At 36.9% G+C, this 72,089-nt stretch overlaps 2 long non-coding RNA genes across 2 annotated transcripts; both read left to right on the forward strand.

Moving 5' to 3' along the window:
* Window positions 1–14,298: 14,298 nt before the first annotated feature.
* LOC124077589 (uncharacterized) lies at window positions 14,299–17,321 on the forward strand. Its single transcript, XR_006846669.1, has 3 exons — window positions 14,299–14,410; window positions 14,865–15,124; window positions 16,983–17,321. It is a non-coding gene; the product is annotated as an uncharacterized LOC124077589 (long non-coding RNA).
* Window positions 17,322–27,787: 10,466 nt separating this feature from the next.
* On the forward strand, window positions 27,788–42,769 carry LOC124077590 (uncharacterized). Its single transcript, XR_006846671.2, has 3 exons — window positions 27,788–27,879; window positions 28,411–28,466; window positions 42,674–42,769. It is a non-coding gene; the product is annotated as an uncharacterized LOC124077590 (long non-coding RNA).
* The last annotated feature ends 29,320 nt before the right edge of the window (window positions 42,770–72,089 follow it).

Consider the following 72,089-nt stretch of genomic DNA (forward strand, 5'->3'; position numbering starts at 1 on the left):
CAGAAGATAATTAGGAATTATTTTGAAAACCTATATTCCAATAAAATAGAAGATAGTGAAGACATCGATAAATTTCTTAAGTCATATGATTTGCCCAGACTGAGTCAGGAGGATACACACAATTTGAACAGACCAATATCAATGGATGAAATAGAAGAAGCAATCAAAAGACTACCAACCAAGAAAAGCCCAGGACCAGATGGGTATACAGCGGAGTTTTACAAAACCTTTAAAGAGGAACTAATACCAATACTTTTCAAGTTGTTTCAGGAAATAGAAAAAGAGGGAGCTCTGCCAACTTCATTCTATGAGGCCAACATCACCCTGATTCCGAAACCAGACAAAGACACCTCAAAGAAAGAAAACTACAGACCAATATCTCTAATGAACCTAGATGCAAAAATCCTCAATAAAATTCTGGTGAATCGGATACAAAAACACATCAAAAAAATTGTGCATCATGATCAAGTAGGATTCATCCCTGGGATGCAAGGATGGTTCAATATACAGAAATCAATAAATGTTATTCACCACATCAATAGACTTAAAGATAAGAACCATATGATCATCTCAATAGACGCAGAAAAAGCATTCGACAAAGTACAGCATCTCTTTATGTTCAAAACATTAGAAAAACTAGGGATAACAGGAACTTACCTCGACATTGTAAAAGCTATCTATGCTAAGGCTCAGGCCAGCATCATTCTGAATGGAGAATAATTGAAGGCATTCCCTCTAAAATCTGGAACAAGACAGGGATGCCCTCTATCACCATTTCTATTCAATATAGTTCTCGAAACACTGGCCAGAGCAATTAGACAGACGAAAGAAATTAAAGGCATAAAAATAGGAAAAGAAGAACTTAAATTATCACTATTTGCAGACAACATGATTCTATACCTAGCAGACCCAAAAGGGTCTACAAAGAAACTACTAGAACTAATAAATGAATTCAGCAAAGTGGCAGGATATAAAATCAACACGCATAAATCAAAGGCATTTCTGTATATCAGCGACAAAACTTCTGAAACAGAAATGAGGAAAAACACCCCATTCACAATATCCGCAAAAAAAATAAAATACTTGGGAATCAACCTAACAAAAGAGGTGAAAGATTTATACAATGAAAGCTACAGAACCCTAAAGAGAGAAATAGAAGAAGATCTTAGAAGATGGAAAAATATACCCTGTTCATGGATAGGCAGAACTAACATCATCAAAATGGCAATATTACCAAAAGTTCTCTATAGGTTTAATGCAAAACCAATCAAAATCCCAACGGCATTTCTTGTAGAAATAGATAAAGCAATCATGAAATTCATATGGAAAAATAAAAGACCCAGAATAGCAAAAGCAACTCTAAGCAGGAATTGTGAATCAGGCGGTATAGGGATACCAGATTTCAAACTATATTACAGAGCAATAGTAACAAAAACAGCATGATACTGGTACCAAAACAGGCGGGTGGACCAATGGTATAGAATAGAGGATGCAGAGACTAATCCACAAAGTTACAAGTATCTTATATTTGATAAAGTGGCTAAAAGCATGCAATGGAGGAAGGATAGCATCTTCAACAAACGGTGCTGGGAAAACTGGAAATCCATATGCAGCAAAATGAAACTGAATCCCCTCCTCTCGCCATGCACAAAAGTTAACTCAAAATGGATCAAGGAGCTTGATATCAAATCAGAGACTCTGCGTCTGATAGAAGAAAAAGTTGGCTCCGATCTACATATTGTGGGGTGGGGCTCCAAATTCCTTAATAGGACTCCCATAGCCCAAGAGTTAATAACAAGAATCAACAAATGGGACTTACTTAAACTAAAAAGTTTTTTCTCAGCAAGAGAAACAATAAGAGAGGTAAATAGGGAGCCTACATCATGGGAACAAATTTTTACTCCTCACACTTCAGATAGAGCCCTAATATCCAGAGTATACAAAGAACTCAAAAAATTAAACAATAAGATAACAAATAACCCAATCAACAAATGGGCCAAGGACCTGAATAGACACTTCTCAGAGGAGGACATACAATCAATCAACAAGTACATGAAAAAATGCTCACCATCTCTAGCAGTCAGAGAAATGCAAATCAAAACCACCCTAAGATACCATCTCACTCTAGTAAGATTGGCAGCCATTATGAAGTCAAACAACAACAAGTGCTGGTGAGGATGTGGGGAAAAGGGTACTCTTGTACATTGCTGGTGGGACTGCAAATTGGTGCAGCCAATTTGGAAAGCAGTATGGAGATTCCTGGGAAAGCTGGGAATGGAACCACCATTTGACCCAGCTGTTGCCCTTCTCGGACTATTCCCTGAAGACCTTAAAAGAGCGTACTATAGTGATACTGCCACATCGATGTTCATAGCAGCACAATTCACAATAGCTAGACTGTGGAACCAACCCAGATGCCCTTCAATAGATGAATGGATAAAAAAAATGTGGCATTTATATACAATGGAGTATTACGCAGCACTGAAAAATGACAAAATCATGGAATTTGCAGGGAAATGGATGGTACTAGAGCAGATTATGCTAAGTGAAGCTAGCCAATCCCTTAAAAACAAATGCCAAATGTCTTCTTTGCTATAATGAGAGCAACTAAGAACAGAGCAGGGAGGAATAGCACGAGGAAAAGATTAACATTAAACAGAGACACAAGGTGGGAGGTAAAGGGAGAGAAAAGGGAAATTGCATGGAAATGGAAGGAGACCCTCATTGTTATACAAAATTACATATAAGAGGTTATGAGGGGAATGGGAGAAAAAAACAAGGAGAGAAATGAATTACAGTAGATGGGGTAGAGAGAGAAGATGGGAGGGGAGGGGAGGGGGGATATTAGAGGATAGGAAAGGTAGTAGAATACAACAGTTACTAATATGGCATTATGTAAAAATGTGGATGTGTAACCGATGTGATTCTGCAATCTGTATATGGGGTAAAAATGGGAGTTCATAACCCACTTGAATCTAATGTATGAAATATGATATGTCAAGAGCTTTGTAATGTTTTGAACAACCAATAAAAAAAAAGAAAAATCCATATAGCCTCATGCATTTCTCACAGACAAAAGTGTGTGTCTGTGTGTGTGTGTGTGTGTAAATAAGAGGTACAAATCTATAATACATATACATAAAGCAGCTTCAGTATTATTTTTGTTTTCTTGGAAAAGCTTTGGTTTTGCCTGAAGTCTTTGAAATTGGTTCTTTTCAGATAGTTAATCACATTTTATGATGGTGTGGTGGCTTGGCAAATTTTCGGGTAGCTGTTACAAATTATATGTTTCATTTCAATTTTAAACCTAAAATAATATATGATTTCTTGAATCATTATTATTTTGCAACACTGTTTTCTAAAGATTTGTTCTTTTATAACTGTGTAGATACTTAATGCAATGATAAAACATTTTCAGTGTGTGAGGTAAGAAGATAAGTAGCAATAACACAGCCTTTTGCTCTCTGAACTTTGGTTGATTTAATGAAGTCACATTGTGTGCATAAATAAAACACTTAAAGTTATTGAAGATTTTCTAGACTTTTCCTATATTCTCTTTGGCAAAAAAATGTAGCAGTATTCATTAATGGGGGAGTTATCTTTCTCATATTTAATGAAATATTGCCCAAATTTAAAGCTTTTAAACTGTAGATATATTACAATAGTTAATCTCACTGCTCAATAATTCATACAAATAATACATTTATAAAACTGATTTGAAAACTCTTTGTGTCAATCTGATGATGATGACATTAAAAACAGATATGTGATTTAAGAGAATTCTCTTTCCTTAACACAGTGAAATTTAAAAATCCACTCAAATCCAGATGAAATATTTAGAATGTTAGAAGATAAAAAAAAAAGATCATTTGTTTTCTTACACTTGTACTCTGTCCAGTTCAAGTTTGGAAGCAAAAATGATAAATTATCCAGAAATTACTATATTGGGTCACAGAGTCTAACCCCAAATCACATCTGGCCTTTGTCTCAGTCATCATCCTTTGTTCACTGAACTAAATGACTTCCAGAAGCCAAGTCATTCCTCAATAGTAAATTAGGTACTTAGGAAGATGCACACATTGTTTAAAGTTCGTAGTAGAATCTCAGGCCCCGTGTGTGTACGGGTGTCGTACCTGGAGAACATTCAGAGCAAACTCCTCTCAAGTCTCTGCTCAGCCTCTCTAGGTCCTTACCAGATATCCTGTGCCCAACTTGGATTGCTGTTACTGTGCCAGACCTCAGGGATGTATACCCAAATTTGTTTTTTTAGTCCTATAACGTCGGGCAAATCTTATTAATCATAGGGTGCAGTCTCCACATCATGGTTTTGTGTCAGACCTGGGTGTAGTAGCATTTCTATCTCGAAGAACTTTTCCAAGTCCTGATTGTACACAAGATTTTGCAAAGTGGGTGTCTAGAAATAAAGAGCAGGATAACATACCTTTCAAAATGAAATATGCTTTTTGTGCTTCAGAACATTTGCCAATATATGCTTTTGGATGGCCACGGGAGGCTGTGCATTTAGATTAATAGAAGACATATTCCTTTAATCACTCAATTCCAGATGTTTATATATTTGTTGTCTTAGAAATCTCCAAAAGTGCGGTTTTAACAGAAACAATAGTTTGTAGTGAGGACCCTCATTTTTCTACATTGTTGTTCTCTATATGTCAAAGTTTAGTGGGTTTATGGAGAGCTCTATAAAAATTTTGACTGTAGTCTAATATGATGACCTGTTGTTAACTTTTAAATACTATTGTATTACTAAGTTTGAAAAATCACAATCTAATATTCTTATGGACTCTGTTTTTCTTGTTTCTTTCCACTTACATTTTTCCAACCTGTGATCATCCCAAAGTAGCTTAAACTCTACCTGACATTAATGGTTTTGATTCCAAAAATTCCTTTTCTTGTTTCTTCTTCTTCTCTTCCCTCTCTGTTCCTCTGCTTCTCTTTTTCCTCCATCTTTTAAAAAATTTTTTACTTTAATATTGGCAAGAGCAGTAAGTGAGTCATCTAGGCATGTGCAGATTACAAAGCTCCTAATGTTGTGCTTAGACAATACACTGAACTTCTAAGGGTTAGGCGAAAGTTATTTAAGATGTATAAAAATCAAAAATCACTAATCAATTCTATTTGGATGTGTGTCGGTGAAAACATCATATTAATATCAAAAAATAACTCTACCTACTGGATTTTATTCTTTGCCTTTTTTCTTAGACAGTAGTATAATGGTTTGATTAGCTCTTTTGCTAATTTTAACAAGCCATAGTAGTAAAATGAACCTTTTTTTCTGCCTTTTCTGATGTTGTTCTATTTGTTCTCCCTCAGATCTTTGCAATACAAAGGAGGAACCAGCTGATGCTGAATGAAAATATAAAGAACATATAACAGAGAACTGTTCTGGAACCCAGGCTGATCCCCTGACTTCTGACTTTACTGAACCACTGCAGTATTTGTTGGTGATAAAAAGCTACTTCTGGTTAAGTTATCATCATTAGTGCCTATTAAGCCAAGAAGAGAGGGAGGGCTGTGTTTTGTCCACTTCCTGAATGCTGCGGTCTTGGCATAAGATGGAAGATCACTGAGAGCCTGAGTCCCCAAACCTGTTTTACCCTTTTCAAAAAATGCTTTCTTTATGTTGCTTAACTGCTTGGCCCCCAGGGCATCCAGCTGTTGGTGCGTTGCTTGAGTAAAGTCCTGAAGGAGTGAGTGGAGCATAAGAAATCTTTTAATACATATTTTATATACTTCAGATCACTAATAGGAATTACACAAACAGATCAATTTGAATATCTATCCCTGGGGCTATATATCTGTTATGAATTTTTCTGGTTACAGCAGAGATCAAAAAACTAATACTGTGCTTTTAAACACACCTGACTGATCAAAAAGAAAAAAAAAGAAAAAAGGAAGTATTTTGCACTGGTTTTGTGTATTTTACTTTATTATTACTTTTTCCTTTTTGAATTCTTTTTATCAGCTTTATTGATATATAATTGCCAAATAAAAATAGTGTCTATTTAATGGGTAGCTGTGATGTTTTTGATGTATGCATATATTGTAAATGATCACTGCGATCAAATCAGCTAACATTAGCTTGTTTTTATATATTTTTTGCTTTTGTATATTGAAGTTAGATGAGAAAAATTAACCTTGGTTCTATGATTGTCATCAAAAGGTATCTGAAATCATTTAGAAAACAGAGAGAATAAATCATCTAAAAGGGAAAGAAGTGGTATTTAGAAGAAAAACTTGCCACGAATTCATTTTTTAAATAAAGCATGCCTCTTCTTATGGTATCATTTTGAAAGTGTTCAGATGTCAAAGCTGCTATAGTTAAATCTGATAAAAAAATAATGTGGTTACTTAAAAAGTGGTTCTTATTTTAATGCTTTTTGGACCATTGGAGAGATCCTGGTGCATTATTTTCATCTTTTCCAGAAACTTTATGGGTTATTTCATGAAATTTTTATATAAAGTTGCTGGGAATTCTTGACACTCTTCATTTTACATAGGAGAAAACTGTGACTCAGAGAGGCTTTGGCATTTGATCTTTGTCAGTGTTAGTAAACAGACCCAGGACTGAGGGAGCTCTTTTCACATCTTTTTTAGTTTGAAATTTATTAATCATTTAGTGTCTTTTTCTCTTTGATGTAGCAGAGCCACAGTGAACATAAAAAAGACACAGATTGATTCACAACAGTTTAGCCTAAGACTTTCTCCTTGGGTTTGATTGTGGATTATCTGTAGGTCTCTAAACTTTCTCCACATCCTCACTAAGTGAGCCCAAGTAGCTCATGAGATTGATGGGATTATTGAGGGGGTGCTTGCCAGTAAAGAGGAGTCCATGCTTTTCAGACTCTGCCACGTCTGCAGCCTTTCACAGTTTGGGAGGTTTGTTGGATACACCAAGCTAGGCCCAACCCTGCCACTCAAATTGGGAGCAAATTGTGTCAGATGCAAACTGTGAGAAGTGTGACCCTCAACAGCTAGAGGATAAAGGTAAGGAGGAGAGAAGTATACTAGCAGCTCATGCTCTCAAAAGAAATGCAAATTTCAATTAAAAAAAAAAGATGCTTATATGTTTAAAAACTGGGAATGCACAGGTATATAACAATAAAACACAAAATAAAATAAAACAAGAAATCTTTATGGTTTTTAAGTTTGACCTTACATAAAGGTTCTAGTAAAATATATTAACATATTGAATTGCTCATGGAATAGGATTAAAACTAATGACTATAGTTTTGTGCATTTTGCATAGTTCATCAAACATCAGTGACTCTTTGGATTCAACCATCTTATCCCTTCTGCTACACATTCTTATATTACAAAAGTTCTAGCCCTTTAAAATTTTTCTCTTTTTAAATATTTGAAATAATAAGAGACAAAATGAAAGAAAATAAAAATGATTTACAAATCCAAATGTATTATTATTTTCAAGGGTTTTTCCAAGAGTAGAAGTAAAAAGGAGATTTTCTCTCTGTCATATTCATATTTGTGCACAATATTCAAATAAAAACATTACAGCTACCATTTTTAAGAATAATATAGAAACAAGGTAAGCGGTGAAGAAAATGAAAAGCTGTGTCCTCTATGAAAACAATACTCTTCTCTCAAAAGAGAAAATCTAAGCAGAAACTCTCTGCTAGTCGAAACCATGAGGCCCATTAGCTCTGCCTCTTTCTATCTCAGGGACTTTGGCAAGTCAACCTCTTTGAGCCTTAGGCAGGTAGTACATTGAGAGTTGAGAGTGGGAGATGAATACTTTTGCTTGGTTCTATTATTATTCTTTATCAATAGATATTTTGACTTCCAAATGCCAATGACCAGAAACGCTACAGAAAAAGGTCCACTGTCAACAAGATTTTTAACATCTTGACAACTAGCAATAGTATTCTTGTTTCTTAATAATGCAACTTCTTGCTCCTTTTATATAACTCAGTAAGAGAAGTTGGAGGTTTTTCTTGGCACTTTCGAACAAGCGAGTCCCAAAAGTCCCCAGGTGAGAAGAGTTCAAAGAAAACTGCCCACCCTTGAATGCTGTGCCAGGAAGGCAGCAAATGGCTACAGTTCTCTTGCACGTGCTCTCACGCCCACAACTGTGCCTGCATGGTCTGTGGTCCCCTAAGAGGGCTTTGCTTTTTGGACCACTGGAGAGATCCTGCTGCATTATTCACTCCACTATTTGGCATAATATGAAATTTTGATGCAAGTTCTTTTCCACAATCCAGACTCCAAATGTCAGAGATTTCCCATGGGCATCCCACTTAGTCGCTGTTTGTATTCCAAATAGCGAAATTATTTTAGTACAAACATGAGACACATTCTTTTGATGTGTGTGTGTAGCACATAAAAACATAAGTGAATGGTCATTTTTTTTAAAGAAAGCAACTACAATAAAAGAACATTAAAGTCAGATTAGTCTTATTAAACAAGACTACCGAGGAAATTCTTAAACAGCTGCTCATTCCTAGGTCCCTGGACATGCATGCATTCTCTAATGGTTCCGGACACGCCACTTTGATTGCACTTGACCTGGCACTGCTGACTCAGTCCTGTGCTGGTTGCACATGGTTAGAGGAATGTTAATTATTGGCTGCAATCTTCACAGCATCCTGGGAAAAATAACAAAGGTAACTACTCTCATTTGAGAAATGTAGACACATTTAGAGACATAAGTGCTGCGCTCACAAGTATGGGCATTTTGTGGGCACATATTTGGACAGGAATGTGGATCCTCCCATCTTATCCCTAAATGGGCAATTGAAACATAGATTCCCTGAACCCAGAGTGCGCTATGGTTGATTCATGCCTTTGTGCAGAAGTGAATTTAGCAAGCATCCATTCTTCTCCCAGGTAAGGAGTCTGGGCTTGAAAGGCCTAACTCATAAACCTAGTTTATCACAGATAGTAAAAGTTTATTTTTTGAGGTGGGGGAGGGGGCTGGGGACTGAACCCAGAGGCACTCAACAACTGAGCTACATCCCTAGCCCTTTTTTGGGGGGGAGTATATTATTTAGAGACAGGGTCTCATTGAGTTGCTCAAAGCCTCACTAAATTGCTGAGGCTGGCTTTGAACTCACAATCCCCCTGCCTCGGCCTCTTGAGCCACTGGTATTATAGGCACGCGCCACCACACCTGGTTAATAGTAAAGCTTTAATGGAAGGGCAAAAGAAACAAAGTTCTGAATTTTTGTGTTAAGAAGAGCTGTTCCTTAAAAAATGTTAATAACTTTTTCTGCTTTTGGTTGACAACAAAATCTATTGATCCTTTTTCTCCTGTTTTGTCAGAATCTGCCACGTGGATAAAATTCTACCTCTGTAGCTTACAGGTATTGAAATACAGTTCCCTGTGTGTGCACTCCACTTCGAGGGAATGGCTGATTCTATCCTTGTCATTCTAAAGTTTTTAGCTTTCTTTAAGACATGATAAATTGGGGAACAAAAAGAATTTCCTCTTCACGACAGTAGTACTTTTGAGAGGCTGAACATGTACCTCCGACTCAAGGCTGAGTTATAAGAACAATAGAAATGGAAGGAAAGAGGTTTTAATTTCCCAGTGCTGAAGACAGTTTGTCAGGATGAGAGACAGACACAAAGAACATGTACAGACTTGCACTTCCATTAGGGGATGAAGAGGGCAAGCCCTCCATCCATGTTGCCTTCAAAGCATTGCCCAGAATGCAAAATGACATGGTTTTTCTGGAATAGAATTCTGTTTGAAAGGCCAAGAAAAGGTGATAGGTTTTTAATGCACATTTGGGTGCCTTCAAGTTCTCCTTCTCTAACTGAAACTGAGATGTTCCTGAAAAGCTGCTATAGGTGGGGGGAAGAAAAGAAATATGGTTAAAATTCCCTATGTCTTTCTTTGGCCCATATTGTATAATCAAAAATGACTTCAGAACAGAAACAGATCATAGCGTTATGGGGTGTGGCATACAGAGACTGCAGAGAAATAGCAAAGATCATTGTCACTCCCTGAGTAAGAAATGAATCACTTCCTTCACAATAGTCCCTGCTGCCTGCTCCTTCGTAGAAGTCAATTCGTCTTTCTAGAACCACATACATCTTCCCCAAATTGCTCTAATATTAGTGCTATTCTCAAAATTCTTTGGATCGATTCTTGTTAACAGGTCATTCAAATTCAGTACTACTATTTTTCTCACTTTCCTTCCTCTTTGTTAAATTGATTTGCTCCAACAAATCTCACTTAGAATATTAAAAAAAAAAGATTCACGAGAGCTTGACATAAGTTTTATCATTTTCCTGGGAAGCTCTGTCCAGTCTTTCAAAGTTCTTTCAGTCCTCAAGGTCTAACTCAATTCCTACATCTTCTGAGTCCTACACTTCACTCATAATCTTGCATGAAATTATTATGCTTATGGCATCAGGACTGACCACATAGCTCTATGACCTGTGCAGTGACTTGGGGTCCATGATCAGAAAGGCCCCACTTGGTATAATGCTAATGCTACTGTCCTGAAATACTAATAAGGGCCAGCGTTTTCAATTTGTACTATATCTGTAAACTATATAGTTAGACCATTTCCCAGGACTAAAGTTATCAATTTTGTATCTATGCCCTAGTACTTATTATCTACACTATTGTTTTGATGTTTTTTTTTGTGTGTGTGTGTGTGGCATATCTACCCCTACTAGAGAGGAAGCTCTAGAAAGTCATAGATCTCATTTGCTGAGTTTCCACAATTGCATGGAAGAGCAGCTCATGAAGTAAAGACATTGATGAAAAGGCAAGAGTACCACTCAAGAATTTTTCAGGGAAGAACCCCACATCTACTGAGAATAACCATGCGAATATTTGTGTCCCCACAAAATTCACATGTTGTGATCTCATATCCAATATGTTGGTATTAAGAAGCATGACTTCTGGGAGGTGACTAAGCCATGAGCAGGGAGCCTTTGTGAATGAAATTAGTTTCTTTATAAAAGATGCCTGAGGGATCTTGTTTGCTCCCCACCTAGTGAGGACACATAGAAGGTATGATCTATGAGAAATGGGCCCTTACCAGAGACCAGATATTGGCAACTTGAACTTGGTCTTCCCAGCCTCCAGAACCTCCATAACACAATGACAACTCATAAAATTCTATTTGTAGTATTTTCGTTGTTTCTAAGTCTATGGGCTTTGTTACATCAGGCAGAATGGACTAACGTAAATACTAAATGATCTAAAAAGTTGTGCCCATTTAGTATGCACCAGTCGCTATGTTTTGTGCTAAACAAGCAAATCTAAGTTAGTCCTCACAACATGAGGAATAGGTACTATTATGACTTTATTTTCCAGATGAAGAAACTAAGGCTTAGAGATGAGGATGTCCAAAATCACACACTAAATGACAGAACCAGGAGTTGGTGTCGGGTCTATCTGCTATAAAATCAGTGAGTCTAAAGTTCTTAACTGAGAGAAATATGAAATTTTCATGCAATAATAAACGTAAAGAAGTTATTACTGGAATTGAGGCCAAGGCAGTCAAATTATTCTCTCTCACAGTCTCAACCTTGAGTTTATAAAATCTGCCTGTGTATACACAGACTTTGAGTTGTCAGACCAGTTTCCAATAAAACATATTTTTTAAACATTTTACTAAATCTTCCTTCAGCCCCTTAAGCCATTCCTTCAACAAAAATACTATATTTGTACTTTCAAGTTATTTCTAACTCATAAAATTCTATATGTAGAAAAAAATATTTTGGAGACTAAGGAAGACAGAAAGTGTGAGGAGAAGGGAATATTATGGAATCAAATGAGTAAGGGGATAGTGTTGGAAGTCAAATCTGTGTCAGTTTTCCATGCCAGGGCTCTGGTCCATCTCTTTTCCAGAGTACACCTACATGGAAAATTTAGAGAGACGGACGACCAAGGATTATTGTGAAAGGATGTCTTATTGAGTTTAGTTTATCATAAATTGTTACTCATTTATTGTTAAAACTAAGTTTCATTTCCATCGCAGGCTTTCTTTTTTTATTTCTGAATTCAAATATGTACTATTGATGAGATATATACAGTACTTCGAATACATTACTGTAAGAATTTGCATTACATGCCTCAAGACAGTTCCAAATACAGATCAAACATATGCCATAAGTCACCATAAGTCACCACTTAGCCATGAGGGGTCTGTTCCAAGACCACCAACAGATTCCTGAAAGCACAGATATTACTGAACCCTGCAGAAACCTATTGTTTCCTATGCATGCATGTGTGGGATAATGTTTGATTTATGATTTAGGTGCAGAAAGAGATCAGTGACAATAACTAATATTAAAACAGAACAATTCGAACACTATACTATAAAGAAAATTATGTGAATATGGTTTCTCTCTCACCCCAAATATCTTATTGTACTGTACTTCTCCTTCTTGTGAGATGTGAGATGGTAAAAATGTCTATATGATGAGATGAAGTGGGGTGAGTGACACAGGTATCATGACAGTTCTGGGCTGCTATGTGAGGGTTACTTGAGCTTAAGTCCTGCTACCCTGTGGTGTCTACCTGATAACCAAGATAGTTTCTAAGTGAAATGCCAAGGCTATCTACTACTACTCAGTATGGCTCATAATTTAAAACTTACAAATTATTTATTTCTGGAGTTTTCCATTTAATATTTTTTGGTCCACAGTTGATTGGGGGTAACTGAAACCATGGAAAGCAAAATGGTGGAGGGGGATCTGCTGTATTGTCTTGAACAAATAAGAAAAAATTCAATTCAAGCCACATTGGGTGTATCCTTCAGGATTTTAGGCTAATTAAGTGTTCAGAAGTTCAGATCTTCTCCTAGTGGTCACCCACCCCAGTGTTTTCAGGAGAAGATAATGCTTTTGTTCCCTTATTCTGGAGGAACCATTACTGCCACATCCAGAGCTTTCTGGAGTTGGAGTTACTGCCAACATTTTAAAAAATCCTCAGTTGAATTATTTACCTGCCCTTCCAAGGAACATAATATGAAGAAAAGAGAGGTGTGGTTATCTCGTTGAACACATATACTGATAGAGCACTTGTCCACTTTTGCAACATTGCTCCAAGCTTTCTGGATGTATACTTATTCTCCATCCATGAAATCCAGTTTCTTTGAGATAGTGATCTCTAGATAACTTTCAGGACAAGATGCTTTAATGACTATGCTCTCATTTGGTTTCTATTGAGTACATTTTTAATCCTGATTTTTGAGACTTATACATAAGTATATAATAACTAACAGTGTGTAATACAGGGATGGAATTCATACATCAAATAAGTTCTGTGTTTTTATGCAATGTGGAATTTATTAAAAGCATCAAATCTCTTTCTTTCCAAAATCTTGCATTAGATAGTTTATAGTTTTACTGGCTCACCAATTATTTTGAAAACAAAAACAAAAACAAAAACTGACTTGTTTTAGTATAATGCTGATATGTGCCTGGACTTCAACTTGAGGTGTAGTGAACAGGTCATAGGCACTTAGTAAAAACTTCCACGTTAGAAACAGTTATAATCATTGTTTTCATCAATGTCAAACCAACAGTAACCACATTTTAAGATGACAATAAGTTCAGAGACAAGTTTTCCAAACAGACCATTCACCTATCACCTTGCTGATACATCATTTGAAGAAAGTGTGTTGTAACAAATGAGAATAAAATCTGGCTTCTTTAGACAGAACTGAAAAAATTAAAAACAACAAAACTGAAGATTGTAAGAAGCGCACAGATAAAGAAATAAGAGAACTCTCATTTTATTTAAACATCCATCCACTACTCTAGATACTGCAGATATTACTTAATTCAGTCTTACGCTTAACTAAATGGAAAGAATTCCCACTTCTCTATGTAGATACAGGTACAGAGGCTGAAGTTAATTTTTTTTCTTTTTCTTTTGCATAGTATGGTAAATCTAATTCCAAAGCTTAAATTCTTTTTGCCACACCATAGCAAGAACCCTTCTGATTTTAAAATCATTTCAGATTTTTCAGCATATTGTTGCTTACCTTCCTAAGTAAACAAGAAGTGTGATATTCTGCATGTGTTAATCCCTGTGTGTAAATAATGAAAGGTATTTACTTACTTCCCTCTACATTATTTAATAGAAAGTGCTGTATTCATAGACAAGATATAATGAAGGATAGCTCCTAGCAAGGACTCAGACCAAAATTTCCTTCCACTTTCATATTCTTCATCGACAGCTCTATTTAAATTGAAGTTGTCACCCTATCATACAGGGAATTGGTTTGTGCCATGAAGAAAAATAAATCGACCATATTAAAAGAAAGGTTAATAGTTAACCTTCACTAAGCCCAACTTTTTCACCTGGTTTATTATCACCCTTGAAAGTGGACCATGCTATCAATTTCAAATATCAAGGCATAACACGCAGTCTGTATGGAACCGGAAAGAGAAAGCAGAGGAGGTAAGAGCTCTACGATTAGGACAAACCACCATTTTGGTCATGTGTGGAAAAGACCAAGGTCATGCTGGTGCTAGGTGTTGAGATAGCATATTGGTGTCTCCCAAGATTCAGGCTGAAGTTTCACCTTGTGCTCCCTCCCTGGTGTCAGACCTGTACTCCTGTGGCAGCCCTTGCTGGCACTGCAGAATTGAACAGGTGCTGGCTTCAGGGGAAACTTAATGATTATTCTCTTCAAATGAGAAAAATAGTCTCTTAAAATGCCTAAGATTTGAAAAAAAAATCAAGTTGAATGAAGTTTATAAAATATTTTCTCTCCTTGCTCATTAATTTCAGACTTGAAGAAAAATCTCTTTACAAAGGGTTTTAATTTTTCCCCTATGCCCCAGCTTACTCGTCAGTCTTCTTTTACAGACTTATTCTCATCCCCCTTTTTATTGCTTTTATTTCTGCACAGGTCTGTATTCGTCATGCCAAAAAGTAGTTTCTCCGTGTGCCACCTGCCTGTTCTGTAGCACATTGCTTTCACTATACCCAGGCCAAGGCTGTGATGGATTTCTCTCTGTGTGTAGGAAGATTGGAGGCATAGAAAGTAATGTTGAAAGGGTCAAAGTTGTTGGAGTGAATTGGAGAAGGTGGCCCTGGAAGTGGTCTGAAAAGCCAGCAGATAATGTCGTTGCACAGGTGTGAAGAAATAGGGCCTTCTGACACACAAAGGTAGGCTAGAAAATTTCCCCATCATTATTTTGCATGTGTTTAGTGCTAAGAATTTACATTCTAAGTGGATAAGGTTGTCATAGTTACACAGTATCTGAGGACTGCAGGCTTGTTGGGTGAATGAATGAATGAGAAAGCTGTATCAATTCCACACATAAATGCATGCTTCTACAGATAGCACTGAAGGAGAATCCTAATTATTGCAAAAGAAAGCTCAAGAAACCAGAGCAATAAAGAAGACCAGACATTTACTAAGTGCCTACTGTGTGCCTGGTACCATGCCAGGTACTTTGCATGTACTACTTACACTATGCACTGCATGGCCAAGTTTTGGTCAAGGGCAGACTTCATATATGACAGTGGTCCCATAATCTTAAAATGGAGCTGAAAAATTTCTATGACTTAGTGACATTGTAGCTATTGCAATGTCATAGCACAATGCTTCACTTACCTGTTGGTGGTGATACTGGTATAAACAAATCTATTGTGTTGCTGGTCATATAAAAGTATAACATGCAGTTATGCACAGTACATAATATTTGTAAATGATAATAAACAACTATGTACTAGCTTATATATTTACTCTACTACAATTTTTATTACTGAGTGTACTCTATTAAAAAGAAAAGTTTACTGTGAAAGAATATGCCATGTCACAATGGCAGTAGTCTAATATATCTCATCTTTACGTATCTCTTGATTGTATCAAAATGCCCCAATGAGTGGTCACATTATACCAACTAGGCTTGGGTGAGTCCACTCTACAATGTTTGCGCAAGGACAGAATCTACCAAGGATACCCTTCTTAGAATGTATTTCTGTTGTTAAGTGATGCATGTATTCTATATTTAAATACCATTGACCATCCTACCCTATTTTGTGGTAGCCTCAAAAATGGCTCCCAGTGATCTCCACCAGCTGGTATCTGTAACTTTTTGTAATTCCTTTCACAGTGAATAGGGCTGACTTGTGGAACAAGTAGGATATTGTGGAAATGATGAGGTATGGCCTCTGATCATAAAAGCAATTATGCCTTTCACTTTGCTTTTTTTTTTTTTTTTTTGGCTAACTCTATCAAAAAGAAGCTTGTTGCTCTGTCCTTAGGAAAGTCCAACAATTCAATGAAGAGAACCACATGTGAAGAACCAAGGCCTTCTATTAGAAAAACTGCACTAACTTTTTAAACATGTGAATAATACACCTGAAAGCAAGCCATCTGGTGCCAATTAACACTCAGATGATTTCATCTCTAGTCAGTGTCCTTACTACAAGGTCAAAGAGACCTGACTGGTAGACCTAGTTCTAGTTGATCCAGGACCATCCAACCAAACCACTGCCAGATTCCTGACTCCTAGAAACTAAGCAGAATAATAAATCAGTATTATTTTAAGCCACTATATTTTGGACCATTTGTTACATGTGAATAGATGGTTATTCTAAATCTTATATTACCCTCATTTTATAGAGGAAGCAATAAAATTTATGAGAGATACAGGTGCAAAATATGAATGGCTTCCCTTTATTGGGCACCTACCAGGGAGGGTTTAGACTACAGAGGATACATAAAGCAGGGCACAAGAATCAAGGAGGATTGCAGTCATTAGTGGATAAGAAGAGTTCATTCATTCATTTCTTAACAAATAATTCTTAAGCATGTACTATGTGCCAGTCATTGTGCAGGGCTATAAAGATACATCTGTAACCAACAAAAACAGAATTCACTGCCTCTTTGGAGCTTACAATCTAATGAAGGTTGATTGATAACACAGGAAAAGTCTGAAATATAATGGAAACTGAAGGAGAAGTACATACAGGGAAGAGCAAAACCATAAGACATTCAACTCTTTCTTCCTTCCAGCACAATGCATCCTTATATGAGGTGCCTGAATGCAGTGCTCTGTCCTGAGAGATGAAACTTTGTGACAAGGATCATTTTTCTCTTTTGTACCCTCATGTGTCCCACATGCCTGGAGTTCAACCTGGAACAAAATCTGCATGTAGTAAATATTTATTGCATTGGCTTAAATTCTCAGGAGAATGAGATTTTTTAGTGGATTTAGCTGCCTAAAATGTTCAGCATTGCTCAGTTGTTTTAAGATGGGCATGTTACTTAAGATAGAGAAAATTATGCCAGTGTAATTTGTTTTCTAATATCAATAGAACAACACTTGTAATAAACATGATTTTCTTCTCAACAGTCATTCTAGAAATTCATTTATGTATGTAAGATCTTACATCCCCAAACCAATGTACTAAAAAACAATAAAGACTCCTCCTAAAATCAAAATTTGAGGTATGGTTATGAGATCCCCAAACAGATGTCCATGAACCAAAGAACAATCAGTCTCATCATCTACATGTACATAAAAACAGTATGCTTCATCTGTTCAATTCTACCCATGATCTGTGGTGGCTACAAGGGAGCATATACAGTCCAATTATGAGAAGATTAGAAGTTTAACACTTCATGACCCTGTGGTCATGTTTGGGAGCATATGCAAGTCGTTTTTAAAGCTCATGGTTGCAGAATGTCAATTCTAAAATTATGGGAGGGAGAAATCAAACAGTCATTAATTGTTGATTGCAAGCATTCATTATATTATAAAATGTTAATACTAATGAGAACTTCAAATACAGGAATTCAATCCCTGGTCACCAAAGAGAAACTTAGACAGGTGAATTAATTGTCTCAGACACACTAGCCTGAGTGCTCATGCTCAACCTTAAAATGAACCCTTTCAGTGCTTTTTCTTTTATGCGTATGTTTCTTTTAATAATCTAGATACTGTCACCTATTATTTCAGTCAACTTTTGCTTCTGTGACCAAAAGACCGGAAGAGAACAATTTTAGAGAAGGAAAAGTTTATTTGGGGCTCACAGCTTAAGAAGTCTCAGTCCATAGAGGACTGACGCCATTGCTCTAGGACTGAGGACAAGCAGAACATCATGGCAAAAAAGAATGGAGGAGGAAAACAGCTTAGGACATAGAACCAGGAGAGAGAGAGAGAGAGAGAGAGAGAGAGAGAGAGAGAGAGAGAGAGAGAACAGGATCAGGGACAAATATACATCTCAAATTCATGGCTCCAATGACCTACCTTGTCCAGCTACACCCAACCTGCCTATAGTTAGGACCCAGTTAACCAGTTAATCCAGTTAAGTGGATTAGGTTAAGGCTTTCATAACCCAATCAATTCACCTCTGAAATTTCTTGTATTATCTTACACCTGAGCTTTTGGAAGACAACTCTTACCTAAACCATAACAACTATTATAGAGCACGGGAATTTGGCTGATCATTTCCAATGGGACTGTAATTTAGATGGCACTGAAGGCCATATTCCATAGCAATTTAGAACATAGGTTCTATAATCTTACAATCAGGTCTTAAATAATTAACTCATCATTTTCCAGTTGCAAAAATCTATTGGGCAATTTGGGCAAATTGTTTAATCTCCCTAAGTCTCAGTTTACTATCTATAAACACAGAGATAAAAATAATCTCCATAAACAATACATATTTCATTTTTTTGTGAAGATGAAGCAAGATATCATAGAATAACTTCTTAGCACCTGTAAAGTAGTTATTATATTAAAATATTGTTATTGTCATCATGATTCCCATTAGCAATAGAATGTCCTGAAAACTGAGAATTAAGATAAGGTGCTCATCATGAATTTTCAATTGAACAAAAAGACAAAACACAGTGTAGACCAATTACTAGCCCTGGGAGTTTAGCATCCTTTGGCTTCTTTCCCAAGCCACTGGAAATAATCTAAATGACAACAAAGTGCTTGTTAGTGCAACATTAAGTCAGTCCCTAAGCCCCCTTTGGTCCTCACTTTGTTTCCTCAAAAGTAAAAATCCCAAGTGATGTTCACAGCCAGGAGATCAGAAGAATTGATTGGGTGTCTAGTCAGTGATATTTTATTTTATTGCTCAAATAGAGAATTGTGTTCATGGGGGACAGGCCCTCCTCACTTTCTGAGTTTAGGAGCAAAGGGCATGAATCTAGTTCTCAGAAGAAGGCAACAGGACTTCAAGCCCACAATGGCCCATGCAATTCAATCCACAGAGGCTGATTGGAAGTAGGAGATCCCCAGAATGTGAGGCCATGATGGGATTTGAGCAGGAATATATGGTATATGCACTGTTGGAGGGAGATAGGGTTCTTAGACTTTGAAATGCAGGTAAGGCCATAACCTTTTATTAGAATGAGGCATCAATGAGATTAGAAAATCTTCAGCCCAGGAAACAACATGAGAGTGGATTTAACCATAGCAACCACAAACGAAATCCCTGGAAATCAGCATGGAAAAACTTTCCTTCCTTTAGATAGGATTGATTCAGAAACCTGATTAGATGCATGGGTGTGTGGCTGTAATGGGGTTTGTATATGCACTAATGTGGTGATATACTGAACTCTGTATTTTTTTTGGAAGAGAATTTGCTTGTCCAGCTCTATGAATAGAGCAAAAAAGAGGGCAGTGAAGAGGAAGAGTTTTTGTTTTGTTTTGTTTTATTCTTGGGTATATAATGCATGACGAAAAGCTCAATATTCCCATATATCCATTATAAAAAGCAAGACTCATTTGCTTACCATAGGTCATATGGGTTCTCAAATATGTGTCAGTTACAGATCTTTAAAGATGTGCTTGCATGTGTGAGTGAAGAGGTTTACCACTAAATAGTTTCATCTTTAAATTGTATCAGAGTGAGGAATATATGCTTGTGGTTGGCAGAACAACAAATTCCCCAAAATGTCCATGTCCTCTTCCTTGCAACTTGTGATTATGTTACGTTATATGTCAGATGGAAATGAAAGTTGTAGATGAAATTAAATGTATTAACCTGCTGATTTATATAAGGAGATTGTCTTAGACTATCTAGGTGAGTCCAGTGTATTAAAATTTCCTCAAATGAATAATACAGAGGATTCAGAGTCAAAACCATGTGATGTGTGTAACACATGATTAGCTATCACTGGCTTTAAAGATGGAAGGAGGCCAAGGGCCAAAGAATAAGCAGCAGCTTCTAGAAGCTGAAAAATGGGTTTTCTGTCCCTCAAAATCTTCAGAAAGGAATGAAGTCCTGCTGACACCTTGATTGAAGCCCAGTACCACCTGTTCCAGACTTCTAGAACTATAAGATAATATATTTGTATTACTTAAACCACTGTTTGTGGTAATTTTTTATGATGGCAATAGAAAATGAATAGGATAGTCTATGTATTTTCCAATTGTCTGAAAAGAAAAATAATTTCAAAAACCGAAAAATTCAGGAGATGCTTGAAATAAGAGTCTGAGGAGTTCCAGGTGAGAACTGGATCACAGAATACTCCAGTCAAGGGCATTATAAATAATACTTATGTTACCTCCTGGGTACCCTCTGAAGCCTTGTGGAGCAGCATACCATGCCATATATTTCCTAGGCAGCAACATTTAGAGCAATCATTTCCATTTAAATGCTACTTTCTACAACCATTTGTTTCTTTTTTCTTTCTTTAATGCGTTTTAATTAAAGGTAAGAAGAGAATAAAAAGGAGATGGGGGAACTAACGCAGCTATAATGTGTGGGTGTAAGATATTGAAGTCTGCAGCCTTATGCTCAGTTTGAAGGTAGAAAAACAGTGATTATAGTTATATATTCTAAATGAGATTCTATATAAGTCCTGGCTTTGAACATGAGATTTGATGTAAGTCAAAAAAGACCCTGATTATTCCTGAATGCACACTGGTTTTTCTTGATGTTTAAATAATTTTAGCGATGGAAGTCTAAGTTGTTAAGTGCTCACTTACAACTTCAAAATATAAATCATTGCACCAATAATTGTTGGGTAAATGCTTGCAATTGTTAATATTAGCACCAATTTTGAATGTAATATTTTAGTGCACAGAATTACTTGTCTTCACCAAACAGAGAGAAAAAAAAATATAGAAATCAAACAGTCATTGTGAAAATTTAAAACTGCACAAAGGAGAGTCAATTTTCCACCAGGAGATGATCACATCTGTGGCTTTTCTGACAGGGGGAAAAAAAAAGTTAATGTTGTCTTCCTTCAGGAGCTCTCCCTTGTATTTAGACCAGCTGGAATGTGCTCAAAGAAAAGCAAACACATTTTAACATTAGCATAAGCAAAACAAATCTTTCTCAAAAAATTCTATCCTAAAAGGTCTGAGTCACCCACTGTTTTAGTATTTGTTGGTGTCTTCAGTTACCACAGGTGATCAGCAAACCTGTTAGACGCATCAATCGTGAGGTGTGGAAGTCAATAGCAAAGGAAAATCAACAATATCTTGTTTTCTCCATCACTAGACTAAAGGAAAAAGACTATTTGCGGGAATCGAAGTAACTAATGTTGTGCATTATTGTCATGCATTATTAATAGTCATAATTTTCTTGCCATGTAACTAGTAGCTAGCCTGGTATTTTAAAATATAATGTCTCACTGCTCCCTATCCACCCCATTCATGATTCTCCTATTTCCTGATGTTCCATTCCTTTTTCTACTATAAACTCTATTTAAGCTTTTCAATGTCATTATGGAAATTAATGTCATACTGAAAAGAGTCAAAGGAGCTGTTTTTTATTTATACAATAAATATGTACATACATAAAGATGAGGCAAACATTCTTAATTCATTTAAATTATTTAGTGGTCAAAATGGGAACCACTACAAGAACTTAGTATAAGAAGGCAGTTACTGAAAGTTAGAGAAATCTGGATTGCAATCTTGCTCTCTTCCTAACTAGATTCAAGGTCTAGGGAAAGTTGCTTATTGTATATGAAACTGATTGCGTTTGAGTATTTTCTTTAACAAAAGATTAAAATCACAGTCTACCTCACAAATTTGTTGTGAGTACCATAGTGTTATGGTTTGAATGCGAGGTTTCCCCCAAAAGCTCATTTGTGAGACAATCCAAGAAGATTCAGAGGAGAAATTATTGTGTTGTGAGAATCTTAATCCAATCAGCGAATTAATCCCCTGATAGCCATTAACTGAGTGATAACTGAAGTGATAGGGTGTGGCTGGAGGAGGCAGGATTTCGGGTGTGGCTTTGGGGTATTTGTTTGTATCTAGCAAGTGAAGACCTCTCTCTGCTCTCTGATCATCATGTGAGCTGGTTCCCTCTGTCATACTCTTCCGCCATGATGTCCTGCATCACCTTGAGCCTCAAGGAATGGAGCCTGCTGCCTATGGATTGAGACCTGTGATACCGTGAGCCCTTAAATAAACATTTCCTCCTCCACAGTTGTTCTGGTTGGATCTTTAAGTCACAGCAGTAAAAAAGCAGAATAAAACACATAGGCTAGACTAACTATGACACAGTGTATTGCCTATCCTCAAGCATCTTACCTCTGGCCCTGTTCTTTCCCACTGTATTTCTGATTTGGTCCAAGTACTTTGAACTTCAGGTAAGTGGCCCAGTTCTTGTTCCAGAGTATGTTCTGGAGACAAGTGTGATCTTCATTGGGCAAGGAGATATAAGGGAAGCTCTTCTAGGGCATTTGAGAAGTTTTGCCTCCTTTTAAGTGAGGACAGGGTGAAAAAAATGCCCTTTTCAGGCTTCCTGCCTTTGAACACTGTTGCGTGACACCTTGATGCTTGGGATTGCTCCATGTCTCTAGTGATTGAGAGCCAACATTACACGTACCAACAATTGCCTTCTTCTAGAAGGACAGTTTGGGGCTGGGAAGACCCCTCTTGTTTCAGGTCTGTGGGTAGAGCATTCTGGTATTTTCAGCTGATTCCTGATTTCAGCTGATTTAGTAGGTATTATGATTTAGACATTAGTCCCCTGAAAGCTTATGTGTGAGAAATGCAAGAAAGTTTAGAGGTGAAATGATTGGGTTATGAAAGCCTTAACCTAATCAGGGAATTAATCCCCTGATAAGAATTAACTGGGTATTAACTATAGGCAAATAGGGTGTGGCTGGAGGGGGCGGGCCATTGTTCAAAAAGTGACAAAATGCTTTGGGGGAGTATATTTTGTCCTTGATGAGAGAAGTCCTTCTCTACTTCCTAATCCCTGTCCTTAGCTGCTTTCCTCTGCCACACCCTTCTGCCATGATGTTCTGCCTCACCTCTGGCCTAGAACAATGCAGGTAACTATCCAAAGACTGAGACCTCTGAAACTGTGAATGACAAATAAACTCTTCCTTCTCTAAAATTGTTCTTGTCAGGTCTTCTGGTTACAGTAATGAGAAAGCTGATTCAAACAGAAGAGATTCAGGCATGTATAAGTGTTGTTAATGTTGCTTAAATACAGTGTGAAGTATGTAACAGGCAGTATTGATGTTCTAATAAATTCCTGGATTGGAGGGAGAATTTCAATTCAGAAAATCATGGAAGACTTCATGGAGGCGAGATCAATCCTAAGGGACCTTGATCGCTTTCAGTCTTTAAACCTGGCATGACTGGAAAGGGCATCTGGCAGATTTCCATCTTGAGAGAGCAGATTCTTCCTTGCAGGTGCAAGCAACAGTTCCCTGCTCAATGTAATGAGGTCAACAAATGAGATCTATGAAAAATTGGAGCTTCTCATTCCAAACTGCAAGCCGGTCTTCTCTTATAAAGTTTTTCCTACTATATTATGGATTATCTGGGACTTGAAACAAGTTTAGTCTGGCTTCATTTTGAAGAATATTTGATAACTAACTAGTAGTTTTAGAACAGATATAGACTTGCTTGTGTTGTAATTACTTTCTGAGTATATTATTTTGTAAGAAAAAAGTACATTAATTTAGTTCCAAAAGTGATAAAATATATATAGTGAACAGGGTTTATTTATTTATTTAAAAAATTTTTAAAAACTTTAATTTGTTATATGTGACAACAGAATGCATTACAATTCATATTACACATGTACAGCACAATTTTTTCATATCTCTGGTTGTACACAAAATCGAGTCATATCCTCTGTGTCTTCATACATACATGTACTTAGGGTAATGATGACCATCACATTCCACAGTCTTTCCTACTCCTACACCCCCTTCCTTATCCTCCCTCCCCTTTTCCCCTTTGCCCTATCTAGGGTTCATTTAATCCTCCCATTCCCCCCCCACCCCCACCCCATAGCATATTATGGATCAGCATCCTTAAATCAGAGAAATCATTCGGCATTTGGTTTTTTGGGATTGGCTAATTTCACTTAGCATTATATTCTCTAACTCCATCCATTTACCTGCAAATGCTGAAAAATATTCCGTTGTGTATATACAGCACATTTTTTAATCCATTTATCTATTGAAGGGCATGTAGGTTGGTTCCACGGTTTAGCTGTTGTGAATTGTGCTGCTATAAACATTGATGTGGCTGTGTCTCTGAAATATTATGATTTATGATTTATTTCAATGTGCAAGGGCAATTTTTTTAATATTTATCTTTTAGTTGTAGTTGGACCCAAAGGTATTGTACCTTTATTTTTTATGTATTTTTTTGTGGTGCTGAGGATCAAACCCAGGGCCTCACACTTGCTAGGCAAGTGCTCTACCGCTGAGCCACAACCCCAATCCCAGCACAGACAGTTTTTAAAAACCAACTATTCTTAGAGCTTTTACTATTTGATTTTGACAGCACCACAGGGCATAAATAAACTTCAGGGCCGAGCAGTGGGCTGTAGGCATCAGTATCCTTCCTCATCATCCCACAGTAGCTGGCTAGCCAGGGCTGTTCCCCATGCACCCTGGCCTATCTTCAACACAATGTCCTCCAAGGGCCAGAGTTGAGAGTACAACCCAGAGCACCCCTGTGTGAGAACCATTCCTCTGCACACCATGTTAGAGCCTATCCTAAGATGGTTAAGGGTACACCAAATTTCTGTAAGTAATAAGAAACATCAAAGACATCATCAAAGAACCTTTAGACCCAGGAAGAGAGCTAGAAACTATGATATCACATGAAATGTTATTCTCTTATATTCATTCCCTGGTTGGGAAGGAACAAAGCAAGGAACAGAAAAGGTGAGCCTTGCTCACTCACAAGAGCTATCTCATTATTACGTCATTCCTCTGGGAACATTTTAACTTTTTTTCAACTTTTTCCAAAATGTGTATTGTTCTAGAGCTTTTGAATCAGTTTTTTTTTAGAATTATTTCCATCATTTTTTTTTGGCAGAAGTCTATTTTTGGAAAGAATATCTTTGATTACTTTTAATAATTAGAAAATAATTTTGGAAAAGAGATTGTGGCTTACCCAAGAATAGACAAGGACAGTAACATAAAATATTATGATGTTAGAAAAGTATTATGAGTTTGTTAGGCAGGTTTATGGGGTAACAGCCTTAAATCCTCTTATTTTGCAAATAAGTGATTTGCTCAAAATTACATATGAATTAGGGAGGTAATTAGAAATAACTTAATTCTTCCTTTTCCCAAGATCATTATTCCTTTTTTCCTAAATCATGGGATTGAATTATAGATTTCTGCTTACCATACTGAGTGAGGGGTAAGAATAAAAACAGAAAAAGTTTAAAAAAGGATTGAAAGTTCAAAGCCAGCATCAACAAAAGCAAGGTGCTAAGCAATTCAGTGAGACCCTGGCTCTACATAAAATGCAAAATAGGGCTGGGGATATGGCTCAGTGCCCAAGTGCCCCTCAGTTCAATCCCTGGTACCAATAAAAAAAACAAATCAAATATCCGATTTTGGTTTTAGTCAAAGGTAGTCAAAAAACATAAATACAAAGGTGGCATTTTATTGTTGTCAAAATAACTAATCATAGTTTTTTGCTTTTCTTAAAGCTTTTTTATTTTGAATACTTAAGAGAAATTTGATGATACATTGGCATGAAAGCAAAATATTCCCCTTTCAATTTGTCTTGAAATAAACAAAAGCAATATACACAACAATTATCGTTTGTATGTTTACTATGAACCAGGTATGTTGTTATACCTGAGGATAAAGATATGGCACTTGACTTTATTTAAATGTGTTATGTCCATATGTTGCAAAGTATAATTTTCACAGTGTTTTGAAACAGGTGAATTAGGTATTAAGAACAGAAAATATATATTTGAGATCAATTCTTACTTTGTAACACTGACAATTAAGGTATAAGTTAATTAATGACTGTAGAGAAATAATCAATGTTTAGTTTAAAAGGGTTTTCAAATAAAGACTATTTTAGGCTTTAAAATTATTATTGTTTACATTTTAAAAATTAAATAAGTATGCTATTTAAAATAATATGATTTTTCTTCTGGTTTTTAGATTGCATTGGTTTTGAAATATCCCAACCAACAAAAAGTATTAATTGATTTTTAAATATTTTCCATGATTTTAAGAATGTTCAGTAAATTATAAATCAGCTATTTTTAATAGCATAGCTTTGTGGAGGATGTAGCATATACCTCAATTGTATTCACTTGTGATTTATTACATACACATGATTAAATTAAATGCATAATAAGCTCTTTTATGTTAATATAAAGGGAACAAATTAGTGATCTAAATAGGAGAAATAGAGGAAGCAATACAAATATCCTGGATTTATCAGGGCCTATTTTTTTGGTACAGGGGATTGAACTCAGGGACACTAAACCACTGAACCACATCCCCAGCCCTATTTTGTATTTTATTTAGAGACAGAGTCTCATTGAGTTGCTTAGCACTTCTCTCTTTGCTGAGGCTGGCTTTGAACTCTTGATCCTCCTATCTCAGCCTCCCCAGCCACTGGGATTACAGGTGTGTGCCACTGTGCCTGGCACAACCAGGGCCATTTTTGAATACTTTGCTTCTTCTCCTTAATTATGTTAAATCTCCTTTGTGTAATTAAATTCAAATGGTTGTACCAGAATAGTTCAATTTCCCCCAATACTTATGTTTCTTTGGTAATATCTCCACGTCTTAGTGGGATGTATATGTGAAAGTGTGGCCCAAGATCTATTAAAGGAATTAAAATTTTATGCTTTTAATCATTTCCTCATCTCATAGGATTTAGTGATAAAAGGGCTTCAGCTTACTCTCAATTTCTTACACTCTGTTGTGATTATCTGTGTTTTGCACATTGTTTGACTGATTAATTGGTGCCTAGGATTGAGCCCGGGGTCTCATGAATGCTACAAGCTCTATCACTGAACTATACCTGCACTTTCTGCTCTGAGCAGTTAAAATATCAAAATATACATATCATTTATAATAAAAAAATGCTGTGTTGTTCTGAAAACTATTATCTTGTTATTGAAAGCTTATCAGAGTGAAAAAGAATCCTTATCTTGTTTAGAATTGTAGACATGTTATTCATTAAAGATGACTTGGACAAATTCATTCCATAGTCCTTGAAGGTTGACCACAGGATTGTACTGGAGGGTTAGGGGTCAAACTCATAGACTCTGGTGTGTACGAGTACTTGAGTTCAGTCCCAGCTCTGTAGCAGCTTGTGACCTTTTTTTACCTTGGGCAAATGACGCATTTTCTTCTCTGCTTGGTTTCCTCTTCTGCAAATGGTAATAAAAATACTATCTCCCGCATACGGTTGTCCTATAGTCATGAGTGGTACATTGTGAGCACCCTGTAAGGCTGCATTAGGTGTAAGTTACTACAAGCTATGTACTAGAAAACATTCTACAGAAATTAAATTCGAAAGATGGGATTATATATTGATATTAAAACTAGCTTGAAATACCCAGTGGTATTTTCCCCAGTTCCTCTTTCTTTGTGAGATTACACTGCTGCAGACAAGAGTGAAACTGAACTTTGCCCTGTGAATTGAGGTTGACAGGGCCAGCAGATCCATGAGCCCTGGACACAAAAGGTAATTTAGAGGAATGGAAATACATATGGCCAATTAACAATGAAAAGTTTTCAACCTTACTAGTATTCAAAGAATTGCAAATTAAAATAAGGACACGATATGGTTCACTTACAAATGAACAAAGATTGCAAAACAAAAGCTAAAAAAAGCGGGGGGTGGGGGGTGGTGGGGGGGTGGGGGGTGTCAGAAGTACATTGTTACACATTGCTGATAGTGTATAAGGAAATTAGTCAAATTTTCTGAAAGCAATTTAGCAATATTCAGAGAAAAGATATAAATGCTTAAGACCTTCGAGTTGCTAACACTTTTTAGGGAGCTTTGGTAAGGAAAGAAAGAGAAATATTCATGGAATGATATTGATAATGATACAATTTTTAAATTAAAATTTTTGACAATAGGAAATTACTTCAGTAAATTGGAATGCAATCACATGGTGGATCTCCTAACTATTAGAGGGGAATTGATAAGTAGTTTATAATGACTCATAAACTGGGAGCCTTGCTTAATCGTTACTGATTACCTTCCCTCCAGGTGCCAAGAAGTCCAAGGGTGTGGCATCCTGACCTCAGACTCATGCTGCCCCTCCTGTGAGTGGTAAATTTGGGATGGACAGTGGATGCGATTTGTTCTATCCTTTCTCCTATAGGAATCGATTGCTTACAGGGTGCTTCTGTTGTCTGCTTCTCGTTGGTGATAGAATCTTTCTCCAGAGCATGTTCTTTCTTCCCTGCTCCATCTAGCCCTGCCCAATACAGGGTTCTAAGTCCATCTCTGTTTAAGGTTTAGTCAGGACAATTATTTGGCTATTGCTGTATCTCATTCTCTGGCTTAACTTTTTATCAATAAAGGCAGTCTATTGGTTTCCCATCTCCCAGTCCTATTTTATATTTCTTTTAAAAATCAATTGGTGAGGGGCTGGGATCATGGCTCAGCAGTAGAGTGCTTGTCTAGCACGGGCGGGACCCGGGTTCGATCCTCAGCACCACATAAAAATAAAGGCATTGTGTTGTGTTCATCTACACTTAAAAAAATAAATATTAAAAAAATTGGTAAAAAAGAAAAGGGTTATCTTTGTAAAGACTCTCTACACACTCCAACATTTGAGACTGCCCATAAATAAAAACTGCATAACAACTTACCTCAAAATGTGAAAGTCATTTTACATGAACACACATCTATGATCTCACAGTTTTTGTGGGCCAGGAATCCAGGCATCACGTGTTATACTCTCAAGGTTGTTCACAGGTTGCAAGCACAGCTGGGCTTACCTGTGTTCTCAGCTGAAGGCTCCACAGGTGGAGAATTCATTTCCATGTTCTCCCATACTGTTGTTGGCAGAAGAGAGTTTTTGCTGCTTGTTAGCCCAAGGCCTCCCTCAGCTCCTGCCATGTAGGTGTTTTCATAGGGCAGCTCACATGCCAACTGACTTCCCCATGAGTGAGTAGTCAGGAGCGCAGGAGATGGTGTGCAGGACAGAAGCCATAGTTGCTTAGTCACCAAATCTCAGAAGTGACATTCCCATTTCTTTTGCTCTTTTCTGTCTGCTAGCAGTCAGTGACTAGGTCAAGCCCCCACTCAGGGAGGAGTTGAGGAGTAGAAGATACAAGCTCTCAGTATGTAGCAACATGGGTGTTATTAAAGCTAGGGACAGCCATTGCAGCTTGGAATGTGTTGAAAAATTAATAGGAAAAGAGGAAACAGAGACAATGTTTATAAAATAAATTAAGAGGTATTTGGCCATAAAGAAGGAAAAGCATAGGTTTGTAAATTGAAGAGAAAATGGAAATAAAGAAAGTTGTTTTTTTTGGGTAAATATTGGAGAAATTATAATTATTGAAATGATGAAGACTTTGATCTTGTGGAGAGGAAGGAGGTTGGCTGAGGGTGGGGGGGCATTAGTAAAATGGTGGCTGGTTGCTGAAAAGGAGGTGAGGGAAAGAATCTGGAGTAATCCAGAAGAGAATGGGTTTCCATTGAAAACCTTATTCCTATGGTCCCTTCTTTTTCTTTCAAGAAAGCAAAGGGAAACTTCAAACTGTTTTAAAATGTCGGTGCTAACATTTTGGAAGCCATAAAGTACAAATATTTTTCTCACAGATGTTGTTCTTCATCTCATTGTTAAAGTGCTTTTATGTGAATTTATCAATTTTATTCCCAAGACAACTTGGTGAGATTGTCAGGACAAATGCCAATCAATTCATGTGACTTATATGTAGCAATATGATGTCAATCTTGCTGTTTATAAAGTGTCAAAGAGACCCAGATTAAAAAAAAAACAAAAACAAAACTACGAATTCCTAATCTCTTAAAGTCCATATTTTGAAAGCACAACTTGAAGATAGAAAACATCAAAGATAAGGTTTGGCTCCTTTTCATCTTGAGGTCCAGTTGAACATTTTCTTTGCTCTCATCTAGAGGCAGTTATTTTAGTGTGCTTGTGAATTGAACATGCGCTGAAGGGCTCTGTAAATAACTGCCTTCTCAGTATGGTTCGCCTAACCAGTCCTTGAGGACAGAAGCTTCCAGATGGCTCAGGCTCTGGATTAAACCCTCAAGACACCTTGAGCCTCTTTTTCAATAATGTGAGCAACAGAATTCAAGATAGCCTGAGTGATTTGATGAGAGTGTTTTTTTCACAATATTTTTGAATAGGAACATTCTATAAAAAAACAGAGCTATGTGGAGATAAGTAATGACATGATACCAATTATGCTCAAAAGCCTACAAAAGACAGCTTCAGGGTGGGTTTAATAAAATAAGGTGACATATTAAAACTTACTGAGCACTTTCTATTTCCTATTTCAACAGTTTAAAATGACCTCACCTCAGTATTTTTATAATTATCCAATTTTAAATCCATAGTTGAGAGAATAATTTAGTTTTTTGTCAAACAAATACCATTGCCTCTCCAGTCTAGAAGTTTCTTGAGGACCAACACACTTGGGGAGTTGTCAAATGCCTATGATTGAGCATAGTGCCAGATATACTCGGCATTTGAATCCAGTTCTATCTTTGGGCCTGGGCCATTGTTTCGGATTTCTTAATTCTGTGTCCCTTTAAGATGAAGTAATAATATCCACTTTGCAAGGCAATGTAAAATTAGTTAATATTCATACAGCACCATTATGAAATGATTATTTCATTTGAAAATTATTTCACTTTAAACTAATTGTTCTCAACCAGGATAAGGGACATTCGGCAAATCCTGGAAACATTTTTAATTTTCACAAATGGCTACCTGGTGAGGGGGGTATCTGCTACAGCATTAAATAAATGCCTGGGAGCTGCTAAAATGCCTATAGTGCACAGGATAGCCCCTGCAACAAATTACCACTTCCAAAATGTTAACAGTGTGGAGATGAAGATACCCTGCTTTAAAACTATTCTCAGTTCCTTTTATACCCTTCCCTCCTCCCTCCCTCCCTCCTTCCCTCTTCACAGTGATGCTGTCTTATTTCACAAAGCATCCCCACCACCTGCTAGTGTAACAGGTTAAGCGTGATTGGCAATGGAATATAAGAACATAAAACTGCAGGTAATCCCTTCAAATTTTGAACTGAGGTAGTAAAATCAGCCATCTCTATGGGTGGAGTAATTGCCAAACCCCAATTTTCTAAAATGATGACATAGAAAATATTCTGAAAAGGTTTTGAAATAAGTGAATTATCTGTAGGAATTAAATTTATTTTCAGATATCTTGGACTGGGTAAGAAACAGAAGTAGCAGAAATAATGAGATTCAGTTTATTTCTTCTTTCTGTGCAGGTTGTAGGGCTGGGATTTACCTCTGAATGCAGCTACAGTGTTACACTTTCCAAACAAGCAAATGAAAATATGTGCTCAAACAACTTTAAAGTGCTTGAAAAATCTGTCTCATTTGACTCCAAGTCATATAAGGAGTTCAGCTATGGCTTGTGAGCTCGAGGACAGGTCACTGTAGCAGATATGTTTGAATCTTGCCTTTGAAAGAGTTGGCTTTTAATCATCTTGCAGTGAATTTGTAGTCATTCTTTAAATTTTTCTGATCTAGTCTAAGAATTGCATGATTTTTTTTTTCTTTTTCCTTCTTTCTTTTTAAAACAGAAGGCAACTGTTACTTCTGGGGGTTGGAATCTATTGCAATCAAGGCTCATTCAGTATTATTCCTACCCCCATCCCCACCCCGTGGATTCTTTCTTCTTCTCTAACTAAATACCCTACAAGGAAATGCCTGGTGCTTTAAACCACATCGAGGTTTTACCTGTTAACCAAATCTGATAGTGGTTTGATTAATTCCACCAAACACTCTCTAGAATGAATATATTTGTCACAATTACTCCTAGTGACTGGTCAAAGCAGTAGCTTAATTAGCCAGTGCATATAGAGGAATAAATGAAATGCAAGTCTTGAAATTTGTACTGTGTATCCTGTTTTCACACTTATAATTAATTGCTTGCAAATATAAGTAATAGAAAACAGGCTCAACAAAACATTGAGTTAAGCCTTGGTAACTGAAACAATTTTAAGAACAAGAGGATGGTTTTCTCCAGATTGACTTGGCCTATTGGTTTTTACCTGTTAAAATGGGGTGCGTCCATGTTCTATGATAATTGCCTACCTCAGGTAACTAACTACCTAATTAGAATATGAATTTACAGAAGTTGGAACTGTGACTTCATTCTATATTTTCAGATTGGAGTATATATCCCTTCATCATAGACACTCAAAATGTTTGCTCAATATAAATGATATAGCTGCTTTCCAATATAAGCTGCTTTTTGGTTTGCTCCCTTTCACCAATTCCTAAACTACTATTCTAACACCTGCTTTACACCAGATGTAGGACAGACCCCTGGGAATAAGTGAATGACAACCAGTCCTTGGTCTTAAGGGACTTGCAGCCTTATAAGAAGAATAAAGGAAAATATATAAACAATTCAATAATATGTGACAAACTACTGCAGAGTACTGCAGGGGCTCACAGTCGAGGGATTTACTGTGTGCTTTGGAGGTGAAGAAGCATCTCAGAAGAAGTTGACATCTCCATGGATCTGCTAGGTTTATGCGGATTTGCTAAGACAAGACAGTAGAGGAAAAGGGCAGGAGGAATTGTTTGCTTTAGAGAGTTGAGATGCCTATAATTTACTTTGCAAAACCTCACTGCATACAGTATAATATTGTATATATTGGATTGAAATAGTCAGTTGCTCTCACCAGGAACACACCCCTAAGAAGCATTCAGCAAGTGTACAAAAGGAAGTTAAGTCTGCAGAAGCAGCTCCTCCTAGTGTTTCAGCTTTTATATTTTGCATCAATATCAGAAAAGCCTATTATTAGCAGAATTAATCTTAGAAATGAGTGCTCCTTGAACTAATATCTTAGTTTATTTGGATGCTATAACAAAATACCATAGGCTGGGTAGCTTACAAACAAAAGAAATTTGTTCCTCACTGTCTGGAGGCTGGAAAGTCCAATATCAATGGGCTGACAGATTTGGTGTCTGGTGAGGGTCCACTAGAGGTGGTGCTTTCTCATTATGTCCTCCTGTGATGTTAGGGTCAAGGCAGTACTCTTGATTAGTTGCTCATTCTTGTATATGAAGAGGAGATTCTTTTATATTCTATCCAAGAGGCACTGCCCACAGGACCTACTCACCTCCCTAATACCATTATGTTAGGACTCAGAAATTTGGAGGGGAGTGGGAACACAAATATCCAGATGATAGCAACTAGTGAAAATAGAGGTTTTCAGGTTAACATAGTGTGTGTTAGAAATAGGTTTGTGTGGATGAAATCAGAGGTGTTCAGGATGTGGATTAGTGAAAATATTTTGGAGACATTCCCATCCTTATAAGAACATAGAAAAATATAATGTAATCCATACAACTTGATCCTTTGGGAGGTTGCCTGATGTCTGGACCATTAGTGATCCTGTATCCAATTATTATTTCAGAGAATACCAATGTACTATTGGATTCTGATTACAACATGCAGTGGTTTTGCCTACCGTGAGCTTTCAAGCAATATGGTAACACCAATCAGAACAGGAATCTGGGACTTTGCATTAGCTTGTACAACATAGAGTAAGGATTTGTTTTTTGAATCTGTTATTCAAACTCTCACTTACCTATCTCTTATCTTTTGGAAATAATTGCTATTAATAAAAAAAATCCTAATGTGTATGAGTGACCAGTTGACTTAGGATGTTTCAATGAGCCCAAAGCCAAGGAAGACCATGACACAATCAGATATGCCATCAGTCCAGAAGAGGGTATGCACCTAGCATACGAGGTTAAGAGAAAATGAGATTGAGGTAGAGTGGAAGCTACATAAATGGACTTTACAGGGACATAGGGCAGGAGGGAGAGAATGCCAAGTGCTACAAAAGTTTGGTGATGTAAAGACTGAAATATGCACATTGGTTTTAGCAATATGAGGATTGCTGAGGACCTAGCTGAATGGAGGGCAGTAGGGGAAGAAGTGATAGAAATAAGAGGTCATAGTTGATAACTAATAATGGCTGTTTGCCATGTACCAGGCTCTTATCTAAGTGCTTTAGATGCATTATCTTCTCTATTAAGCGTTAGTATATTCCCCAGATGCCAGATGAGGAAAGTGAGGCAAAGAGGGTTAGATGCATTCATGTAAAGTCACAGAGATAGCCAGTGATAGATACTAGGTCCCAAACGCAGCAGTCACACGGGAGCTATGCCAGGAGAGCAGAGGAGACAGTGGGGGAGAGAGATGTGATTCAGAAAGGCAGGGTAGTGGTTGAAGGGATACTGGGGGAAAAGGGACATTTTTTTCAAATTGGAGAGATTTGAGAGTTTTTCCAATTGAATCACAAGAAACATACATGCAGATAGAGAAGAGTTTAACAAAATTCTCTCAAAAGACATAAGTACATGAAATCCTGATGAGAGGGCACAACAATGCTACAAGAAAGAAGGAGGAAAGGATAAGAATTGATGAATGTGGGGAAATTGTTGAGTCAGAGGAAGGACCGAATGCTCAGAGAATTTATGTTCACTGTTGATTGGAGAGGCGAGCAAAGAAGGAAGTTTTGAAAAATAAGGACCATAGAGAACAGAAAGAAGTGAAAATAAGGATTTCCTGGTACAGCTGAGAACCCAGGTGGGCTTGGAGACAGAAATAAATCAGTGGTATGCTGATAAATTGATGGTTTGTGTGTGTGGGGGGAAGTCAAATGCCCTAATTTAGAGTGGTTTCCAATTTTGTTGGTGCAAACAGTCCCCACATGGCTAGGCCATCCCAAGTTACCAATGATTTAACAAATGACTTGAAAGATGACTGAATTTTTGTTGTAGAATAATCTAGCCCCATTGTGTGAGAACTGGCCTCAAGGTGCCATGAGACCAAAGAAAGAAGCAGACAGGTCTAGGGTTTCACAGAGTGCCATTTATTGGGAGATTTACTTATAAAAGCATAGTGACATGGCTCTCCTGTTGCCAAGCAGTGCAGTGGATGGCGACCCAGGTGGATTGGAGCACTGGCAGCAGGCAAAGCTCACAGCTATGGGGAGGAGCCTGCCATGTAGGCATGGGGAGCCAAGGTGAGCCAAGGCCGGCCAACCTGTCATTCTTCGGTGGCCAGGCCTGGGCCTGGTACTGATTGATGCCTGCTGCAGAGGCTTCCTTCACACACTGCTGCTTGCCCTAGCCAGCAACTTCAGCCTCCTGCTTCCTGACCTACCACAAGAAAATGAAAGTGGGGCAGACTTAAATGAAAGTTGGAACTCAAAAATTGACCAATAAGATGTTTCCAAATCCTAATTAGCATTAGTTTGGACCAATAGCAAATGTTATGTAAACCCCTACACTCTGACAGAAAAAAAACAAAAACAAAAACAAAAAAACCCTGCTATCAGGTCCCCTCTTGCAATGCAAGAGTCCTGTTCCTGTTTCTAGTCTTCAAAAAAAATCCTATTCTTATACTCACCCCTCCTGGTCCATGGAATTCATTCTTCAAATTTATCAGACAAGAATCCTAAAAGAAGAAGAAATTGATAGTGACTGCTGGGGTCTCCTGCATCACTGGAGGGCAAGGCCAGTCATTAAGAGTTGCAACATTTCTTGGCTACAGAGGCTTGTCACTTTTGCAGACTGACTCCACCTGCCAGCAGAAGCTAGGAATCAAGTTTCATCTCAAAACTCTGGTTTCAATAGTTTTGGGCAGCAGGAAGACCAGGTGAATCCCTGTAATCTGGGTCAGGAAGAGTAAATATGTTGGTTAGGACAAAATTGACTTCATCTAAGCCAGAATGTGCCCGGTTTATCTTAATTCAATATCAAAGAGTCAGGGCATGTTGTTGGAGCCAGGGTCCTCTTCTACAGTTCCACATACCACTTTAATGAATTTGTCTGTTTATAGTATGCTGGGAATGTGTGCAAGGAAAACTGACTAGGGTTCCCCTGGGGTAATCATGGCAGTTACAATTCAAGGTGGTGCAGTCATGTTAAGCTGAATCTATCCAATACTTAATCATTGATTCTTAGGGGAAAAAATGATCAGATTAGTTCATCACTATACTACATCTGCTTGTGTGATTTCTTCCACAGTATAGTGTAGGAGCAGAGGGAAATTCTTGGGTTGGTCTGAGGTTATGATTTGGCCTGGTCAATGGTATGGCAGAAATAAGGGACAAAATAAGAGTATTACCAAGATAGTATTTGATGTGATTACATCAATCCAGATAGGGTAGACATTGTAGAGGTATTGAGAGACTGAAGTCTGTTTTTTTTTTTTCCAAATACAGGAATGTCTGTTTTTAGAACCAAACTGCTCTCATTTTGACAACCATAAATGTGCAGATTAACTTGCAAAGAGTTTCAAATGCTATAATGTTATGTTTTCAACCCCAGAACAGAGTGTCTTTCCATATAGTCACAGTCTTTTTTTCCTCCCTCTTTGGCACTTTAAGATTTTTGTCACAAGGAACATGTTCTTTGTTTGTTTTTATATTTTGATTTAAAAAAAATCTTCTTTTAAAAAATTGCTGTCATTGACATTATATTTGTCATTATCATTTCCATTACATTTCCTGACTATTTTCAGTTTTCAAAGAGCAAGGTAAATGATATTTTTGCAAGTTGAATTTGTAACCAGGCACCCAATTGCTCTGCTCACTATTTCTGATATTTTTTTCAATGGATACTCTTTCGTTCTTTCATATAATGCATTCCATCCACAAAACAAGACAATTACTCTTCTTCTCCTTCATTTTTAAACTCAATATTTCTTCTGTGGATAAGTGCACTAAATAGCACTTCAGGTATCTCATATGATGTTGTGTTGGTTGGCATCTTGTTTTTTTTTAAATTCTAATTAGTTATACAGGACAGCAGAATGTATTTCAACTCATTGTACACAAATGGATCACAACTTCTTATTTCTCTGGCTGTACACAATGCAGAGTCACACCATTTGTGTAATTGCTCATGTATATAAGGTAATAATGTCCAGAGATGGAAGTCTTGATGAACGTAAAGAACACATATGCTGGCAATAATGCATATTAACCATCATTCTTATATGCTGTCATGGGTTGTGGGAAGAGATTATGGAAAGAATAGAAGTTCACCTTTAGGTGACCATGATCAAGCAGGAAAATATAAGAACCCTTACAAGTCTCCTAGAGATGTTGCCATCTATTAGAAGCAATGTAGAGAGGCTAGATCAATGGCTGCTCAAGATGATAGCTCCAAGTGCTGTACTAAAGACCTTATAGATGACAGTGTCCTGGTTGCCCCAGAAACCACACCCATATCTAGGTATTAAAGGGACTCTGATTCCCAAACCCCACACCCATTTGAGAGAGTCCCAATTGTCTACTGGAGAAAAAGCTTTTCACAAACTGTACCCAACTGGTTTTTCTGGCTCATTTTTCACACTTCCCTACACTTTTCATTCACCTTCACATCCAACTTCTCTGCTAGAGAAGAACAGCTCTTATTTATTAGTACCTCTGCACTTTCACTCATTTGGTCATGGTCTTGGTTATAGGTAGAATGTCTTCTTCTACCACCCATCATCTTGGCTACCTGGCATGTATTGACTTTTTCTTCAAGCCCCCTTTCTGAAGTTTACCATATCATAGAAATCCCCGCTTCCTTCACAAAGGTTAGTTGCTCTTTCATTGTGATAATATAGCATTTTGTGCAACATAAATGGAAATAATTCTCCTATTACCTTCTTAGTTTTTATTATTTATTTCTATTTCTAGATTGCCACCTCCTTGAGGACAAGGACTATGTTTTTTTCTTACAAGAGTCTTCATTGGTCACCCCAGTCCTGAATGCTTTTGTTTTGCTTAATGGATTAAAGTCCAAGTTGCCTATAAACTCATCTCCAAAGATCTAAATTATTCGGAAAAGATGACATAGAGACAATATATACATGTATGTTTCTAATGCTTTCCTATCATTTATAGCAATAAGATTGACATAAGAATATAAAAGGAATTCTGAGGACAGATTATATGAAGATGGTTTAGGGAAAGGTGCAACAGCTATTTCCCATTCTGTAATGCAAAGGAGAAATTGCTAACTGATAATGACACATTCCTACTGAGCCAAGACTAAACTTTAAAATTCTTTTTAGCAAAGCATTCCAAACTGTCACAGCTAATAGTCTGCAGTTGGCATGTGGGATGAAACTTGTACTCCGTCATCAACTGAGTGTCGTCCTTCTTTTCTTGGCTCTCATGGTGAAGAACATGCACTTCTTTTACCTTTGGTTCACTGTCATTGTTCTAAAAATACCCTTTTACCAACAGGTAAAAAGCAATGGATTGAATTTTTGCCTAAGCCTTAATTATAAATCTTTTTTCTTCCATTAAGAGTACATATTGAGTTTTTGAAAGCATTGAATCTGGTCCATGTTTTAATGAACAATACAGAAAATAATTCTGAATCCTGTGTAACTTGATTTTGCTTAAATATTTTGATGGTTCATTGTATAACAGTCTATTTATAGCTTCTCCAAACTCTCTTTTATAAAACAAATATTGTGCTTCATGTCCTATTTTCACGTGTTAGTGCTTTATGTCTATCTGGCCTGCAACTAGATAAAAATAAATTTTAAACAATTCAGCAGTGAGTCTTCTTTTTTAACTGTGCTGGGAAATTAGTTTGCATTCAAAAATAGTCACATACATATTATCGTTTAGGTTTTTAAGATCATTTCTTTGATGATTTCACATATCTACTTTTTGATCTTTTTATGTTTTCCAATCTCATTGTCTTAATGTTTTATTTTAGATTTTATCATTATTTATTTATTTAATTGAATCATTTACTTTAGATATTGTATTTAATTATTTGGGAGACCCTTTTCCATCACATGTTTGTGTTCCATGGATGCGCTGTATTTTTACTATTTGTGGAAGCACAGTGAATTCATTCAGCTTGTAAGTTATCTTTTTCCAATTATTGTCTCAATAGCTTATCTTTTCTCCAGTGTCAGGCGTTCTTTCATATTGATTTTTAAAAACATGTGTTACATTCATTTGTTAAGTTTCTTAATGTATCTGCTGAATAAGCCAAATTTTATTCAGGAAAAGAGAAATGACTCTGAGTATCTCTTTGCAAGAAATAACTGAACACAGACTTGGAGGCTTTACAAAACAATTGGTGATACTGGTGGTACTTTTAGTTCTGGGAGATGATTGTTCCTGGAGTTGGGAAAATCAGCAAGTGCAAAACCTGAGCAGTCAGCAACTCATAGGGTACATACACAGTGCTGGCAAAGCTGACCTGGGCTGTCTGCAGAGCCAGAGCTCCTCACTGTTGCAGGAGCAAGAATGACTTCTTGTTCTCTCTTGGCTTCCACAGCTTGTGCAAGCACCCCCATTGAGTCAGTCTAGGAAATGCATAAAGAAGCAGAAATGTCATTGAGATGTTAATAGGCAATTGATACAATTTCTGATTAATTCAATTTCAAAATAAAAGGGCAGGAATTGAGTGCAAATTTCATTTGCTGCCCTATTAAAATGGCCTTTTTTTTTTTCCTGAGTAAGTCTTCTACCCTACTAACAAAATATGGCATGAAGGTATTTTACGGGAGGCTGATTAGGAGATTTCCTTCACAGCAAGTAGACAAGGAGTCAGATGTCAGATGCAAATCCCTCTAATAGTAGAACAAAGGAAGATTTATTTTTTGTAATGTCAATATCCAGGTTAGGAGCATCTGCTTTCACCAAACATTGCCCTCAATTTCTTTAGAGAACTTTTAGGCTTTGACACGGGGTAATATTAGCTTTTATTTGCTTTCCCTTTTGGATAGGATTGAGGGATATAAGTGCTGGTTCTATTAATTTCTCTCTGCAGCTCCACATCTGTCTCAAACTCAGTCCTCACAAGTACCTGCTGATTGACTGGACCCACAGCCCCATCAGGACCTCACAGGTGAACTGACTTGCAACAGTATAGCAGGCTAGACAGGGACCTGCCCACTGCTGATGGTGAGACATTTTTTCAAAACCACCCTAAGATACCATCTCACTCCAGTAAGATTGGCAGCCATTATGAAGTCAAACAACAACAAGTGCTGGAGAGGATGTGGGGAAAAGGGTACTCTTGTACATTGCTGGTGGGACTGCAAACTGGTGCGGCCAATCTGGAAAGCAGTATGGAGATTCCTGGGAAAGCTGGGAATGGAACCACCATTTGACCCAGCTATTGCCCTTCTTGGACTTTTCCCTGAAGACCTTAAAAGAGCGTACTACAGGGACACTGCTACATCGATGTTCATAGCAGCACAATTCACAATTGCTAGACTGTGGAACCAACCCAGATGCCCTTCAATAGATGAATGGATAAAAAAAATGTGGCATTTATACACCATGGAGTATTACGCAGCACTAAAAAATGACAAAATCATAGAATTTGCAGGGAAATGGATGGCACTAGAGCAGATTATGCTTAGTGAAGCTAGCCAATCCCTAAAAAACAAATACCAAATGTCTTCTTTGATATAATGAGAGCAACTAAGAACAGAGCAGGGAGGAAGAGCAGGAAGAAAAGATTAACATTAAACAGATACATGAGGTGGGATGGAAAGGGAGAGAAAAGGGAAATTGCATGGTAATGGAGGGAGACCCTCATTGTTATACAAAATTACATATAAGAGGTTGTGAGGGGAATGGGAAAATAAACAAGGAGAGATATGAATTACAGTGGATGGGGTAGAGAGAGAAGATGGGAGGAGAGGGAGGGGGGATGGTAGAGGATAGGAAAGGTAGCAGAATACAACAGTTACTAATAGGGCATTATGTAAAAATGTGGATGTGTAACCGATGTGATTCTGCAATCTGTATTTGGGGTAAAATTGGGAGTTCATAACCAACTTGAATCTAATGTATGAAATATGATATGTCAAGAGCTTTATAATGTTTTGAACAACCAATAAAAAAAATTAAAAAAAAAAAATAAAAAAAAAATAAATCACTCGTTAGTTGGTGGTGACCCTTCATCTGCATTATTGTCGTTTGGAGTTTCGCTTTATTCTTTATTGTATTTGTAGGCCTTTATTTCATGGAAGCTTTAGGGTAAACAGGGGGCAAATGTGTCTGCTTCATCTGCCACTTACCTTTGAGAGCTTTGCCTGCTTTCTATGGCCTGTGTGAATCCCAAGTAGGAGACTCTACCTGACTTTTGTACCCTGATTCTCTATAACAGTGTAACACATGTGCAGGTTCTATTCTCCAATCTGCCTTCTGAACACAGATCCTTAGCTTTGAATCCGCTTCTTTGTAGCCCTGGAGGACATTCTCCTGTCCTTCTTCCCCCATGTATTTGGATAATCTATCAAGGCCAAATTAATACCTGTTTCCTTCATCAAGATGAATCTTGCTAATTATGGCTTTCTCATCTCTGAACCATAATGGAACAACTCTTGCATGGTAAAGGCACGTTTTTACTTGAAATCTAGCACTATGTATACTTTTTGTTATGTAATTATTCATGGCTTCTAATTAATTAAATCCACATGCAAAGACACCATATATATCCTTATTTCAATTAGATTTAATCTGCTAATTTCGGTCTTTTTTAGGGCATAGCATGTTACTGGAGACAGGGTAATATTAGTAGAAATGTACAATTTATTGATTGCATAGAATTTACATTGCAATTTTCTCTTCTCTCTCACCCCTCCCACATGCTTTCTTATTAATTATCTAGCCATCTTTTCTATTTCTTTTTTGAATCATCCATAAGAAATAATTGACCAAGGAAACAAAAGAGAGTAGGAAGAGAATTTTTAAAACTTCTTGATAACTAATACTCATAATCCCTTTTCTCTTCTTTAGTATTATAAATTGTGATTATCTTTACTTGTGCATTAAGAATTCTTCAGTGGTAGGTTGGTAATGATATTTGAATGAGCATTCTTATAATATCTAGGCAATTTCATAGCATGCCCTCTTAAGTTAACATAATTTTAGTGATCTTTACAATTTGAACATGTTCTGTGTACTGTTTCTAATGTTTATAAGAAAGAACTGTCTGCTGAAAAATGTGAAATAGGCTCTTTGTTTCAACGTTTGGAAAAAGAGATGCGAATAGCATCTCCACTGCTGGACAACGTGTCTCTCCTGCCATATGCTTTAGGATGTTGCTGTAGGTTTTGACAGACTCATTGCATTATAGAAGCCAAATTCTTCCCTAAGACCATACAACTTTTCAACCTATTCTCTGTAGGAAAAAAATTCGAAAAAACAAAACAAAACAAAAAAACATCCTTCTTGTTGGCTGGGGCTGCCTGCAGCTTGGAACTATTATTTTGTTTGTTCTACAGATCTCCTGGGCAGCTGTCAACCCTCCCTGCCATGTTTGAGAATCCATCCTGAACAAAACGTGTGCCACAGTATTTAAGAATTACTAAAGACCAAAGGTATGCTTTAGTCATTTTTCTTGCCTAACAGTCATGTTGCAACTAAGAGCCAGAAATAATGAATGACAGGAAGGGGAAATTTAAATTAGGACCCAAATTTACCTCTTTTTACTCTCAGTTGTGATAATTTAGTTTTCATTAGCAGAGGTGTTATTTTTCATGAATTATTTTAGTTGTATCCTTCCTCTGTTCAAGGTACATATTCAAATTTTTATGAGAATTAATATACACTTCAAATTAACATATAATAAAGGGAAAACATTAATTTTAAATTTTCATATATAATGTCTTTAAAAGGTAATGCTACCATATAAAATGATGTATATTTTATCCACATATGCATCCAACATTTACCTATAGCATGAATGAAAAGACTATATGTAATGTTCACAAGTTACTATTTTATGTACCATGCAATTTAGAATTAGATTTGGATGTTTGCAGAAAGCTAGCTAAATCCCTAATTGAAATGAACACTCTGAGCAATGTAACTAAGGATTATCACAATACAGCACAAAGGCTGGATATGTGAAAGAAACCATGAAAATTCTTGAAATAAGTACAACCAGTAATGGGCAACATAACTACTGGGTGTATACAAACTTGATTGAGAATTTAGCAAAGTAGAGCTAAAGAAACAAGGAATTTGGTATGAGACATCTGGATAGTTAGCATTTTATGAAACAATATTGAGATCCTTCATTTTTCCTTTTGTCATAGAGTTTTTTTTTTTTTTAATTTTCTTGGTATCGGGGATTAAGCCAGAGCCTGGCTTATGCTGAGAAAGTTTTCTATCACTAAGTTACACCCCCAACCTCAGGTATAGAGAGTCTTAACTTTTACTCTTTGAAATGATAAATGGGTCACATTCATATGCTTATTGAAGAATTTATTTGACTTCAAATTCAAACTTTTAATGTATATATCAGCATGATCCAATAGAACTTTCTGCAATGAGTGATCCTCTATAGTACTCAGTCTGATGGGGTAAACCACTAGCCACACGTGGTTATTGAACACTAGAAATGTGACAAGTCTGACTGAGGAAATGTATTTTTTAAAATTTAATTTTAATTCATCTAAGCTTAAATAGTTACAGGTAATTATTGGTAAGATAAGTCCATACTATTCATTCAGTACCAAAAAGCAAAAGTATTTCAATGAAAAATATATTTCAATGAATATTGGTCACTAAAAAGTAAGGCAATGTAAAATAAATTTGATTGAATTTCTTTTAAAGTAGCCACAATTCATGAGGGCTAATTCATCCAAAAGCAGCAGGAAGTACACATTAAAGAAGCAATTTTGAAAGCAATTCTATGTCATGCCCTGGCCTGAACAAAAGTATATATCTCACTGATAGTTATTATGTGATTATTAATAGGTAAATAAGAGTAATAGCTCCATAACTTTCATAATCTGTGGATTATGGTAGCTATAAATTTTAATTAAAATATTAATAAGATAATTCAAATTTATCACTAATCATCATTGTGAGCAATGAGATTTTGTTTATTAAAAAATAAATGATATGTAAGCTATGAAATTCTTCTCTTTGGTGTGATGCTGTGTGGTGATTGTCACCATGACTAAGTGTAACTTTTCCTACCCACTGTTCATGCTTTCCATTACAGATATTTGCACATTGAACACATTTTAATTTGGTGAAAAAGAGATCCCACCCACTGGTGAATATATAAATATATATATATATATATATTTTTTCCCCTACATCTACGAGACTGATCCAGGTCTAAACATTTATGTCTGTGTACATACATGTGTTGGGGACACATTTTGGAAGGGAAAAGTAGAAAATACCACATTTGCTAGTCATGAGTTATGATGCAGATCTGAATCTAGTTGCACATACTATTATAAAAACGAACAAAATCTAATACAGTATTATAGGTTGTGCTTAAAAAGCATTCATGGAACCAACCAGAAACCAAACAAGCTACATTCAGAACAGTAAGTTGCTAGGTTTTGTAGCTCTGAATAGGCTTCTAGATTGCAGCTAAATCTATGACTGTCAAAGGGACTATAGTTTGAATGATAAAGAATCAGGCATTTGCTTGTTCTCTAAAACATCATCCATTCTAAATTCTTTTGCAAGAATATTCCCTGAAAAAAAGCATAAGGAAAATAGGAGACTGTTTTTTTCTGAGACTTCCTTTTTATATATCTGTGATCTGTACCTGCATCCATAACATGAGAAAATCACTTACATGATCTCTATGATACATTCAATTAAAAATTATCCTCTGGACTGGAAGAGACAAGATCTCATTGTGTGAACAGCAACATTTCCAGAAAATGAATCTACCTACCTACCTACCTACCTACCTATGTGTTTGTGTGTATATATGTATAGATGTGTGTGTATGTGTGTGTGTGTGTGTGTATATATATATATATATATATATATACACATATATGTTACAAATATGTATTTTTGTGTGTATATATATGTTACAAATACGTGTTTGTGTATGTATACACACACACACACAAATACAAATTTTCTAATCCCAAAATAATAGTTGTGCTACTTTCAAGGTCATTATGGACATGTGCTGAGCAGTAAAATCTTTTAAGTTGATGGATGGATGTGCATGTTCTCAACTGAAGTCAAACAAAGCAGTGCTTTGCCTTTCTGTTTCTGCTTTCCAGTTGTAAACATGTGTTCCTTTCACATTCTATTTAGTGCCACATTTTTCACATTTTTGTGCTTTTTGGTGGTGGTTTTGCTGTTTAAATTGGCTCCCAAGCACATGCTGACTGCTGTTTAGTGTTTCTAAGTGCTAGAGGACTGTGATTTCCCTCTGGGAGAAAGTATGTGTATTAGACCAGCTTCATTTAGGTGTAAGTATATAGTGCTGTTGGATGTTAGCTCAGTATTAATGAATTGACAATATAGACTCAATAGAATACCTTTAAACAGAAACACCCCTGAACAAAGTAATGTATCAACCTGTTGATAAAAACGTTGTGACCAGAATTTCACAGGAAGCTAAGCCTTCAGTTTCTCAGAGCAGTGGTTCTATATTCGCTAATTCAGTGTTTGCGATGACTAAATAAAATAATAATCTCTATGAATAATGAAAATCATGTGATAATCACATCACACACACACACACACACACACACATCCACATGGAAAATAATGGAGTTGGACTCTCAAAGAACTCCTGTAACTCAACAATAAAAATCCAAACAATCTGATTAAAATATTGGCAAATACTTGAATAGACATATCTTCAGAGAAGACATACTGGTGATTAAGCACTTAAGAAGCAGCTCAGCATCACTCATAATTAGGGAAATGAAGATCCAAATCACAGTGAGGTACCACCATTAAGATGGCTACTATTAAACAACAACAATGGTAAAATAACAAGGTTTTGGCTAGGATGTGGAGAAACTTGAATACTTGCACATTGTTGATGCTGCAGGAACTGTGTGAAAATCATGTATTCCTTCCTCAAAAAACTTGAAAATAGAAATATCATAGATCCAGCAGTTCTGCTTCTTGGTGTATATCCCAAAGATTTGAAAGGAAGTTCTCAAGGAGATGTTTGTACACCAGCGTTCCTAGCAACATTATTCACCATACCAAAAAATGGAAGCAACTCACGTGTTCATGGGTGAAAGAATGGATGAAGACAATGCAGTGTGGACATTAATAGAACCATGTTGAGCCTAAGAAAGAAAGGAAATTTCAACACATGTCACACACACGAACCCTGAGGTCATTATGGTGACTGACATAAGCCAGTCACAAAAAAGATGTTCTATGCTTCCACTTCCAAGAGGTTTCTAGAGTAGTCGAATTCACCCAGATGAGAGAGAAAGTGAAATATAGGCTCTATGTAATGGACATGGAATTTCATCTTAGAAGATGAAAATGTTCCGGGGACGATGGTAGTGATGAAGGACAACATGAATGTGAATAAAATGTGAATAAAATGTGAACGTGAAACTTACACTTAAAAATAGTTAAGATGGCAAATCCTATGCTATGGGTACATTGCCACAATGAAAAAGAAAAGGCACATGGCTCAAAGTGGAATTTAACATAATAATTCATTCTTTCTCCTGTCATTTCAACCAATAAAATTGCAGTTAGTTTCAATGGCATCTAACTGGGAAGGCCTTGGAAAGGAAAATAGCAAAACCTATAAAATCTAATGATTCCAATAAATGTTTTTCGGAAGCCAATAAAATTGTTTTAAAGAGTTTAAAAAAAAAAGAAAAACTCTTTAAGAAGAAATGTCTCTGAGTTCCCTCACTGTCTAATTCCATTCTCACTGGGTGCTGAGGATAAGGTTCAAAATTTCAGCAAAGCTTATGCAGTTGAGAGAGAGAGAAAAAAATGTCTGCTGCAATCTGCCATTGATAGAGAATTTAAGAAAGGTAACACACTACCTTCTTCAAAACACACACATAAAATATTCATGCCCACATTAAGAGCATCTCTAAAGTTGTTGAAACTGAAGAGATGAAATGTGAATGTCCTGATGCTTTGTTTGAACAATTCATGCCTGTATGGCCTCAATTTGCATTTACATTTGCAAATGGCTTTTTTTTTCCTCCCTGAAAAACAATTTGTATGTTCAGCCATTTATCTTGCATATTTCAGTTCAAATAATGCATGCATAGCAGCCGTTTCATGGTACGTGACTGTTACTCAGGGCCAATATTTGCAAGTCTTATCTGTTAACTGGAGTGTCCCTTTGGTCCACTGATTACCTTTCAGCCTAGCCGTGAAACCCTGTTAAAGGTGAACAGGTGGCCTCTGTGGGTTAGGAGTGGTGTGGAGTATGGAATGCTTTCTTTAGTCAATTACAGGTGAAGTGCCTCTGGGAACACTTTTTCTCAGGTTTCAGAGTTAAGTTTTAGTATTTTGTGGAATAATCTGAGGTATAGAAGAAGAAAGCAAGTCCCTAAAACTGTACTATCCTTATGTACCACTTCAGATCTGGGATATCGGGCCCTGGAGGCAGTTTTTCATGGCATAGTGGAAAGATGCTCTGAGTTTGAATTGGGCATCTTTGCTTAAGAGGTTTGTGATCTAGTTTAGTTAATTAATCTCTCTGACCTGCAGCTTCTTGATCTTTAATTTGGAAATAATAAACCTTCACTCATGAGATTGTGATGTGAATTTAAAAAAGTTTTTTCTCAGCAAGAGAAACAATAAGAGAGGTAAATAGGGAGCCTACATCATGGGAACAAATTTTTACTCCTCACACTTCAGATAGAGCCCTAATATCCAGAGTATACAAAGAACTCAAAAAATTAAACAATAAGATAACAAATAACCCAATCAACAAATGGGCCAAGTACCTGAACAGACACTTCTCAGAGGAGGACATACAATCAATCAACAAGTACATGAAAAAATGCTCACCATCTCTCGCAGTCAGAGAAATGCAAATCAAAACCACCCTAAGATACCATCTCACTCCAGTAAGATTGGCAGCCATTCTGAAGTCAAACAACAACAAGTGCTGGCGAGGATGTGGGGAAAAGGGTACTCTTGTACATTGCTGGTGGGACTGCAAATTGGTGCAGCCAATTTGGAAAGCAGTATGGAGATTCCTGGGAAAGCTGGGAACGGAACCACCATTTGACCCAGCTATTGCCCTTCTCGGACTATTCCCTGAAGACCTTAAAAGAGCTTACTATAGTGATACTGCCACATCGATGTTCATAGCAGCACAATTCACAATAGCTAGACTGTGGAACCAACCCAGATGCCCTTCAATAGATGAATGGATAAAAAAAAATGTGGCATTTATACACAATGGAGTATTACTCTGCACTAAAAAATGACAAAATCATGGAATTTGCAGGGAAATGGATGGCATTAGAGCAGATTATGCTAAGTGAAGCTAGCCAATCCCTAAAAAACAAATGCCAAATGTCTTCTTTGATATAATGAGAGCAACTAAGAACAGAGCAGGGAGGAAGAGCAGGAAGAAAAGATTAACATTAAACAGAGACATGAGGTGGGAGGGAAAGGGAGAGAAAAGGGAAATTGCATGGAAATGGAAGGAGACCCTCATTGTTACACAAAATTACCTATAAGAGGTTGTGAGGGGAATGGGAAAAAAACAAGGAGAGAAATGAATTACAGTAGATAGGGTACAGAGAGAAGATGGGAGGGGAGGGGAGGGGGGATAGTAGAGGATAGGAAAGGTAGCAGAATACAACAGTTACTAATATGGCATTATGTAAAAATGTGGATGTGTAACCGATGTGATTCTGCAATCTGTATTTGGGGTAAAAATGGGAGTTCATAACCCAGTTGAATCTAATGTATGAAATATGATATGTCAAGAGCTTTGTAATGTTTTGACAACCAATAAAAAATAAAACCAAAAAAAAAAAATAAAGGAGATGATGTATGAAGCACTGGTGAGGTACCTGGCATGCAGTATGTGCTCAACAAACAGTAGTTGATATTGTTCTTTGAATTTTATTCTTGGAGAGACGGCTCAAAAGAAACCCGTGAATGTTGCAGGGTAATAGTATCACAAACGAAAATTTGATCTTTACTTGCTACAGCAGTCCACAGCCAAACAGACTTGGTTGATTTGGAGCTTTTAGTGACAGCTTTGATAGTTTTGGAGGCAAGTTGAAAACAAGATTGAAAATTCCAGAGACCACCCTCTGAAACTGGGTTCATCCCAGAGATTAAATACAAGCTCTTGGATGGAAAACTCAAGGTCATTGGTGTCATTATTATTATCACTGTTTTTAGCTTTCATACGTTGTGTGAAATGTACCCTGTTAATTAAACTGAATCAAGTTCCTGAGAAACCTCAGAATGAATAACTCCTAGTTTTGCTGCTAAAACTGCATGGAGATATAAGCTTACTGCTGTACATGAAATCTGCTAGAGAGATTTAAAATTTATCAATCCTCTTAGCTTTTCTGCTTTTAAGACCACAAAAAAAAAATGGCCTGTCTCACAGAAACCTTGCATATTACAATTCAGTTTTTAGACATGGCAGGAGCTCATTCACAGTGGAATTTATTTCACATTACATTTGGGGCATGCATGAGATTTAAAAGCAATGCTTTTTCTCTAAAGTACTCACTACAAAAGATATATCACACATACTCAGGCTATTTAAAACTCAGCGAGGGAAATACCAACAGATTTTTCTCCAAGTGTGCTCTCTGATCAACTGGGAAAATAAAATCTTTCTTATGAAAAGCAAAGAATTGAAACAATTCTGGTGCATTAAAGCCTAAGGATACCTGTCCTACCTCATTGGAATTTTTTGGCAGCTTCAAATATAGAAGTCATGTTTATATAGGTGTGTGTGTGTGTATGATGTTATTTTTGCCCTTATGAATGGCTTTCTGACTTACATGCTTTTAGTGACTTTAAGAATATTCATGAAGAAATAGAACACTATTAGGAATTATTTTTTGGCTTGAATTGCTTAAGTATTAATCAAAAACCTCTCAAGTGTACATAGTAGAAATAAACTAATGCTGTTTTTTTTCTTAAAAAAGAAATCTACGGGCTTTCTGACTGCAACTTTCCATTCAGAGGTGATAGCTTTAGACCTTGTGTGATCTGATTCAAAATTATCATGGAATATATGATGATATATAACAGAAATGTACCAATAAAAAAAGAGCTCCCTTTTCCCCCTCTATTCTTAATTCTGGCCTGAGAAATAGAACCAATAGAACTATCTTCTGTTTGTTGATCTGTCTGTCTGTCTATCTATGTATCTATCTATCTATCTATGTATCTGCCAAGAGAAACTGAAAGATTGGATTCCAGAGGGCAGGCTGGTAGACTGGAAGCCCAGGTACAGTCAGTGTTGTAGCTTGAATCTGAAAGCTTTGAGGAGACATAAGACCTTCTTCTTTAGGACATCTCAGTCTTTTTTTCTTAAGGTCTTTGTTTGGGTGAGGCCCACCCATCCACCTAATGGAGGGTAATCTACACAAAGGCTATTGAATTAAATGTCAGTCACATCTAAAAAATACTTATCAACAACAACTAGACAGGTGTTTGACCAAAAGCTGGATACCATGAGCCAGTCAAGTTGGTACATGAAATTAACCAGTGCTTGGTCCTTCTTTCGATGGTCATCCTTTATAATCACAAGGGTGGTGACTGGCAGCTCTAGGTTTGCATAGTTTAGTTGTCTCAGGGAAAGGAAGGGCTTTTCTTCTGACAGTCTGACCTGAGTTCCTGGTTCAACCAGGCTCTGATGTTTAAATCAAGATCAGGCCCTGGGAGCTGACTGGGCAGACTGTTCTCACTTTTCCATTGCTGTGGAAGAGAGGAGTGGTCATTCAGCTCTGTCATTACCCTGGGGAATGTTTTCCTCATTGAAAAGGGCCTCATTCCAGGAAAACTCACTGGGCAGATGGAAAATCACTTCCCAGCATTTCTTACAGCAAACTGTGGCACACGAGTAAAATCCAGCCCAATGATAGGGCTTTATATTTTTCAATCATTGCATATATATATATAAATTTTTTTTGGAGGGGGTACTGGGGATTGAACTCAAGGGCACTTAACCACTGAGCCACATCCCCAGCTCTATTTTGTAGTTTATTTAGATACAGGGTCTCACTGAGTTGCTTAGCTCCTTGCTGTTGCTGAGGCTGACTTTGAAGTCTTGATCCTCCTGCCTCAGCCTCCCAAGCTGCTGGGATTATAGGTGTGAGTCAGTGCACCAGGCTAAAAGAAATATTTCTTGATACGAGAAAATTACACAAAATTTAAGCTTCAGCATCTGTATATAAAATGTCATTGATACACAACCGGGGCCACTTCTGGAGAATTCTTTATCTCTGTTTTCACTCTTCAATAGAGCTGAGTGGTATTGACAGAGACAGTGTGACCTGAAGAGTCTAAACTATTTACTCTCTGGAACTTCATGGTAAAGTATTGCTGGTGCCTGTATCCCAGAATTGCACCTGTAGCTGGAATTTAAAATTAACTCATTTTAATTCATTTCGGAAGTATTTGTTTTTACACCTGTATGTTTGTTTACTTATTCTGAAATGACTTTCTTTCAGAGACCATCAAATATTTCTATAATGATGAAAGTTACACATTGCAATGTTAAATTCTCTTTTCCTTTCCTATCTGCAAGACTTTCTTTCTAGATGTAATTATTTTCATCATTTACAAAGCATTTAATTTTTGTGGTTATGGTCTTCATGCAATATTTATGCTTTTATTTGTTTCCTGGTTGATCAACATCCAACACTAGCTATATACTATAACAGTTGGAAAATTTAGTTAATTTTATTAGTCTCCTTTCCTCTTCGTAGTCTCTTGCAGGACAATTTTAAAATTTAGGGTTATTTGTTAGCTGTATTCATAGCATCATATGATCTGTAATACTGATTTTTGGACACGTCTTTTCTCTCCATATGTAAGGAGAGTCACTTTTGGAACCTATGGCTCCTATTCTTTATCTTTTAGTTTCTGCTCTTCTTCCTTTAAGTTATGAAGATTAATGACATTTACACTGTGTCCTGAAATTAATCTCACCTTCTTTATCTCTAGGTTGAATTAATTTTTCATCTTATTCAGTGACTGGTGAGCCCATTTTATCTACGATGCATATCTTTTTACAATTATTAGCTTGATGGTTTTTCCTCTTTGTTTTCTTTCTCTGTAATTCCTGTTAGATAAATGTTTGTCCTCTTGGACTGATATTTTAAATTCTAATTTTTTTCCTTGTGTTTTCTTCTTTCTTCTGGAACATTTCCTTTCCTTTTATTTCATATACCTTTATGACAATTTTTAACTTTAATTTCCATAATTAAAGGATTATTTACCTGCTTTTCCACAAAAGCCTATTATTGTCTCCTTGTCTCTGCGAGAAATTGATCTTTTTTCTTGAATCTCTTTGAGGCTACCAATTGCATTATTCTGATATTCTCCTTCTTTTCCTCACTAGCTCTGTTTCCCTCAGTGTGGGTTGTTCTGTCCACCCGCTCTGAATCTCTTCTTTTGTTATTACTAACTCCTAAATGTTGGCTAGCCTGTGGCTGTCTCTTCAAATCTGGAAAGCTCTAGTGGACTAACATGGCTGAGTTTCCCTGTTCTTTTCAAATCTTCTTTGAGGGAGATGGTCAACACACATCTGTGCCTATTTACAGAGCCTCTGACCTTCCAGATTTCTTTTAGTGAGTGGGGCAGGCTGTTTCCCAGTATCGACAGGTACCCCAGGTACTGATGCCCATTCTGGGAGTGTTCAACTTCCAGACAGATAGCTTGGCTAGTTGGCATATGTAACCATTAACCCTTGAATGGAGATGGAGCTAATCTGAACTCACCACTTTCCAATTCTCTGTAGTACTCACACCTGGGGGCTCACCTGTGGAAACAAATCCTCTCTGTACTGCAGCTTTCTCCAGAGTTTCGAAGCCCTGAGTGACAGACCAAGAGCCTCTCCCAGGCACTCAAGCTTGTGTACCCACACCTCATTTTGTGCTTCTATACTATGTTAAATTTTCTATGAAAACTTCCAGAAATTTGTTAAAATTTTGGGTCTGCTGCTGCAAGTTCTCTTTTTATTTTATTATTATTATTTTTTTTAATAATTGACTCCACCTGGTACTTTTAAACTGTTGCTTAAAAAAAATTAAGATGGGCCATAATTATTCTCTTGTTTATTCTCTTGGTGCAAGTCTCAGTTGACCTTATTAAGTTCATCTTATTTGCTAATGGGAAGAAACTGGAGAAGGAGAGAGAGATCCATCAGAAGCCATTTTGGAAGCATTTTTCTGGGCACCTAGACTTTACCTCCACCCACTATCCTCACTTCACCTGAGCTTGAATAAACTCTTAGGTCTCATGTTTGGTGTGCTTCCATTTGTCTCTTAGTTTGGCAAGGCAAACCAGAAAACTGGTTACTCAAAGCAGAGTTCACATTGATACTTCCATCCTCCTCATGTTCTCCATGTCTGAATTATATTTTCCTCCCCTTCCTGGGTATATTCTTGAAGTCTCAACTCAATTGCCGTTTTTATCTAAAGAGTTTTTTTCAAGTGCCTGGACAAATTCAACTCTCCTTTCTCAATCCTCCTAAACCAGTTTGTTTCCACCACCCATTTCAGACTGATTACATGGTACACTGGACTAACTTTCCCGTCGCAAGTTAATCCCCTGAAGTTGCCTTAACTCACCTTCTGCGTCTTTTCTAATATCCATGGAAAATTGTGCACATAGGAAAAACTCAACGATATTTAAGTGGAGGGAATGTTTAAATTCTTGAAGCCCTTGGGAAGAAATTATGTTCTTCATTTAAGTAGCTAAGCTCTTAAGGTGATAAATTTTACATATTGTTCCACAGTTCCAGGTATTAAACAATTACATAAGTTGATGCTATTTATAGGGAATCATGGAAGGAAGCAAAGCCGGAGGTAGCTTGTGTCTACTTTACTTCCTTCCAGAGACTGAAAGATAAAACTCCATGTCAACCTGAAAAATATGTTTCATATTACCTTTGGCTTTGCATCATATTTGAATACTTAAAAGGTTATCTCTTTAATTTTTGAGAAAATTCTTGATTATACAAAAAATATAAATTTTTAGTAGCAGGTTGATATGTTATAGGTTTCCAAGACAAACCCTGAAAATTAGTTTCTTGCCAGGTGTGGTGGCTCTGCTTATAATCACAGCAGCTTGAGAGACTGAGACAGGAGGATCACGAGTTCAAAGACAGCCTCAGCAAAAAGTGAGGAACTAAGCAACTCAGTGACACTCTGCTCTAAATAAAATACAAAATAGGGCTGGGGATGTGGCTCAGTGATCGGGTGTCCCTGAGTTCAATCTCTGCAACAACAACAACAAAATAACTATTTTCTTGTTATTATTGGTATATAAAATAATCAGATCCTTATAGTAATGATTGTGAGTACCTTAAATTTTTTATTCTAGTTTGTTATGTATGACAGCAGAATGCAATATAATTTATATTACATACATAGAGCACAATTTCTCATATCTCTGGTTGTACACAAAGTAGAGTTACACCATTTGTGTCTTCACACACGTACTTAGGGTAAGGATGTCCATCTCATTCCACCATCTTTCCTACCCCAGTGCCCCCTCCCTTCCCTTTGCTCTATCTAGAGTTCGTCTAATCCACCCATGCTCCCCCTACCAACCCCATTCTGAGTCAGCATCCTTATATCAGAGAAAATATTCGGCATTTAGTTTTTGGGGATTGGTTAACTTCACTTAGCATTATATTCTTCAACTCCATCCATTTACCTGCAAATGTCATGATTTTATTCTCTTTTAATGCTCAATAGTATTCCATTGTGTATATATACCACATTTTCGTTATCCATTCATCAACTGAAGAGCATCTAGGTTGGTTCCACAGATTAGCTATTGTGAATTGTGCTGCATTAAACATTAATGTGGCTGTGACCCTGTAGTATGCTGTTTTTAAGTCCTTTGAGTATAGACCATGGAGTGAGATAGCTGGGTCAAGTGGTGGTTCCATTTCCAGTTTTCCAAAGAATCTCCATATTGTTTTCCAGATTGGTTGCACCAGCAATGTATGAGTGTGCCTTTTTCCCCACATCCTCGCTGACACTTATTGTTGTTTGTATTCTTAATAGTTGCAATTCTTCCTTGAGTGAGATGAAATCTTAGAGTAGTTTTGATTTGCATTTCTCTAATTGCTAGAGATGATGAACATTTTTTTCATATATTTGTTGATTGTATATCTTCTTCTGAGAAGTATCTGTTCAGTTTCTTGACCCATTTATTGATTGGGTTATTTATTTTATTGGTGTTGAGGTTTTTGAGTTCTTTATATATCCTAGAGATTAGTGCTGTATCTGATGTGCATGTGGTAAAAATTTGCTCCCCTTCTGTAGGTCCTCTATTTACCTGACTGGTTGTTTCTTTTGTTGAGAAGCAGCTTTTTAGTTTGAATCCATCCCATTTATTGATTCTTGATTTTAATTCTTGCACTATAGGAGTCTTATTAAAGAAGTTAGAGCCTAATCTGACCTGATGGAGATTTGGGCCTACTTTTTCTTCTATTAGGCAAAGTGTCTCTGGTTTAATTCTAGGTCCTTGATTCACTTTGAGTTGAGTTTTGTGCATGATGAGAGATAGGGGTTTAATTTTACTTTGTTGCATATGGATTTCCAGTTTTCCTAGCACTATTTGTTGAAGAGGCTATCTTTTCTCTAATGTACATTTTTGGCACCTTTATCTAATATATGATAACTGTATTTATGTGGGTTTGTCTCTGTATCCTTTATTCTGTACTATTGGTCTACAGGTCTATTTTGGTGCAAATACGATGCTGTTTTTGTTACTATTGCTCTGTGGTATAGTTTAAGGTCTGGTATGGTGATGCCACCTGCTTCACTCTTCCTGCTAAGAATTGCTTTGGCTATTCTGGGTCTCTTATTTTCCTAGATGAATTTCATAACTGCTTTTTCTATTTCTATGAGAAATGTCATTGGGATTTTGATTGGAAATGCATTAAATCTGTACAGTGGTTTTGGTAGTATGGTCATTTTGACAATATTAATTCTACCTATCCAAGAACAAGGTAGATCTTTCCATCTTCCAAGGTCTTCTTTAATTTCTTTCTTTAGTGTTCTGTAGTTTTTGTTGTAGGGATCATTCATCTCTTGTTGATTCCCAAGTATTTTATTTTATTTTATTTTTATTGAGGCTATTGTAAATAGGGTAGTTTTTCTTGTTTCCTATTCAGAAGGTTAGTCACTGATAACAGAAATGCCTTTGATTTATGGGTGTTGATTTTGTATCTGGTTACTTTGCTGAATTTACTAGTGAATTTACTAGTTCCAGAAGTTTTCTAGTGGAATTTTTGGGGTCTTGTAGGTATAGAATCATATCATTGGTAATATTGCTGATTTCATTTCGTCTTTTCCTATCCATATCCCTTTAATTTCTTTTATCTGTCTAATTGCTCTGGCCAGTGTTTCAAGAACTATGTTAAATAGAAGTGGTGAAAGAGGCCATCCCTGTCTCATTCCAGTTTTTAGAGGGAATGCTTTCAATTTTTCTTCATTTAGAATGATGTTGGCCTGGGGTTTGGCATAGATAGCTTTTACAGTGTTGAGATATGTCCCTGTTATCCCTAGTTTTTCTAGTGTTTTGAACATACAGGGGTGCTGTATTTTAACAAATACTTTTTCTGCATCTATTGAGATGATCATATGATTCTGATCTTTAAGTCTATTGATGTGATGAATTACATTTATTGATTTTTATATGTTAAATCAACCTTGCATCCCTGGGACAAATCTCACTTGATCATGGTGCACTATCTTTTTGATATTGTTTTGTACTCAATTTGCCAGAATTTTATTGAGAATTTTTACATCTATATTCATTAGAGATATTTGGTCTGATGTTTTCTCCCTTTGATGTGTCTTTGCCTGGTTTTGGAATCAGGGTGTATACTGGCCTCATAGAATGAGTTTGGCAGTGCTCCCTCTTTTTCTATTTCACAAAATAATTGAGGAGTATTGGTATTAGTTCTTCTTTAAAGGTCTTGTAGAACTCGAATGCGTATCCATCCAGTCCTGGGCTTTTCTTGGTTGGTAGGCTTCTGATGGCATCTTCTATTTCATCACTTGAAATTGATCCGTTAAATTGTGTATGTCCTCCTGATACAATTTGGGTAAATCATATGACTCTAGAAACTTTTTGATGCCTTTGATGTTTTCTATTTTATTGGAGTACAAATTTTCAAAATAATTTCTAATTATGTTCTGTATTTCTGTAGTGTCTGTTGTGATATTTCCTTTTTCATCATGTATGTTAGTAATTTGAGTTTTCTCTCTCCTTCTCTTCATTAGTATGGCTATGGGTTTGTCAATTTTATTTATTTTTTTCAAAGAACCAAACTTTTTGTTCTGTCAACTTTTTCAATTTGTTTCAATTTCATTGATTTCAGGTCTGATTTTAATTATTTCCTGCCTTCAACTGCTTTGGTGTTGATTTGTTCTTTTTCTAGGTCTTTGAGATATAATGTTAGGTCATTTAGTATTTGATTTTTTTTCTTCTTATAAGGAATGAACTCTATGCAATGAACCTTCCTCTTTGTATAGCCTAGTCACAGATATTTCAATGTAGTATCTGTATTCTCATTTACCTCTAATAATTTTTTAATCTCCTCCTGATGTCTTCTGCAACCCATTGTTTATTCTGTAGCATATTATTTAGTCTCCAGGTGTTGGAATAGCTTTTATTTCTTATTTTATCATTGTTTTGTAGTTTCATTCCATTATAATCTGTTAGAATACAAGGTAGTATCTCTACTTTTTTTTATACTTGCTAAGAGTTGTTTTGTGGCAAAATATATGGTCTATTTTAGAGAAGGATCCATTTGCTGCTGAGAAGAAAGTATATTCTCTCGTTGAAGGATGAAATAGTCTATATATGTCAGTTAAGTCTAAGTTATTGATTGTATTATTGAGTTCTATAGTTTCTTTGTTCAGCTTTTGTTTGGAAGATCTATCTAGTGATGACAGAGGTATGTTAAAGTCATCCAGAATTATTGTGTTGTGGTCTATTTGACTCTTGAAATTGAGAAAAGTTTGTTTGATGAACATAGCTGCTCCATTGTTTGGGGAATATATATTAATAATTGTTGAGTCTTGTTGGTATATGGTTCCCTTGAGCAGTATGTAGTATCCTTCTTTATCCCTTTTGATTAACTTTAGCTTGAAGTCTACTTTATTTAATATGAGAATGGAAACCTCTACTTGCTTCTGCAGTCCACATGAGTAGTATGATTTTTCCCACCCTTTCACCTTCAGTCTGTGGATGTCTTTTTCTATGAGATGAGCAGCATATTTTTGGATTTTTTAAAAAATCCATTCTGCTAGTCTATGTCTTTTAATTGGTGAGTTTATTTTATTTTATTTTATTTTTAAAGAGAGAGTGAGAGAGGAGAGAGAGAGAGAGAGAAAGAGAATTTTAATATTTATTTTTTAGTTATCGGTGGATACAACATCTTTGTTTTGTATGTGGTGCTGAGGATCGAACCCGGGCCGCACGCATGCCAGGCAAACGCGCTACCGCTTGAGCCACATCACCAGCCCTAATTGGTGAGTTTAGATCATTAAAATTTAGGATTATTATTGAGACATGTTTTGTATTCCCAGGCATTTTTGTTTATTTTTGGTAATTAACATGACTTTGTTTCTCCTTTGATTAGTTTTTTCCTTAGTATAATACCTCACTCTGCTGATTTTCATTATTGTTTTACATTTCCTCTTCATGGAATATTTTGCTGAGGATGTTTGTAGTGCAGGCTTTCTAGTTGTAAATTGTTTTAACTTTTGTTTATCATGGAAAGTTTTTATTTCATCATCAAATCTAAAGCTTAATTTGCTGGATATAAGATTCTTGGTTGGCATCATTTTCTTTCAGAGCTTGATATATGTTGTTCCACGATCTCCTGGCTTTGAGGGTCTGGTTTGAATAATCTGCTGAGGTACAAATTCGTCTCTCCCTATATGTGATCTGATTTCTCTCTCTTGCAGCTTTTAAGATTCTATCCTTATTCTGTATGCTAGACGTTTTCATTATAATGTGCCTTGGTGTAGATCTGTTGTAATTTTGTACATTTGGTGTCCTGTAAGCCTGTTGTATTTGATTTTCATGCTTGGGAAATTTTCTGATATTATCTCATTGAAGAGACTGTGCATTCCTTTGGTTTGAAACTCTATGCCTTCCTCTATCCCAATAACTCTTAGATTTGGTCTTTTGATGCTGTCACATAATTCTTGGATATTCTGTTCATGGTTTCTTAGTATCTTCACTGTGTGGTCAACTTTATTTTCCAGATTGTATACTTTGTCTTCATTATCTGACATTCTGTCTTCCAAGTGATCTAGTCTGTTGGTTATGTTTTCTATTTCTACTTTTATTTGGTTTATTGTTTCTTTCATTTCAATGATTTCTGATTAATTTTTTAGAGTCTCTCTTTCTTGAAGTAGTCTTCTGCTACCTGTATTTGCTCTCTTATCTGTTTGTTCGAGTGATCAACTTTTGCCTGTATTTGCTCATTTAGTTCATTCTTTAATTCACAGATCATTTTAATTATGAAACTTCTGAACTCCTTCTCTGTCATTTCATCAACTTAGCTGTCCATGGGTTCTGTTATTGTAGTGTCCTAGTTTGTTTGTGCACTTTCCTCCCTTGTTTTTTCACATTGTCTATGGGTTTTCCTTTCATGCAGTGTGGATCTGAGATATTACAGTTTCTATCCTATAATCTTGTAGTATTCATGCAGATTATCTGTACCTCACCTTGATGTTGGGCTTCCAGACCCTGCAGGTGCCCCTTGATGTATGCTACGGTAACTAAAGGTGGTGGCAGCAATAGTGGAGGTATCTTGAGATAGCAGTGGAGGTGCCCCAAGATGAATGCAACGTCTTTCAGAGATGGGACTGAAAGGGTGGGTTTTACACTGTCTTTGGGATGCCTGCTTTTAGATGCAGCTGCTTATAGGCCCTGTCTGTTGTCAAAAGGTAGTGGCTACTGCATGGGGAAGGCAATGGTGATGTTGCAGTGTCCCAAGATGGAAGTGGGTTAGACCTAGGCTCCCAGGTAGTTAGTGGGGTGGCGGACTCAGATCTACCCTGCATCTGGACCCAGAGCAGGTTGGCGGAGATGGTCCTGGCAGGTGTCTGCTGGTGGCAGGATGGACCTGGGCCTACCCTCACATTTTCTTTTTCTTTTTTATTTCTTTCTTTTTAAAAATCTAAATATGTTTCCCAAAGAATAAGATATTTTTCCACTTCTCAAAAATATGACACATTAAATGAAGATTGTGCCTACTGTCACAAGGCATTTAAATGCATTAATTCATTGTTCCCTCACTGGACAGAGAAGGGGAAGGATCCTCAGAAATATAAAGACCCTTCATTTAGTTTAGGAAATAGTTAGATGGGATTCAAATTCAGGTCTTTCTAGCTTAAAAGAACCTGCTATTTTAGGCAAAATGGTGGTACTATGTTCTAATATTCCACACAGTAAAGACTTCATTATCTTTTAAGCCTATATTTCTTAACATTCACATTAAAAATTTCAGTACAGTGAATCAAAAAAATATATAGTATTTGGAATATGGAGTTACATAGCTCTGGGCAAGGTGCTTATAACCTTTCTGAATTTTAGTTTATTAAAAAGTTTAGAAATAACAAGGTTTACCTCATCATTTTATGGAAATCAAATGAGATAATTTGGTTGATTTATTTCATTGTGCCTCGTCTTCTCTGGAAGAAGTTGCATGAATCAAAGACTCTGGTATCATAAAACCTTCTGTTTAGAAGTATCACCGCTCTGCATATTAAGAATTAGAATGCCTCTTGAATTGAACACCAGATGTTCCTAAGGATACAAACATTCACTGATTGTCATATTCTCATGGGCAAATTATTGTAATCACATGAACACATAACTGACAGAGGATCTTTGAATGGAATTTTTTATAATAAAAAAAAAGAGAATAGGGAAACAAGGAGCCTGAGACCCTGTTGCTAGTAGAAGTTGATTTTCTTGGGATTGGCATCTGTCTGTTTTGTGTTGGCCAGGAGGGAAAGAGGGGAGATAGAGAGAGACTTCACTGAAGAAACTGGGCAGGGCCAGGAGAGCACTCTGTCTACATTGTGTTTATCTAAGTCTGGGCTCCAACTTATCCCTGGAGCACTGCCTTTGACTGCCCTCTCTGCAGAGCAACAGTGCTTGGTAGAATGGAAGGACTTTGAAGGTGGCTGCTCCCTTTCAACCTTGTCCTTGGTACAGTGTGGCTCAGGGACCTGCTGTCCACACTTCCTGCTGAAAGTCAGTATCTGTCCCACCCTCTTTTTTTGTGCTACATGGAGAAAGAGGCAGGATGAAGGGAGAAAACAGGAACAGAGAACAAAGTTCATATTAGATCCTTGTTCTTGAAGAAAAAGAAATACAACTTCCTGCTGTCCCAGGACCTCTTTTCCATATTGCTTTTCCATGCTCACTATCTGGGCCCCATCCATAATACCAAGTCCACAGGAGACACGATGGAATTCTCCTTTTGTAGTACAAAAGAAAAGTATAAACTTCCCACATCTCCTTGTGGGAATAACAGCAGATAACTCGCTGAATTTCCCGAGGAGTCTTCATGGCCCAGTGGTCTTTATTTTTGAGTAGAGTCCATCTTCCAGGAAGACTGTCTTCTAGAAATTTGATTCCAACTCATTTTTCTAAAGTTGTATTTTTATCACAGATAAAAACGTATTACGAATGGAGTTTAATCTTCAAATGTCATTTTAAAAGCTGATTTCATTCATTATGTGACTAAAATGCTCCACATTTTTGCCATTTCTTTTATTTTTCATTTGGTTATTCCAAAGGAATAAAACATACAACATTTTAAAATGTTTTAATAATTTTACAATTCCTTTGTATCATGCAATCAATTGCTAACGAGCTTTGAATAACATGATTATTTTCAATGTATTAATTCACTCTTCAATAAATACTGTTCTGGGTCAGCCATTGCTATAACTGTGGAGATAAGCATTGAACCCAGCTGACAAGAAACCCTGCTTTCTTGGAGTTTATATAAAGAGAACTGCTGAGTTTCCCGTCTCCTTACTAAACCTGTCACACATACAGGTTAGGAAGAACAAATTATGAGCAAGTGTCTGAAGCTTTGGAATCTCGGTTGCAAATAATAGCTTTTCCCATGAAAATAAGCAGAAGAACAAGGAGGAAATCTGACATTAAATTCTAGTGACCATTTCACCTTTGCCACTCTTGTTTTTAAGAGAGTTCTACCATGGGTCTAAGAAGAGGGTAACTGGTCTTTAGCTTTGTCCACGTGTTTCTCTTCTTACACACAAGCCTGGGTGACATCCCAGCTATGGCAATAGAAAAACCTAGGGACCTGCTGGTCATGGGAAGGGGAGCAATTCCTGGTAAGGGGTGGTACGTCCCACACTCATTTCTCACACACTATTGTTATTGTGGTGTTTTGGCTGACGTATCCTCAGGAGGGAAGCCAGTTTCAGTGTGGTTAAAAGTTTTGATTTGTCCTGTTTCTAGAACCATAGTGGTTTCACCAGGATGAGATCTTTAGTATAGCATTCTCCATTTTATAAAGAAGGAAAGTGGGTCTCAAGGAATTAAGTACTCAGGATCATACAGTCATGTGCAGATGCGGGCCACCATCCAGCTCTGCCAAACTTTCCCATATGCCATGCTACCTGTGACCTTCCACATCTGTCTCTGCCATGTTGTAGAGCTCCAGGCTAATGGCTTTGCCCCCCCACCATGGAAACCACCAGACTGGACATGCTGAAACCTTACTGCACCATCAATTTGCCAAGAGCCTTAAAGATCTGAGCTAAAATAGTCCTATTAAAGAAGCTCAAACTCTTTCCATCCATCAAATTTGAAGCTTTTCTCATTAGGGATACTACTGAACTTTCTTTATTAGGAAACCTAATCAGCAATAGAGAACCTGACTGATCAGTGGAATATGAATTTTATTGCTGTGTAGGGACCTGGTTTTATTTTGCTATCAGGGAAAATGAGATCTAATTGGGGAACAAGTGACTTGTAATCCTTCCTACATCATTCTTGCTGTCAACTAAGGCGCCATTCCAAAGACTGAATCCCCTTAGAATGAATGTGACTCTTAAACTTTTCCTGAATGTCTTATTTCTTACGGATACTAGATCTGACATAAACCTAATGCATCTAGCACATTTTTGGCTTTCTAACAGTTCCTGTGAAATTCTATTCTACTTTTTTATTTTTGGCTGAAGTTTGTGGAAAGACAAAAAGGAGATGGAGGCAGGGGATTGTAGGGACATTTAGAAAGTGTGTTTTAGATTGCCAATTCAGATTGTTAGCCTGGGTTTACACAGGTAGAAAAGAAAGGAGAAGTGAACCAATAATCAACTTTAAAAATGCAATCCTGCTGCAATTATATGATTGTTTTAACCAGAGTTAATTTAACCCGATTCAAAGACAATGATGCCAACTTTCCCTAGTCCTGAGACTCTGGGAGTTGCTGATGGAGCCTCTGCTTGTGTACACAGGGCATTGCAGCTGAAGCCAACATGAAAAGAGTTAGAAGAAACTGATAGGAAAGTAGTCCGTCTACAGCATTGTGTTGTCCTCCCCTCTCAGCGGGTCTCAGATCAAATAGATGTGCTTCTGAGAAGGGCAGGATTATTAAAATGTTCCCTTCCTCTGGCAGTCGACATGCTCAGTTGCCTTCCTTTGCACTTGATCCAAGTCCAGTCACTACACACCAATGGGTTAGAAAATTAGGCTTATTCCTTTTGGAACAGGTTGTTTCCCACTGCGTTGACATATGCTCTGTTATGTTGCATTTTATAGTTTATTTTCCAACAATAAATTTCTAAACAGCTATGCCCTTCTTTCTATGTTTATCTTTGGAAGGAAAATGACCACATCATATTGGTGAGAATAATTGATGAGAAAGACAAAACTGGATTTCAAATTTTGAAAGATAAATGGAACCATCTAATTAACCTTGCTCAATACAAAAAAAAAATCTTTGGCTAGGAAATGAATGTTCTCTTTTGATCTGGAGCAGCTGAGCAGGTTTTTACATCAACTGGGAACAAAAGAGAGGGGAGAGACTTCCAAGTGTGTCCGGAGAAGAAGCAGATTTGTTTTATACAATCAAACTGCAAGGAGAACCTTGGAGAACAGACAGGATCATCTCCAGAGACTTTGAAGTTGCTCTCAGCCAAGTGGAACACAAGGTCTTCTTATTTGGGAAGTGCATTTAACCATCTTCTAATGGAATAAACAGAAAGGGACATTTTAGCTTTTCACCAAAGAAAAGTAAGTAAACACAAGTGCTCCTAACTGTGTAATCTGAGCTGAAACTCCCAATCTAACATTACCATGTGACTGTCACATTGGAAGCAGTAGAGACCCTTGCAAAAAGCAAGTAATGGGAGTCAAATCCAAATGAAACAGCTAGTCTGGAAAAACAAACGCACGCACTGAAACATTTAGTGAATGGAAAGTGCCTCTGCATATCCTTCACACAGAATTCTGTGCTAAAATTAGAACTGAACAGAGGGAAAAGCAAATGCTTTGTAAAATTTTTGACATCATTTTTTTTTCCAGTAAAAATGGTAAAAAACTAAACCCCTACTTTTGTAAAATTGTACTAGATTTTAAGAAATAAAAATAATACTAATTAAATTGAACTGCAAAACTTGGAACTACTACTGAAAAATATCGAGGAGTTAGAATTTTGAAACTAGAAATCAGTATTATCACAGTGAACTATAAAATAAGACAACTGTTACGGAAAAGTCCTTTCAGGAGTTAGAAAAATTTAGCTCCATTTCCAGTTCTGGGAAATAAGTTTATTTTGTGATTTTTGTCATTGTCACTTAATGCTTTTAGGGCCAGATTTCCTTATCTATGAAATGAGAGTATTAGACACAGTGCCTAGTATTTCTAGCCCTAGTATTTCTGTGATTTTTGAAATGTTATATTGGACAAATATTGGCTCAAATTTAGGGAATCTGATATAGAAACATTATGAAGGTAGGGTAAGGAGGTTGATGTAAATTATTTAAAAAATTGGCATTGATACTATACCTCATTGTTTATATGCAAGCTAAAAACTCAAGCAGAGAAAGAAATTGTAGGAAATCATTTAAGAAATTAAATTCATATTTGAAGTGATTCTGCAATATTGATGTAAGCAGACTACCAAACAAACAACGACTTCCCATGTTTACAAATATCAAATAGTGGACATATTCCTTGAACCTAAGCAACACCTAAAACTATTGTATTTAACCAAAAAATAACCAAAAGATAAGTAAATAATGTTGTCATTTATGTAGCATATCAGTGAAAATTTCTGTTGTGAATACTGTTGCTTCATACCCTCACTCAAAGCAACTTTTACCAGAGATGGAGGAAATAAAAAGCAATCATTTTTTAAAGGTGTAATTAAATAATTATTCACTCTGGACACCGAATGACAGTACTTCATGTCATTTCAAACCTTCAAATTGAATATTTGTTTTATTAGTGCATATCAGAAACATTAACATTGAATGATTTTCCACATGAGCCTTTTCATTTCCTAGGTTTAGTGAACAGGACTGTAAATATATGAATATAGTAGCTGTTTTGCTAGCTTTTTGGAAACTCAGTGAATAAAGTTAAAGTTCGGGTGTTTCCTTATAAATTTTTATCAAACATATGAAAAAAAAATTTCTGGCAGTTTCTGTCCAGGAGAAACACTTTTTCCCTTGACCAGTGGTTTTTTTTTCCCCATGGAAAGGGAGATCCATGGCTATATTATCCTATCCTAGACTCTCTGCTCCTGGTGGGATGATTTATCCGACTGATCAGTTAGACACCTTGACTTTTCCTCTTCATTTTCTTTTAAAAGTTTAGCTTGGACACGGAAGAAATAAATCTCTGTTCCCTCAAGCTTCAAGTTTTACAGGGGCTTCTGTGTGCCCGACTGGACAGAACTGCTTAATGCTGGGTTCAATTTTAGAAGGCCCACATTTTTCCACATGTAAGTCATATCCTTCAACCTAAATTTTGTCCACAATTAAGGCCATAATCTGGCCCCATCTGCTCTTACTCTTTTGTTTTTTTCTTAATTAGTTTAAAAAGCAGTTGTAGAAGATGGTAGATTTTTTTTTTTAAAAAAGGGACTCCCTTAAAATTTTCTTAAAGTGTCATCATGAAAGTAGTACTTCATGAATAATGGGAAGAGGAGAGAGAAGAAAATGTCTTATTAGACATCCAATTTTATCATCTTTATCCTTCTGTGAAAACACAATTATTTTCTAAGACAGAACATATTGGATCACATCCCTTTAAGGACATTTGCTTCCTCATATAATGCAATTTCACACATGGGAACTAGGGAATCAGCCAGACTTGAGTTTAAATCCTGATTCTATTACTAACTGTATAGATTTTTTTCCATCTGTACCTCAGTTTTCTTCAACAACAAAATGGAAAGAAAAATAATCCATTAAAAGATGCATATAAGAAACTCAAATAAATATGATGCAACCTTCCCTTCCCATGTATATTCCTTTCCATCAAACTGCATATAATTTATTTATGAACAGTAATTTGGCTAATAATTATGAATGGAATCATTCTTGGGAATAATTTATAATAGGACAAATATAAAAATGATATTTCATGAAAAGTCTATAGAAAGTACAAGTATTTCTAAATTAGTTGAAGGACTTACTTTTTTTTTTTTTTTTGGTCAAATTTACAAACAGTAAAAAACAAAAGTCAGTTTAAACTCTTGCAGAATCAAGTTGGATGGAATAATGCTTTCAAGGGCACATTTCTTCGACATTAGAAGACCTTTTCCAATTGGAGTGTCCTTCTTGTAACCAATCTTGTTCCTTAGAACATAGTAAATGATTTTATCTTGGCTCCTCTACAGGGACTTCTGAGGTCATCTGGAGCAATCCTAAAAAATCTCTTGTCCCTTGACCCTTACCAAAGCTAGTTTCCTATGGCAATCCTGATCCTTTTTATCCTTCCAAATATAGAGGTGCTCAACTTGGTTGTGCATAAGAAACTTATGCACTTATGGGTATTTCTTCAAGGTGTGGAACACCATAGATTTTGATTCTTATCTTGTAAAGTGGGTCTTACCTATTGCTAATTTTAAAAATTCACTACAGATAATTTTGCTAACTGGGAAATCCTGAGAACTACTGCTGGGAGGTTTTTAAGTTTTTATTAGATGGGTTCAAGTGAGCTGAAAGGAATTCCAGAGTTTCATGGAATGGCAATCTGAATTCTAGAAGGGGCAGAGAACTAATCTTATTTGACTAATTTGTATAATGTATACTCCCAAGTCTTTGCCATCTTTGCAAATTGAAGGGTACACCAGGAAACATATTCCCATCTAGAACCCAACAGCCTAGTCTAGGACTTTTTTTTTTTTTTCCTGATATGTAAGTAACAAAACTGTGCTAAACTGGTAACTGGGATTAACTGATAACTGAAGGGGTGGGGTGTGGCTGGAGGAGGTGGGATTTGGGCATGGCTATGGGCTATGTATCTGTATCTGGCAAGTGGAATCTCTCTCTCTCTGCTTCCTATTCAATATGTGAGCCATTTCCTTCTCTCCCTCACACTCCTCCTGCCTTACTTAGAGCCCTGCAGACTGGAGCTGGCCTTTTATGGACTAAGACCTTTGAAACTGTGAGCCCTCCAATAAACTTTTCCTTCTCTACAATTGTTCTGGTCAGATCCTTTAGTCACAAATGTTAAAGGGAAACTCAAAAATTCAACACATTTTCTCTGACTGCTCACCAGTCACACGCTATTCTTTCACTTGCAGACATGATTTTGTTTCTCTTACTCTCACCTGGTCTATTTGGCACCTGGAAGAAATGTGGTTTGGAGTGGTACAGTTTCCTTCCCAAACCTTCCTCAGATATCTGATTCATATCCCAGGGGATGTAGACCTACGATAAATTCATCAATTTGGAAACCAAGTCATGGAGCACTGTAGATGGGGAGTTCAGGAGGGGGATTCAGGCTGACTGGAAACAATGAGGGTTTATTTTTCCGGGTAGGATGTGGTTGCCCCATCCTGCTGCTGAATGTATTCTGAAAAGACAGTCTTCTAGGTTGTGGTTTCTTCAGGGAGGTATGGTTAAATGAGCAAGATTGTGCTCTGTTGTGGTTTTGGAAAACAACTGGGTAAGCTTACTGTGTTTAAAAGCACATTTGTTGGTCTAAATACCAGTGTCTTTTCATAACCACACCCACAGTTTAGATCGGTAATTCATTTAATTTCTAATTTAAACTCCTGTTCTGGCTTTGAAAAAAAAAAAAAAAAAAGCCAGGCCTGAGGAAAAGAAAATTACCAGGGCATCCACCATTCCCTCCAAAAACCTTTGGGCTACAGAGGACTGCTACTTGTTTAGCACATGACTTTAGAGAAACCACAAAGCTTGAAAATAATGATTTTTTCATTAAAGTGCCAGAAAGCTCAACCTAAGAGTTTTTAAACAGTGGCTTTTACATACTATTAAAAGCTCTATAATAAGCAACTTTTGGAATCAGGATGAAAGCTAATTATAGAACTTCTCTGCTATAGCTGTTTCTATTTACATCTTCACAACCACAGAAGCAAATAACGTAGGCTTTCTTAACACATCAGCATCTTCCTGATTTCTGAGTTCTTTGAAGCTGTTCTTATATCTTCCCCTTGAATTGCATCGCAGTTGAATATTCCCAGTTCAAGGACAATTTCTCAAATTCTTTGTTCTTTCCTTGAAATTCTGAATCTCAAGACACTTCCACTCAAGGCAGATAAAAGATCAAAGTTGTTCAGTCTGTTTTGTATATTTTTAATCTTGTTGTAATTTTTAATTTTGTTTGTACTGATGGCTTCATCAGTAGTGGCAAAATGTGGAAGACACATAGTCAAGAACATGAAATATCCGTGTAGTGTTCTTTTCTACCATTAAAATAAAGGTGTACCTTTTGCATTCGTTTGTAAAAAGAAAAAAAAAATGAAAGTGAAAGAAACTATCCAGAGAAGAATTCTCAAGATATTGCAAAATCCAGCTAGATCAGATGTTTTGGTTTCTTTCTCAGAAGATTTGGTAGCCAGTTTCTACCATGGCAATTGACTCAGTTGGCCTGGAGTGATGACTGGTTATGAAAGTAATTGTCACTGGCACCCGACATCATAAGACATACCCAATTGACCCTGAATTAATCAGTATCCACCTACACCGTGGTTCCCAGTCTTGGCTGCATGTTAGAATCACCTGGGGAGCTTTTAACAATCCCTATGCCAGATAATTAAATCAGACCAATTAAATTACAGTCTCTGGGGGTGTGGCTCAGTCATTGGAAGCTTTTAAAGTTTCCCAGGTGATTACAACGGGCAGTCGGGGTTGTAAAACCACAATTCCCTATCTAGAGCACGTGGGAGAGGTTCCAATTACTTTGGCACTTCTAGTCTTCATTTTGCCCAGTATGAAGAAGCAACCTACTTTGGACTCTCAGAAAAAGTTCTTAAAAAAAAGAAAAACTGTGAATTGGACAGACAGCCAAACAGAAAATAAGTAAAAGGTGAAATATACATGTCTAGCATATGTTTGTAAGCTCATAAATTCAGTCTCATAAGCAACTGATGCGCATTTATCTAAAAGAAAAATCTTTTTTTTTAAAAATTTTTTATTGTGGGTTGTTCAAAACATTACAAATTTCTTGACACATCACACTCCACACTCTGATTCAAGCGGGTCATGAACTCCCACCTTCACCCCATACACAGATTGCAGAATCACATCAGTTACACATCCATTGATTTACAAATTGCCATACTAGTGTCTGCTGTGCTCCGCCGCCTCTCCCATCCTCCACCATCCCCCCTCCCCACCTCTCCCCTCCCCTCCCCTCCTCTCTCTCTACCCCCTCCACTGTATAACCCTGAGGGTCTCCTTCCATTTCCATGCAATTTCCCTTCTCTCTCCCTTTCCCTCCCACCTCTCATCCCTGTTAAATGTTAATCTTCTTCTCCTGCTCTTCGTCCCTACTCTGATTTTAGTTACTCTCCTTATATCAAAGAAGACATTTGGCATTTGTTTTTTAGGGATTGGCTAGCTTCACATAGCATAATCTGCTCTAATGCCATCCATTTCCCTGTAAATTCTATGATTTTGTCATTTTTTTAATGCAGAGTAATACTCCATTGTGTATAAATGCCACATTTTTTTTATCCATTCGTCTATTGAAGGGCATCTAGGTTGGTTCCACAGTCTTGCTATTGTGAACTGTGCTGCTATGAATATCGATGTAGCAGTGTCCCTGTAGCATGCTCCTTTTAGGTCTTTAGGGAATAGACCAAGAAGGGGAATAGCTGGGTCAAATGGTGGCTCCATTCCCAGCTTTCCAAGAAATCTCCACACTGCTTTCCAAATTGGCTGCACCAATCTGCAGTCCCACCAGCAATGTACAAGTGTACCCCCTTCCCCACATCCTCGCCAGCACTTGTTGTTGTTTGACCTCATAATGGCTGCCAATCTTACTGGAGTGAGATGGTATCTTAGGGTGGCCTTGACCCGCATCTCTCTGACAGCTAGAGATGTCGAGCATTCCTCCATGCACTTGTTGATTGACTGCATGTCCTCCTCTGAGAAGTGTCTGTTCAGGTCCTTGGCCCATTTGTTGATTGGGTTGTTTGTTCTCTTATTGTCTAATTTTTTGAGTTCTTTGTATACTCTGGATATTAGGGCTCTATCTGAAGTGTGAGGAGTAAAGATTTGTTCCCAGGGTATAGGCTCCCTATTTACCTCTCTTATTGTTTCTTTTGCTGAGAAAAAATTTTTAGTTTGAGTAAGTCCCATTTGTTGATTCTAGTTATTAACTTTTGTGCTATGGGTGTCCTATTGAGGAATTTGGAGCCCTACCCCACCGAATGTAGATCGTAGCCAACTTTTTCTTCTATCAGACAGCATGTCTCTGATTTGATATCAAGCTCCTTGATCCATTTTGAATTAACTTTTGTGCATGGCGAGAGAAAGGGATTCAGTTTCATTTTGTTGCATATGGATTTCCATTTTTCCCAGCACCATTTGTTGAAGATGCTATCCTTCCTCCATTGCATGCTTTTAGCCCCTTTATCAAATATAAGATAGTTGTAGTTTTGTGGATTGGTTTCTGTGTCCTCTATTCTGTACCATTGGTCCACCCGCCTGTTTTGGTACCAGTACCATGCTGTTTTTGTTACTATTGCTCTGTAGTATAGTTTGAAGTCTGGTATCGCTATACCGCCTGATTCACACTTCCTGCTTAGCATTGTTTTTGCTATTCTGGGTCTTTTATTTTTCCATATGAATTTCATGATTGCTTTCTCTATTTCTACAAGAAATGCCATTGGGATTTTGATTGGCATTGCATTAAACCTATAGAGAACTTTTGGTAATATCGCCATTTTGATGATGTTAGTTCTGCCTATCCATGAACAGGGTATATTTTTCCATCTTCTAAGATCTTCTTCTATTTCTCTCTTTAGGGTTCTGTAGTTTTCATTGCATAAGTCTTTCACCTCTTTTGTTAGGTTGATTCCCAAGTATTCTTTTTTTTTGAAGATATTTTGAATGGAGTGGGTTGTCCTCATTTCCATTTCAGAGGATTTGTCGCTGATATACAGGAATGCCTTTGATTTATGCGTGTTGATTTTAAATCCTGCCACTTTGCTGAATTCATTTATTAGCTCTAATAGTTTCTTTGTAGAGC

This window comes from Marmota monax, unplaced genomic scaffold (assembly GCF_021218885.2).
Source record: "Marmota monax isolate L192 unplaced genomic scaffold, Marmota_monax_Labrador192_F-V1.1 WCK01_AAM20220418_F8-fsc00396, whole genome shotgun sequence".
NCBI classification, from domain to species: Eukaryota; Metazoa; Chordata; class Mammalia; order Rodentia; family Sciuridae; genus Marmota; species Marmota monax.